Consider the following 72,089-nt stretch of genomic DNA (forward strand, 5'->3'; position numbering starts at 1 on the left):
CAAGAGAATGGTAGGGGTCACACAAGGCTGCATGTTGATGATATAGATGTGGCCGAAATCCCTGGCACATGTGGTGAGGGAGAGACGTCCTTCTTGAGTGAGAAATAGCATCTTTTGGTCTTTTTCTACATTAATTTTCTAGACACCGACGGTATTTGATAGTTTTGTAGGTGATATTTGAGATCAATTTAGTTTTTTATTGAATGGCACTTGATTGATAATATAACAGTTTCTTTAAAAAAAAAAAAAAAAAAAAAAAAAAAAAAAAACTATTTGGATTATACAAAACTAATAAAAAGAGGCCAGGATATTCTTATGTTGTCAGGGATAAAAGACTGGATTAGAGTGATGTATTATAAACAAATAGGAACAAGATATTTTTGTTATAAACCACAAGCTTGTTTGTCGAATATAACAATTGCCAAACATTCACGTTAACCTAACAATTAAACATTACTAATTACTTGGGAATGCAAATTACCTCAAATCTAGTAAATAAAGTAGAACCAACTCCATTGTCATTGAACTTTTTCTGAATCAGGCCCACACCAACGTACATTAGATTCCCTTGTTTGAAATTGATGGTGGCAAATGTTGACACTGAGAAAAGGCAGCGACATAGGTCACAACTCACAAGCAAATATAACACATGTTAGGCTTTAGCGTTTATCAAATGAAAAGAAAGACAAAATAAAATCTACAACATGCATGCAGGGAGGGTCCCTATTCCCTCCTACCTCTTTTAAACCCATGAATTCTCTTTTTGTTAGGTCTCTCCCAACCTGCACTAGCGCGCGCTTTCTCTCCCTCCCTCTCTCTCCCTCTCTCTCTCTCTCTCTCTCTCCACGGGTTGACTTACTTTATAGAGTGCAACTCAGACTCGTTAGCCTCCTAATAATCTACTTTCCATTGGTATTCATTTCGTCTAAAACTCTAGTTATAGGTACAACAAAGTCTTTATTAGAATTATAATTACCTTGTAATTGATGTCATTGATGCCGACTACTGGTAGTAGTACTAGTGTATTGGCTCAAGTCACTCATAGAAGCTAACTTTGCTAGCTCTTGTTGAAAGAAAGGCACTCCGCCACCAAATATTGCATCACCTCCTCCCACTCCAAGAAAGTCTCTAGTTAAACTGCTTTGCTCACTTGTTCCTTGTTTTGTCATGGCTGCTGCTCCAGCTGGCATCATCAAGTGTTTGTTGCTCAGGAACAGTGACCCATCTTCAATTGTGGCTCCTTGAGTTGACGAGGAAGACATAGAATTCACCAAATCATTGAAGTCCAAGGTGGTGTCGTTGAATGTTGTAGCTGGGTTGTTGTTGTTGCTGGTTGTAGATCCCATTCGAGCTGCTTTTTGCAGAAGTGCTGTGGCTGACATGGGTTGGTGGTGGTGGTGGTGGTTCTGTTTGTTATTGTTGTTATTATAGAAAGAGGTGCTAGTAGTAGTACTTATTGTTTCAGAGAAACTCCCTTTGGATTCTTCGTCCTCCTTAAGCACTCCCCGCAGTAATGATGGTGATGACATAGAGAGATTGTTGGCATTTGCAAATGATGATTCTTCCACGAACTTGTTATTGTTGATGAGCCATTGCATCTGAGATGATGACGATGATCCAAACATGTCCATTGATGCCGTTTGCAGCATTTCAGGTATAAAAGCATTGGAACTGAGATGATTGTTGGCTGCTAGGTGGTCAGAGCCAGCAAATTCCGGTTGAAACATTGGTATAAAATGTGGGATTCTTTGTGGTTTATGGGTATTATTGGCAATAGACCCATTCATGAAGCTTGGATTGATATTACTGGTAGTTGGAGCTGAGCAGAATCTTGCACTTTGCTCAGCTGCCAAAGCATCACAGAAGGCTCTGTGTGTTATGAAGCTATCCTTCCTGTTTAACAAACTTTGGTCAACAAGCTGAAGAGTGTAACAGTGCATTATAAGCATGTATAAAGCACATTTGAGTAGTCAGAGAAACTTAGTAAACAAATTATATTATGCTCGAGTGTATGGCAATGTAATGGAGTAATGAATAGTTGAATATACTCTTGAGTATGAATGGATGAATATGCTTAAAAAATTAAATGAACAAGGATCTGGCAGTCGAGGATCCCGTGTATGGTAGATACCCGGTGCAAACTAAAAAATCCCACAAATTGGATGAGTTCAGCAGTACTCGAAACATACATGAAAAAATCATACACTTGAGGAATCATACAGGCATTAAATTCAAATAGAACCCCATAAAAGTTTCTACGTGAGAGCATTAAATGTATATTCTCTCCCCAAATTAATCATATAAAAGGAGGGAATTTGTAAAGATAGGAAGTGAAAGATTAAATCGGAAATAAACAGTAGTACCTGGAAAAGAGTGTTCCACAGTCACATCTATACTCTCTAGTCCCACAAACCTTGCTATGTGCCTTCCAATCTGATTGAACTGCGTATTTCTTTGAGCACTTCTCGCACTTCCACTTCTTCTCGCCGTGCTTTCGGCTGAAGTGCTTTTTTATTCCGGTGAGGTCTCCGAGCGCTCGCGATGGCTCGTGGTGCACGCAGGACTTTTCTGGGCACACGTACACCTTCTTCCGAATCACTTCTGTTTTTGATCTTTGTTTGAGCTTCCATGGAAGGTTGTGGCCACGTCGGTGAAGCTGCAAGTTCTGGTCTCTCTGGAAACCCTTGTTGCAAATTTCGCAAACGAATAGGTTTGTGGCCATTAGGGATTTTGGGGACATAGCTATCACTTCTGCATCTGGATCTGCAATTGAGTAGAAGTCCCATCAAACATAATATGAAAAAAGAGAATAATTAACAAAAAAGGAATATTGATGAATATACTATTCGAAGCTAAAGAATTGTATGAAGTTGCAAGGTAGAGATGAAAACACACTTGCCTGGTGTTCCAGGTAAACTTCTCTTCCTTTTGAGTTGATTATTTGTATTAGGGTTAGGGTTAGGATTGGAATCGGGCTCTTGAGCAAACCCTGTGATGATGGATGGAACTAAACGCGCATCTTCGGACATCATCTGGAAGTTGAGCTTATCAGTAGTAATGGGTTGTGTTATAAACTTGCGAGATCAGCAAAAGTAACAACAGAAGGAGCAATACCCACTAAAACAAATTTAAAAAGTTCAAAAAAAAAAAAAACAAAAAGCTTTACTACTCTGGAAGACAATACAAGAAATCTCAGTTTTTGTGTATTGAATCCTTGAGAACAAATTAAGAACTTCAGAATCAAGCTTTTTTGTTTTCTGGGAAAAGTCCTCGCTTGCACTTGGAAGTAAAAATACCAAACGGAAAATGAAGGCAAAAGAGAATATTTCCTCTCTCTCTCTCTCTCTCTCTCTCTCTCTCTCTCTCTCTCTCTCTCTCTCTCTATCCTTATCAAACACGGCTGCTCTGTCAAAGTCGGTCAGCCATAGACTCAGCTGGACCGCTAGAACCCATTCTCTCCTCTCTTTTTTCAATATATATCTACGGTATATAATAATGGAAATAATAATTTACAAGAGAAGTGGACAAGTTTCTAAAGATGAAATCAAGTTTTGATTTGAAAAGGTTAAACCCTAAAGAAAAGTGAGTTACCTTTACAGCCAGCAATTCATAAGGTAAAAATCATTACGCTATAATTGCATGGGGACCATGAAGAGAGAGAGAGAGAGGGTGGTGCCGCCCGTGAGAGCTGAGTGGTCGCAGAGAGAGTTGGGGACCCATGAAAGACTGTCAGTTACAGTGAGAAGGGGAAGACAAGAAATGACTGGTACCGCTTGACATGTCGACCAAAACCCACGAGACACTACCTTCACCCTTCACACACGTACTACCTACACTTTTCTCTAGAAATTCGCTCCTCTCTCTATCTCTCTCTCTGATTCTCTCTCCTCTCTGGTGGCTTTAGCTATACATGTTCACGGAAAAGGATATCCGCCGGATTATTTTTTTAAAGATTTTGTAATTGTGTTCGTTCATTTACATCATACGATTATAAATTATTTAAAATTTAAAATTCAAATATAAATAGTATCTAACAAAAACTAATCGTATAATGTAAGATAACCGGATACGATTGCTAGATTCTTAAGATCCCTCATTTTCCATATGTTCACATTTACCAACTGGAACTGAGAATCTTTGCCCATTTTGACTCAGTCTTACTTGCGGTTGCGGTTGCGGTAATAGTGGTGTTCTTACATATACCGTATTTATCGAAAGCTGGTTTTGTTCGCCAAAAAAAAGGATAACCGGTTTTGTTAAGCAATATTAGAAATGATGAAAATCTTGTACAGCATTAAGCTCAGATGATTTTTTTTTTCTTCTTCTTTTGGTGTCGAACAGAAACTTACAGAGACCCCTTGGGATCCAAGGTATTAATCAAAGTTGTAAGGGTGTTTAAAAAAGTGTAGATATATTCGCTTTTGTTTCTTTTTCTTTTTTATGAACACCTAGCATATTGTTGAATACACTCCTCATAAGATTTTGCTTTCAGAGTATTTACTTAAGATTTTAAATGAGTTTATAAAACATTACTAGTTTGTTCAAAGAATAAAAAAAAAATTGCAAATTAAATTCACATCTAACCATTTGTCTAATGAAGTGAAAATTAAAAAAAAGTTAAGGTTCTACCATAAATCAATTGACATATAAGGAGTAATCCTACTACTTGTAAGCTCTTACAAGATTTGGTTCATCACCAATATGAAACTTTGTCCATCACATTCGAACAAAAGATGATTGCAGGATGTATAATTGAAATCTTTAAAAGGTAACATATTTTGGTCCCACTATTCAGAGGTTCAAATCTTTTCGTCCCAGAACATACCTAACTTTTTGATAGTATAAGAAAGATGGAAAAGGATGGAGGAGCGAAGCCTCATCAAAGTTTTGATAGTCTTGCTTACGTATTTATGAAAGATCATGCTAAAGAAAAATATTCAAAATGTGTGTTTGTTACACTGAATTATCTCTAACTAGACTAGTTTCATAGATTAAGTTGGATTGATTTGATTTAAACTAAGCCGTATAAGAATTGTGAAATATTTGGTTTGAAAAAAATACCCAAATGGTTTTCTATCACAATCGGCCCATAAATAATCAGACCCGAAAGAGAGAGACCCAGAAATATCCAGTTTTGTAAGCTACCACAAACCCAGCACCAACTGCAGTGCCTCATAGAAAATTTTTGGCGCTGGAACAGCCGTTTCCTGCCGGGGGAGTAATGGCTGCAACGCCAGAGTGGTGGGAATCATTTTTGGGGGCTGCGGCGGAAAACTCCCTTGTAATCGGCCTCGGAATCCTTCTTTGATGTCCACGACAAGACGCAATCTGCAGAATTGACCTTCGCAACACGGATTTGTGATTAGTGAGAGAAGAAGAGAGAGACGTATGCAGAGGAGTGGGGAGGTCGTCGACACCGTTTCCTTGTTAGTCCTGCTTAATATTAATGATGCGTGTACATAACTGTAATGAAAATAAGAGAAATTGAATTGAGAAGTAGTCATAATCCAATACCTGTTGAAACTGTTTACTTAAATATTTTGGAATTGGAATAGAAATGACACTAATTCCATAAAGCTGTTTACTAATACCAGATTGGAATGTAAGCCAATATGATTACTAAAATGCCCTTGTTTCAGATCAAATATTTTATATACTTTTTTTTTTAACAAAATTTGATATAATAGTAAGAAAACAAAAATTAAATTGCTTTTTTTATTTCATAGACACACTAAAATGATTTTGTTTATTTATATAAATTTAAGTATTTACTTTAATATTTAAATTTTCTCGTTCAAGTTGTAGTTTCTTCTCTTCGGCATATGCATGAAGTTGTGCATAATGTGAATGAGTATGGAAATAAAAAAAAAAGTAAAGAGTTGTGCATAATTAAACTAGGGTTAATGGGTTTATAAAGGATAGTCTTGGAAATAAAAAAAAAAGTAAGTGAGGGCATAAAGGGAACAAAAATGTCATTCCGATTGCCCAAGCAATCAGGAATCCAAATACCATGTTAATCTAAGGAATCCAAATCCTCCAAATTTTGGGATTGAATTCCAAATTTTTGTATGGGTCCCACCTTTTCTTTTACTCCCCAAGTTTAGTAAACAAAAGTATACCCCGTAATCGGAATTCAATTCCGATTACGGTTACGTAAACTCACCCTAAGTGAAAGTTTGGGACTAGATACTAAGGTTTAGTGAAGCAGAGCACCTCGTAGTCGAGGTGAGTCTCGTTCAGTTTAGCCCAATACCATACCAAATATAGAATTATAATCCTAATTAAGCCAATCCCTCCTAATCCCTCCTAAGCTAATGAGGTGTAACAGACGCATCCTAAATTTCTAAGTGATATGTTGAAGACTTTTTTTTTTTGGACAAAAGAGTATATTACATTGCTAACAATTACAAATACAACAAAGCCCAAAAACAAGCTAAGTCACAAAAAAAAAAAAAAAAAAAAAAAAAAAAAAAAAAAAGATGGGCCACAAACATACAGAAGACAAAGCCCCAAAACCAACATGGAGCCCAACACACACAAACAAACCACATGGAAAAACCAATAAGAGGTTGGACAATTCCCGGTTTTATGGTGAAACTTCAACTTTTTTCATGATATCAAAGCAAGTTGACCCACGTGTGAAGCTCAATGGCCACACGTTTTCGACGTCAACCAATTCGTATAGTTCACGTGTTTGGCTTGAAAATTTGCCACATGAGTAATGACTTGTGAGGATGTGAAAGTAAAAGAGTTTCATCCTCACAGTTCTGTTATCGCTAAAAAACCTTAGAAATGGGGCTGTCTATTGATGGGAAAATTGATATCACTACAATTTTGGAAAAGCCATGGAAAATAAATATCTTCATACTTCATGTCATCATTATAAGCTGTTGTTAGAGATATGTTCTAATTCATGAGGAATTGTTGAAGAGAGTAGCTCAAGGTTAAAATGACGGAAAATTGGATTGTGTTTCGATGACTTGTAAGTCACATGACACAACACATTCCAAGATTATTTTAGGACTTTTTTTGGTCATCACAGATTCACAGCAATAATGTCATGGCTTTTCTCTATAAAATCTTCCACCACATAGAATCCCAATATATTGAAATGTGACTAAAATGAAAAACAGATCTTGTAGGAACATGATATATGGTTGAAACCCAAAAGATTCATAAGAAAAGCTAACTCATATGAAAATCTGTTAGATGCAATATATTAATTTATTTGTTATTAGACATATAAGAGACATAATGCTAATATTAGAAGACAACACATTAAAAAAGGGATGTAAAACGCAAGTAAAAACACGTGAAACATTGAAATTGAGAAACTGAAATTCGTATGGTGTGCTCAAGCGCCCAAAACTTAACAATTTCCACTTGAGCGTTTCTCATCCGTTCGAGCGCCCTGGAGGTGAAACTTTAATTAATTACTACAAAAGAGTTAACGTCTTGAAACATGCTCCCAAAATTTCATGTAATTCTAAGCACTATGTGCATCATATCAAGTTGAGATGCGTAATAATGAATACGACTAATCCAACTATGAATGCATGCATGATCTCTTAGCTAACTTATCTTCCTAAACTCGAGATTATAACTTAGTTATCGTAGATAACGAACACCTGTTAAAATTTGAGCCTTGATCTCCATCTCCAACAAAAAATAGCTTGAGAATAACCAACCTTAACATCTAATACCTAATTTGCTTTTGTCCTTGATTACACACAAACGGTTTTGGCTAGGAAAATATCAATTACAATAGATATGCTCTAACAATGTTATGTTATTATGAATATTATTGTTGAAGATTGATAACTTTTGGTCTGAATGCATATCATATCATTAATTCAAAGTATTTCAAACTTGTAATTCTCATCCATATATCTTGCGATTCAGATCTTCTGCTTGGTTTTTCTCTGCTAGGATCTCCTTGCCCTTTACTCTCCACATGCTAGCTCATTAAAAATTCAATCTAACGGATTTAGAGTTGACACATCATCTTTCAAAACGAAAACCCTATTTCCCCTTAATTAAAATTTTTAATTTCCGCATCTTAGTACTAAGGTCTAGTGGTATTCATCTTCACTTATAAGTGAGAGGTCTTAGGTTCGATTATCTCCAAAGACGAATTTGAATCATATTATTGCTAGCCCATTGTGAAGTTAAACCCACCCCCTCCCCTTTAGTGTAGATAATATCATTTGTTAAAAAAAAAATTAATTTCCTTATTTGAAAGTAATAATAATTTTGAGTACATCGATATTTTTATACTAGGGAGAGGAGGAGTTTGGCTAAGCCACACAATGGGTAGCTTAATTTGGTATCAAATTCGTCATTCACAAGATTCGAACCTAAGACCTCTCACTCTTAAACGAAGAAGAATACCATCAAACCGTAATACTGAGTTGCAAAATTAAATAATAATTAACATAATCAAATTCCTAGTTGAAGACTTGAAGTAACGTGAAACGTCACGTTCTCCTGCCGTGAATCTCCTTCTTCATGTTCTTTGTTTCCCCAAAGCTTTCCCTTCTCCCCAAAATCTTAATATTGCCCCCTAGAGTTCAACAATTCGATTTAGTAGTGGTGGTAAATCTTGCATATTGACCATCTCAGTCAAAATTCACCTTGAATTCTTGTATTGCTTATTGTGAATTTAAAAACGTATTTGTGAACTTAATCATCTAATTGTGGATTATTTAATCAATGACATGCATGTATCCAAAATATAATCATTATATTATTGGTTTGCTATTACAAGCACAATTCCTAGGTCGTCTATTTCATGTCATTGGGGAATGATTTTGAGCATACAACTTCTCTTGGGTTACGAAATGTTTTAACCATTTTATTCATTGTAGTTCTGCTTGGGAGATGAATATTGATCACATACATCATCATAATTAGTTTGGTTGAGGTTAATTTCTAACCAACAAGTAATTGTGTACACAAAGATGGTCCACCCATCAAAATTAGGATTCAAGTCGATTTGTTTTTAGTTATGCTCATATTTACCGTAATTTTTCAAATTGTCACTTTAATGAGATACTATTCCTGCTGTTAGGGGAGAAATGACAGTTTCCAAGGATGTCGGGAATTAACATTGATACATCCGCTTTTGTCTCATAAGTGACATACATAGATTAATCTATTACATGCTTGAAGTATGATAGATATATAGGTTCCAAATTTTGAATTTTCCATAAGTGGAGTTAATAACATTCAAGCCCTATCGAAACTTTCGCTTCAAGGGAGGTTATGATCCAATTGTCTAAATAATTCATCTTAAGATGTTTGTCCTACAAGTGACAATGGTAGTCTGAAAGGCATTAGTACCCAATCAATAAGATACACTTATAAGTTAAGAATGCGCATGCAAAATGAGAATTGTTGGATGACAAGTTGATGATGAATTTAATGTTATAGTAGCTATTCATATTATCAAGGGTTATATATAATCAAGTTTTCCATTAAATGTCAACAAATCATAAAAAGGTTGCCCAAATGTGAATTTTTTTTTTTTTTTGCAAATACTACTTTCGAGAGCCATTGAAAAACATGAAATAAGTGAACCTACAGTATTAACCCTAAATGTTATTAGTCTTAGGTATTTGTAATGAAGTGAAATTAAATCGCTATTATGACATTTATATCCTCTGATTGTAGATAGAGCCAGATATAAACACAGTGTTTCTTTAAACGTGAGACCTATGACATGTGTTCAAAGCTCTCGAAGCGATTTATTAAAGTATAGAACATGCCACGAAATTATTTATCAAAGATTTTAATTTAAGAGCATGATGCTCAAAGTATGTACTCTATACTTATTCTACATAAATTTATGTAATTGTTACTTCGAACCGAATTTATATTGTTGCAACATACTTTTGAAAGTGTTCACATTTTTGTAGAATTACTGATAGCCTATCAGACTATTTGTATATATGGCTTATATTCGCGATGGAGTAAAGTTGCTCCTAGATTATTTCGAATCCTAGATTATTTATTTATTTATTTTGTGCAAGAATACAAATGACTATTGTCAACTCCTGATAAACTCTAATACTTCCCGAGGACAAGCTTTACTAAAGTTCAATTGTTGAAAATGAATGTTTGTCAATATCAGACTCAACAATGACGACATTCGAATCAAGGCTTACTATTTTCAAGGGGAATTATTCACCAAAGAGAGTTATTCGTTAGGGGGAGTCTTATGCTATATCAAATTAAATTGAGTGCACTATTCTTCCTTTCGATCAGGCTTTCATCTGACTGGGTTTTTTCTGGAAAGGTTATAGCGATGTATCATTATTCTTGTCCAACACGTTAGCAATATTTCATAAAACATTGCGCTTGATTTTTCTCCTTCACTCAGGTTTTGTCCCACTGGGTTGTCCAAGCAAGATTTTATCAAGGTAACTACATTGATTGGTGAACTTCCAAGGAAAAGTGTTGTAAATATTATTTATTATATATGAACTTTTGGGAGTTATAACCTTTTTCTATGTAAATCCTAAGTCTATAAATATGCACTCTAACGAGAAGGAAAGAATACTATGATTTCTCCTACATTTTCTCTTTTGTCTCTCTCCATTCTCTTTTACTCCATATTTTATTTCTAACAATCTTAATTAGCAATGTGATCTTAATCTATCAATTTTTATCAACTTAAGTGTCCCCACATGCACGTTCATTACAACAAGTTTTATTTTTTTGGACAAATGAGTGTTAGTGGTTAAATTGTTAAATGCTAGTGAGAGGATATCAATTGGTGATGATGGAACCCGCACCAGGGTGAGTAGACATCATTGTTCTCCTCCATTGCGATAAAACGTCATTTGCCATAAAAATAAAGGAAAACTAATGAAAAGGACTTGAAAACTTTGAGCTTTAATCAAAATGACAAAAAAGTGTTGTAAATGAATAGTACCGGTAGTAACTTTTTAGAGTAAAAATATCATTTTCGTTAAAAGTAAACAACATCGGGAGTATTTCGTTAAAACTCCCTAAAAACAATTAGATAAGGCTACATATGTATAATATATTGTTTATAATGACCGGAAAGTTATATTATATATATTTGCCCGCAAAATCAACAAGAAGCTTAGACCTTAATTCAGACATAAAAGGACAAACACACCTTGGATTCGCTATATTGCATATTTATTAATCGATTTGAACAAGGTTCATCATCGTATGTGTATATATATAAATGCATGAGGAACAAATCCTGTATACAACAACAGATAGAGTTCGAGAATTCATGTACACGTCGAAACAAATTTAGACCTGGGTTTCATCGGTGCATAAAGTCTTCTCTTTTAATTCTAATATCCCAAATGGGTATCGAGAGTTGGACTCCCCAACTAAATTACTAGCATTATGAACCTCATGCCTATGCACGTAACTATACGGTCCGTGATATATTTGCATGCAAGAAAGATCGACATAAGGAATTTACCAGCCTTTTATTTTAGGTTGTGTAGCATTTACCTGGTAAATAATAATTAAATACTGTACTATAAATGATTGGTAAATAAACAATAAGGTGCGTACCATATTTACTATTTCCTGTTCAATTTCCCTACCACATTTTCATAATAACATCACTCTTTCACTTGTATAGGGGTGAAGAGAAATCTAATATGATAAAATAGCAGAGCAATAAAAGAACAACATTTTTATAAACCTATTGACTAGGTTCCTGGGTAATTGGATTTTTTACTGTGCCAACTTTTCCTCTTAACTTTTTACTATTTTGTCAACCCAATATGATGTCGATATTATCATTCTGGATAAAAGTGGGAAGTCGTTCGTTGATCTCTCACCAAACTCCCCCCTCCCCCACGAATCTTCTTCAAAATCTCCATCTTAACCAAAAAAATGTAAATAAAAAGTCAGATTTACAAATATAAGATAGAAATCCCACATTTATATCTTACATATTTTACATATCTAAAATATGAAATATGAGTTATATTTCAATGAAAGAGATGTAAATTTGAGATTACTTTTTTTTTTTTAAGAAGAATTTGAGATTACTTTTTCCTCCTTGACTAGCAGAGCTCACCTCCTAAAAAAAGTGGGGAAATATATATATTTTTATATAAATCTTTCGGGGAAGATGGATAATTTAGATTCTATATATCATTTCAAGGCGTTTTGCATCTCCAATTAGAGATGGTCTTAGAAATGCTCTGATAACAACTAACCATTGTCTGCTGACTCTTAATCTACCTTATAATATTTCTCTTTCTAATGTTAATTTTTTTTCTTATTATGAATCCTTATAAAGATAGAAGATCATTTAACATATAATGTGATATCTTTTTTTATTATTCAATTGAGATTTTGAAGGATTTTAATTCTTTTAATGAATTTAGTTGTATTTAATCATGATTTTAAGATAGTTTATTAAAATCCTTAGAAATTCAGGTGTCTTCAATTAAGATTTTAAAGAAGTTTATAACATTCCAAATGTATTAAATTAGAATTTGATTTTAAAGAGTTTAAAAAAGTTGAGGAATTAGAGGGAATTGGAGAGATTGCTATTGTATTTTAAATATCGAAAAATCTCACCTCTCTCTATAAGATTTCGAGGGAATTGAATCAAAATTTCATATGTAATCTTTACAAATCAATTAAACTTCACAAAAATCCATAAGTTTATAAATTCATTTAAATCTCTTAAATTCTCAATTGAATACACCTCTTAAGCCGATCGACATATCAACTTTTGTGAGATCCTATGTGCATGTGAGCAATGTTATCACATTCTTTCCGACCATATAATGCATAACCAGAATTTGTCTCTGTAATTTCTGACGATATTTTATTAAATAAATACCATGAGAAAATTTGAATAAACGACAAGTATCCTACCTAGTTCTCTTATGGAGGAATTTCATATATTATAAAATGTTTTCATGCTTTACAGCTATATATTATACTGAATTATAAGTCTATTGTCGCTGACTCATGATCATCATGTACTCTTAGGAATAGGCTGAAGAGTATGACGCTCAAATCACATCTGCGGACAAGGAATATTTTAATGGCCGAAAGATACTGTTTAGCGTTTATACTCCGGTGGCATTAGATTATTTTTAAAAGAGATGTCAAATTATAAGAGTCAAATTACAATTGATAGTTGATTTGGCAACTAAAGTCTTATGTTAAATTTTGTACTTCTCCAACCGAACTATCAAATGTTATTTTATTATTTAAAAAGAGTTTTAAATGATTGTAATTATTAAAAAATGTTAAAACAAAATTTCAATTGGTTGAAATGAATTAAAAATAATTTGACATTGATGTCAAATTTGACTCCAAATCACAAAGTCTTCAAATTCAGTCAACAAATAATACTTCGGTTGGATAGAATTTTGATGCCAAATATGCACAATGACATTCTACCTAAGATTTTAATATCTCATTTGAAGATATTCTTACTGTGTCTTTGCCATAAAGTGGACTGCTTCTCCATGAAGCTTGGTTCGGGCAAAACTATGCAGAGAAGTGTTGACAGAATCTATTGATAATCTGATTCAAAAAATTTAGAACCATACAATGTTGCATGCGTTGACAATTTAATAATATTTTGTTATAATCCGATTAAGTCCAGCCAGAGTCCAGCCAATTTGGAGCACAATTGGGTTTTAAAACAGATGGGAAATAGTTTTATTACTGCCTTGAACTTCAAGCAAGGAGAAATTTTTTAGTGTGTCGAGAGCGTAGCTCGAGTACACCAAATGACATAATATAATTTGTTGATTTTTTCTTTTTAAGTTTCCAATCAATTATGTTTTTACATTTGGTGTACCGGACCATATTTTATGCACACTTAAAAACCTCTCCCAAGCAATAAACAAAGAATCTTAATAAGCTATTGTGTGCCAGACCACAACGAAAATGATCAGTGCACCAAATGCTATAATATAAGTAGTTTAAAGTTTTTTTTCTTTTTTAAGTGTTCAATAACTATTTGTATTATAATATTTGATATACATTATTGTGTTCTTGATACCGTGAAAAATCTCTCTCTTGGTTCTTATAAGTTACCCACATGGGCTACTGATTCCTACCGTTTTATCAGCTGCGTTCTCCCCCAATAAATATTCCATGCATAATCCGACATGCAAATTACCTGTCATAACGTTGTCTTTAACTAAGGTAAATTACATGGAAACCTACACTTTACTGAAACATTACTCAACCAAAACTAATTCTGATTAGTTTTTAATTGATGTTAATTAGCTACGGGCCTGAGGACCAATATTATCCGAAAAGGTTGGTCGAAGAATGTAATATTCCAGCATGAAAATCCAAACAGGCATAGCTGTCTCGAAGTCTTTTGCTTTGGAGTTCAAGCATTTAATTACGTAACACCTTCTTTTGGTTTAACTATCTCACGTAATGTGCATGGTTGGATGAAGATGTTAAACATAAAATACAAGCAGGATGATTGAAATGAAAGAGTACATCAGGTGTGTCGTGTGATCATCATATGCCACTAAAGCTAAAGAGAAAATTTTATAGTACGCCAATAAGGCCAACAATGCTTTATTGCACAGAATGTAGTACCACGTTCAAAAAATGCGTGTAGCGGATATGAGAATGCTTCGCCGGATATGTGGGCACATGAGAAAGGACATGATTAAGAACGAGGATGTTCAAGGTAATGCAGGAGTGGCCACAATTGAAGATAGAATGAGAGAAAATTGGTTAAGGAGGTTTGGACATGTGAACCGAAGGCTTACAAATGGTCCGGTTAGAAAATGCGATTATAAGATAGAAACTCAAGGCAAAAAGGGTAGATGAAGACTTATGAAGAATTGGAAAAAGACTTTAAGAAAAAACATAGAGTACTTGGAGTTAATATGAGACTTGGTGCAAAACCAAACGCAATGGCTTTCTAGAATTCCTACAGCCGATGCACTTGGTGGATAAGGATTTTTTGTTGTAACTTTCTCACGTAATGTCCGCATCTGCATGAAAAATGCACATAAATAATGCCTCTCACACCATTTCCTATTCCATCTACAACTGTTTTGGGTTGATATTATCGTTGCTTCTTATTGTATTCCCTCGTTGTCCAAGGAAAAACTGCGCTTTCGATGGAGAAAGAACCCGCATTCACGACTTCTTCAACTCTGCAATTGCCTCCTGGTTTCAGATTTCATCCGTCAGACGAAGAACTCATTGTTCATTACTTACGAAACAAAATGATTTCGTATCCTCTTCCAGCGCAGTTGATCACGGAGATCGATCTGTATAAGTATAATCCGTGGGATCTACCCAGTCAGTACTGAAGCATTCACTCATTTCATTCCTCCATTCCTCTGTGGTTAATCCTTCGATTTGGATTACACAGTAATAGCCAAGTGTATATGTTTTTTAATTGTTTGTTTCATTACTTGGCCCTTTTTTGCAGACAAGGCTTTGTTTGGAGAAGATGAGTGGTACTTTTTCAGCCCGAGGGACCGGAAGTATCCGAATGGGGATAGGCCCAATAGAGCAGCAGCTTTGGGTTATTGGAAGGCTGCTGGAGGTGACAAGCCAATTCTCACTTCTTGTGGATCGGAGCTGATAGGAGTGAAGAAGGCTTTAGTCTTTTACAAAGGTCGAGCTCCAAAGGGAGTTAAGACTGAGTGGCTCATGAACGAGTATAGACTTCTCAACAGTACGATTAACCCCTCAAGGTCAAAAGGTTCTATGAGAGTAAGTGGATAGAATGAGTTACTGAGTTGCATATTATATATATGTATCTCAAAACGAAGGAACAAACCAGTTAAAAGGCATACGCTTACTAATCAACCAATACATATACTGTACTTTGTTTCACACGCAATAAATGCTAGCATCAGTCACTCACATGTATGCATGCCTGATAACCATTGATGAGAGTAATCCCCACACCCATCAACTGTTTAGAGTCACCATGCTCTAACAACTTCTCGTGCAAACCTAGCTATTCCCTTAGAGTTCAACATACTTGATCTTGCCTTGTACTATAACAATTGTGTTTTTAAAGGTGAAACACAGATAGTAGAGGTACTAAACTTTTAACATCATCAAGAACCTTGCTTCAGTCCATGCTTCGATTTAACTATTTAAGCCGTCTTCATTTTTTTTTTTTTTTTTACCTACGACTCAGTCAGTTATCCAGTTCATACATCGACTTTGATCAAAACAATGTGACCAAAGGCAATAATATAAAAATGCTTCTTGTTGTAACAGTTGGATGATTGGGTACTATGTCGAGTTCAACAGCGAGGAAACACAACAAAGAACACATGCAACGCTCAAGACATCTACAACACTGAATCTTGGAGGTGCCTACCAAAAGCTGGGCCGACACAGCCTACAGATCCAATCCATCGTGCTGATTTAATCACAGATTTTCTATACAAAGACTGTCGACTATTAGCTTTCATGCTTGCCGGTCAAGCTCCATCACCGATAGAGACCAATTCAAGTGCGAGCCTTCAAGGGAGAAAAGATAGCTGTGAAGTCGGTTCAAATAATAAGGTAAAATCCACAATATCAATTTCTTCTTCGGGCATTAGTTCCACCCTAAAAAGGAAGATTAGAGAAGAAAATACGAAAGAAAATCTCTTTCCACCGATAAATCTAGAAAGCAAGAGCAAAGATGGGAATGTTCTGCCTGGCAAGAGACTAGCAGCTGGCAATGTTGTCAACTGCTACATACCAAACCACTTGCAAAATGACATACCTAAAGCAAATCCAACGGTTCCCGCCAACTTTGAGGAGTTTAATGAAATGTCCTTCCTAGCTACATACTTCAAGTAATGAAGTCTTTGATGAAAGCTATGTGCCTTAACGAAAGAACACATTCGGGAGGCAATAGTTTCAGGCTGTACAGCATGAAGTGTAAGCAAGGTGTAAAAAGCATGGTATCGATTTGGCCTCTAGACTGGATGGTAAATATCAGTTCAATAATCTACATTTGTTGCTTGTTAACTCTGTTTATGTCGAGAATGCTCTCCTGGTCGGGGATATTACCGCCCTCGTAAAAATATATCTATAGTCGCATTCCTATGTACGAAAGTTTATGCTTGATCAAGGATGGGGATAAAAGAACCAAAATAAACACTTCTCAGATGTAATAATATGAATGGATATGTAAACTAGAATTGTCGAATACTTCAATAATATCAGTAATTATTATATAAGTTCAGTTTGTTTGCCTTTCATTGGGTTATAAATTCTTTTACTACTAACAATATGGATTTGGATCAAGATAACTTTCTAACTACGCATTGTAAAACTATATAAAGTCAAATTGATGCTCAGTAAGTTCATTGAATGACAAGTACATACATAAATAAACTCTAAACTACAAATTTTCCACATTGTTGGCAGAAAGGCCACCATGATGAGCAAGAAACTATATATAATCATCTTCAAGTAGCTAGATTAGATAATTAACGTTGTACGTAAACGGAAAATGTTAAAGTGATACAAGCAAAGCCTTGAGAAATGGAAGAATATAATACCACACCAGATATGGTCCGATAAGCTGCTGAAGTCCTTTTGAAGTAACTTTATCGCAGTATACTGCAAACAAAACAGTAGAATATCTCTTTTACTCGAGGAAAGTAAAGTCTCCAATAAGAAAATTTGAACTAGTATCATATTTAAAGCATTCGGAACACGCAAAACCAGTACTTAGACAACCCCATGAAATAAATGTGGCCTAAAATGTTTTATGAGTTAGTTTGCAGAACACGAAACCAATTTGACAGAATGTTTAACTCTACGTCAGCAAGTGTTTATGCTTCTTAGCATTTGGGGACTACGTACGAGTTTAGGTTTTCTCAGTAAAAAGACAGGGATAATACTTACTTGTATAGATAGAAGGCAATTCCCAGAACAATACAAAGCAAAATAATGTCGATGCAGAAATTTCGGCTCGACCTCACCTGCAAAACAAACCAAGTTTCTCATTATTAGAACTCTGCCTGTATGATGCAACAATTAAAACTGATCATTACGGTCAGCGTACAATTACCTTGATTAGATTTTCCTTAAGCCTAACATTATTACTTTTTATGTCTGATGTAACCTTGTCCACCTGTTGTAAAAGCATCAAAACTCCGTCACCAAGTAATGAACTAATAAGATCTTTGCAACATTATTCTCCCAGGTGTCATTGGAAAAATTAGAATTCTAGTTAGAGAAGAAAATCTCACCTTTGTATCTATCTCATCAATTAGCGGGACTTGTCGATCCATTTCCTGAACATATTGAAACATCGATCAATGTCTGAATTCGTCTAATAAGAAAACGAAACAGAGTTATGTGCATCAACCAACCTCATGCATATCATGGGCCAAATCTTTCAAAGTACCCAATCCTTCAGAGATGATATCTAGACCTTCATCCTGCACAAGTGAGTAACTCATCAATCAAAATAACAGCAGCGATGTACCGCAAGACAGTCACAAGCAACTGTCTGACAAAATAACTTTCTTTTGCCTCACAGAACATATGTAAAAGAAACTAAATTAATCAGGAACGTTACATGCCTGTTTCATTTTCCGCATTTCATACTCCTTCCTGAACTGACTCGATTCTTCAGTTTGCTGGAAAAATTCACTTTCAAAGTTCCCATCTGAATGGTAAGGAAACACATTAGTATTCATAATCTATCAAAAGGCCACTTTCATTGAAAACTATAACACCAGAAAAATAAAAAAAGGAATAAAAATCATTGATTACCTGATGAATCAAATTTGATATTTTTATGGGATGCTGAAGTTCCCCATCCCCCTGCTTTTTTGGCTGCAGCTTCTGTCCCATCTGGAATCTCCTGAATCCTCTCAGGCAGTGTAAAAACCAGGTCACTACGTGTTTCTAGTTCTTCAGGGGATAGCCCTTTAACCTGTTATTAGACCGAAATACGAATATGTCTTTACAGATAATAGTGGTGTTGAAAATCAATACTAAGAAGTATGATCCAAATTCCCTTATGTTTATGTGGGTGTGCGTGTCTATTGGTCTAAGAAGTTCACGCAGTCACACTATGGCTTCCAAGTGATATACTAAGGCTATATGTTCGGCACACTCTTAAGGTATAGTAAGAACCATGCCTACGTCAATTCATGCTCTGGCGTTGTGGGAAGGATATTCTCACGTAGTGCAACTCATAATGTACAATCCTATGTAACTCATTATGTAGCTTTTGGATTTGGTCATGTTGGTTACATTTGCGCTTTCTATTGTCAAACCGAATCCACAACAGCTACCAAAAAGTGCAGCGGAAACATCATAAGCGGGTAAACGTTAGGAGGTAGCGCCAATGCAGGGTGAAACATGAACATGAGATACAAAACGAAATGGTAAGAGAGACAAGAAGAAATTAGCAAAAAGAAGGGGATAGGCCCCTTTCAAAACATTGTATTTGCTCCGAGAATGCGGAGCTTGTAAAGCACGACAGAAAAAATGACCTCCTAAGAAACTCAGAGAAGCAAACCCATTTCAAGAAAAAGAAGCAAGTTCATGACAAGTCATCAGAGTAAAGAAGCTGATTGTTAGATTCTATGCAACCCCTTAAGAATTCATCAAAACGGGGTTAACCGTGGAGTCCCAACTCTTATGCCAATGGTCTCAGAACAGAAGTTGTATATAAAGGGGAAATGCAAGATCTCATGGAATTTATCTACCGGGGTTACAGTTGTCTTGTTTTGCCTTGTCTCTAGGCAACCGTATTTGCTTCTACTGTGTCTTCCTAGTCTAATTCCCTGTAGGTTCTGCAATGTCGTTGACAACACTCTTGTTTTGTTCCTTTACTCCAAGAACCACACTCTTGTTTTGTTCATCTTGTGCATTGTTGATAGGCACACGTACAGTAACAGTCAGGCTCAATCCACACCATTTTTCCAAAACCAAGAAACTACCGACTTTGTCGACCATAAGAAACTATTGACCAGCCATCAGATAAGAACGTAACATCAATTTGGAGGTATTCTTTCTTTCTCACACTTTATCCGAACACAAAATCTCAATCTTACCAATCATCATTGGCTGAATAGAAAATTTTCATATCATTTAAACCCATCAAATCTCTAATCACACATCTTTCAAAATTTATGATTCGTCTATGGTAGGGTCTATTGAAGAAATGATCATATATTTTTGGTAAGTATTCTTTTTTAGTCTTATCAACACACAATTTAGTTTTTTTTTATGTTTTTAGTACATTCATAACAAAGACTTCCCTATCTAGAACAACATCACAAACTTTGTTGTTTTCACACCGGGAGGCTCTTAACAATATTTAAGTTATGAAAGAATATGAAAAAAAAAAAAAAAAGAACTTGGAATCCCGTTTGAGGAGGGGAAATTGATAAATTTTTTATGATTTAGAATTCTATATAATTTTATTATATATTATAAATAGAAAATAGAAATTTATAAACTATAGATTATATATTTCTATATATATAAAATTTAGAAAAGTATATTATGTCGTGTCATACATTATCGTACAATAAGAAGCTAATACCGTATAATCCTCTATTTTATAAAAATAAATAAAATCCATATCTAATCACACATATTCCCTAAGTTCGTCTTAATTAATAAGTAAGCTTGAAACTTAAAAATAAAATAAAAATAGATGAATTGGATTCGTTTCACCTTTTTCAGAGCCAACTTGCGCAGCTTAGGAAGTTCCTCCATCAACCGAGCCTTGGTCCGACGAATCTCCACATACGTCGCAACCGCTACAGCCCGATTACTCTCCATCACAGCCTTCTCGGCTTTCTGCACATTCAGATACAATCAAACAAACACCAAAACTCGTACATTTTCTCACTAACCAAACTCAATTAACAATATCGAAGGTGGAAGCGGGAACTGGGAACCAGATGAGTGGCTTGGATTTCGTCGTCGACGCGGGCGTAGTGACGGGCGAAGGCATCTTCTCCGGCGGAATTGAGGTCGCGGTGCTTCTCGACGTCGTACTTGTCGTATTTCTTGCATATTGAGTCGACTCGGGAGAGAATGTCGATCACGCTCATTTTCTTCGTTTTCTCTCGGAATCAAAAGAGAAGGTTGCTGATGCTGCGTTAGAGAGAGAAAGAGATAGGGGAGAGAGAGAGAGTCACGTCTCGTTCAGGCATTGCGCCTCTCTCTCTCTCTCTCTCTAACTCTCTCTTTCTGTCTGCGTCTGAATTTTCGGACGGTTTTTTCCATTTTTGGAAAACCAGGAAGGAAGGGCACGACAGCATGGACAAATTGGCCGTCTTTTTGGCGGGTACGCATCCAATTGGCTATTTCGGGTCCCCACCCTTTTGCCTTTTTCTATTATTTACTTCATTCCCTCGTGTCGGCCCATGACCAGAGACAATATTTGGGCCAAAAACAATCAAATCATAATGGGCCTAACTCTCATGAAACCATTATCAAGTAACCATTACTGGAGAACGGTGAAACTATGAATATGACTGGGAAGTTGTACGGGATTCTATCCTATACATATACACATTTATATTTTGAAAGAATGAATAGGTTTATTTTAGGATCGTGATTTTTACGCTCTCATGTATTTTTCTGTGGCATTCATTTCTCGGTTCTATAGTTCTACTTTTATGACATGTTTACTTACTAAGATTAAGAAACCAAAGTATGGATATTATACTTATTTATGACAAATCTTTTGTTTTTAACACAGGATGAATTAAAAAAAAAAAAAGAAGAAAGAATATGGGCTGAAAATTTTAGGTATTGCGCAAGTGGCCTGTAACGCAGTTAGTTAAGACTGGAAGTCCTGTTTTCGAATCCCCTCCCCCTTAATATAACAAAAATTTGACTATTGTTGTAAACACTGGTGACTGGCCACTAAATAATGTGATGGATGACTGTACCAATCACTTCAAAGCAAAGAGGACAAGTGGGAATCTTATCAGTGGGAGTGAGCTGTCCAACAACTTTCAGTGCCCTTACTTCCTATATAAATACAAGACACCCTATGCATGAAGTGAGACCATCACAGAAATATAGAAGCCACAAGACTCACAGAAGAGGAAGATAGAAAATAGAGGAAGAGGAGAGGAGATAATAGAGAGTTATTTTAGACTCTTATTATTTTATATTATAATGAAAGCACCACTACTGCTTCGAGGACGTACTCCAGTCACACTGACTGTAGAGGAACCTCGTAAATTTTGTGTCTTGTTTTATTTATTCCACTGCACACATCGTCGATTTTACAACAACTATTGTTTTTTTTTTTTTTTTTTTTTTTTGGGGGAAAGATTACTTTATTGTGTTTGCATAAGAGAAGACCCAAATACTAATACACAGACGAAAAAATGGACCCCTCCCCCCCAGTAACCAAGAGCCCAAATAACATTGTGAGCCCAAAGCATAAAAAACAACAAAGCAAATCATAAACAACGAAGCAAACCCTAGCAGTATTAAACCACTGCCACCAATGAAAAGCCACTTACCCACCAACAAAAACAAAGGTCGTCCCCAGTACACTCCTGAAAACAAGCTAAACACAGCCCCCGACATAGAATCCCAAAACAAGGCTTCAAACACTGCCATCGAATCCCACAATAGTAGCAACAACAAATTGAAGGAAGCTAGCGGGAAGAAGCAACCCACTAGCAACACTACCATCAAAGGCAAACCTAACGAAGGAGGTGGTGTGAACACCCGAGCGAAAGCTCTATGCACCTGAACGCATTATACTATTTTTTGTCAAAAAAGAAAAAGGAAACTTTAGGCATTGTACCCATTGCGCCATATCACCCATACCTATATATGTAAGTAATCGTTGCCCATTATTCAAAATGCATGATGATTTTTTTGTAAACGCCAATAACATCTCTCGTTTTTTTCTTTGGCAAAAAACTTGGGGTTTGGCGGTCAACAATTGTAAAACTTTAATGTCAACGGTTGGATATCTCGTATCCAAAACCTAGCAGTTCGTCATGCGAATCCTAATGGTCTCAAACAACTCGATTTTCTTTCATGAACTATTTGTGTCAATGGATGTTAGTATGATCCAGCACTTGAGATAATGGGTGAAATCGAAAAAACAGATTCACACGTAACCAAATTCTGAAGAGTCAGTACCAATTTTAAACGTAATCGCCTGCAGCCAGGAAAAGCAACAAACAAATTAGCAATTGAAGAGTAACACAATTGATGAAAGTAACCATCCAAAGTCCTCTCACTGAAAACGCTAGAGGTATAAAACATCTTACACCTCTAGTGTTTCCTCATAATACAACCAAGTGTTATGCCAAGCACTCAAAAACTGATTCCACAAGTCAACCCGATTCTAATAACCGACTGATACAAACTGAAAATATTAAGGCAACTCAGATGCAGTTACAAACACAACAAATTAGCACATCTCGACAAATAAACAATAATGGCCAAGAGGAAATTGTTTTCCTAACCCTGCGAAGCAAAATTAATTTATATGTTTTCTGAACCTTCAACCTACAACATGTAGAAAGCTTCGTATACTCTTAATCAAGATTGTGCGAAGCCAAAACAATTTTTGGTGTCTTATGACTAGCTTCAACCACTCAAGCTATGCGCCCAAAGGAAAAAACTTCAACCAAGGAGCTTCGACCAAAAAGCTTCAACCAAAGAGCTTCAACTAAGGAGCTTCAACCAAAACCCACAAGGAAAAAAATTTTACAAACAAAAAGCTTCAACCAAAAACTAAAAAATGCCTTCAACACTCTTGCTCAAGAGTGGAAGCAAAATCTATTTATGTGGTTTAAAAAGCTTCAACCACTCAAGTTATATACACAAAGGAAAAAGTTTCAACCAAATTTCTTTTCTCACTAAGAAAGAAGGAATTGAGCTTGAGAAAAAAAAAAAAAATACTTGGGCTACATCCAAAAAACAAAGGAGAGAATTTTTTTAGTCTTTTTTCTTCAATGACTCAGGAAAATCAAGCCACCTCCTCCAACTATACTCCTCACTTGGAAACTTTGGGAGACTCTCACTATATGCTACTACACTTCGGCACTTGGAAGTTTCGTAATTAGTCAAGGACTCGGATTTTGCAACTCCCCAACCAAGAAGCTTTCCTCACTTAGGAACTTAGGAGGGCATGTTTGTACCATACTTCACCAATCCCGAAATTGCCGTGCACCGGTCGACTCAATACCTTCAAGAACTCACTTAAAGGTTCATGCTGAGGCCCCTGCTGAAGCACACGAGTTTCTCTCAAATCAAGAGACCAATCACAACACGACACTTGTCAACGTCAGAATAAAGCTCTTAGACTCCCACATCGACCAAGGAGGGAAGCCGAAGACTCTCCTCAACTATAAAAGGAGACATTTCTTCCTACAATAAGGGACTAATGTCATTATTATACTAAACTTGTCATTAGAACCCACTAATGATGATTATGCTTGAAGCTATGTATTGTGTAAACTCTTCACTATTAATGAGAACTCTTCTACCCTGTGGATGTAGCCAAACTTAAGGTGAACCCCACGGATGACTAATCCCCTTCACTAAATCCTAACAATCAATTGTATTTTTATTCAAATTAAAAATGATACCATGGAGGAATGTAACTTTATACCAAAAGTAATCAGTAGTCTTTACATAGTTTGCACATATCACAAAACCCAAAAAGTCTACAAAACAATGATCTCTAATATTAAACATAAAGCTCACCTCATTCTAAAATCTTTTTTATAGAACGATCAAGGCAAATAATATCACCCTTCGAACACATACACTTGAACTTTAACTTCTCTGCGTCAACAGATATTCTATTTGTTCTGTACTCAACAAGCAACGTCTGTCACAAGTGGCCCTTTACCACAGTGGTGGAAAGGAGATGAGCCCTTGCATGATGACATGGGTTCAAACCCCGTTTGGTGGCTAATCTAACACTTAATCTAACAAAATCTATCGCTTGACCCAAAAAACACGTCTGTCAATATACTAAACTACTGAGACAGGGAGGGGATCGACAGTTATGAAATGCGGAACCCTGTGGATAAACTGAGCCCCAGTCCAAACTTCTGCAAACCTTCTAATGAAAATATTAACAGAAATGGGCATTCATTCTGTAACAATCTTATGAAACCCTCTTAATAAACAACCTGATACCTTCTAATCAAAGTCCCAATCATGGGCAGGAAAGAAGCCTAGTTATTGTTGGTTAAAAACAAACCCTTCACATTTGTTGATCATTCATCAATTCTTAAGATTTCACCCCAAATGGATCAAGGGCATGTTTTCTGAGCATACATCAGTAGTCAATGCATTGCAAAGGAATCCTACTTTTTTTCTGAAGCGGCGATAATTAGCGGAGATCATATAGCAGATAACAACCATCTTTCCGCATAAAAGAGATGCAGACAAAAGGGAGATGCTTTTGTGAATCAAACAGGTTGATATTATAATATCAACTCGGTCAAGAACAAAGCACCAAACAAGGAACATTTCAGCAAAAGAGGGCTTGCATGCAATCACTAAACATCTTTCTCTAAAGGCTCTATTCCCTTTTTCTTTGGATGCCCTTTTTTCCAATTCCAATTCTTATTAGCAAAAGTCTACTCACTTTATCTGACTATGAATTTCCCAAATTTGCACAATTCAGTTTTCCGTTAAATCTCCAAAATTTCAACAAATTCAAAACTATTGGATCCTCAAATTCTCAATCATTCAATGTAAAACTTCAAAATTCAAGGCTAAAAGTCACTTCATTTCGATCCAAACACAATCCAAGATCCAACAGATCCAAACTTTAAACAAAAATTGAAACCCTAACAACATCAACCCTGCAAAAATTTACAGAGCATAGCGAAAACAGAACATTCGTATCATTGAATTACCGACTAAGTTCCAAATGCGAACCCGATTCGAACCAGGACCCAGAATTCAAGCTCCGCCACCAGATCGGTGGAGGTACAGCTTGCCGAACACATGAAGAGCCGTGACGAAGCCGATGAAGCAGAGGCTCATGACGAGGACAACAGTCGGGGTGATCTTCAAGCCAGGAGCGTCGTCCGTGTAGAATCTCAGCATGTTGTTTCCGGCACCGGACCCGCCTCCGCCTCCGCCGATGCTTCCGGAGCTGGATGAACCTCCAATACGACGACGACGCATTCCGGCCGTCGCGGCAGCCGAGCCCCTCGGAGCCATGACGCCGGGGCGCGAGGTCGCAGAGGACGACGTCGCTTGCGACTGAGATGAACCTCGAGCCATTGTTAGGACAACACGAAGAGAGCGTGAGCAACGAAGAGAAAGAGAGAAATTGAGCAAATGAAGAAAATGTAGGGAGTGTAATTAATGTGGACAAAAATATGATTAGGGAGTGTATTTACTTCTTTAAGCTGAATTATGGTTGGGTTAGTTAAACTGTGACTCGAAAATAAATATGGATCGCCTCGGGAAAGACACTGAAATTATGTAATGTTTGGAATGCTAAATTTGCAAACAATGTAATGTGTTACTAATAAAAAATAAATACGTTAATTAACACTTAAGTAATAATTTAATTATTAACTACTACATCATATGGTTTACAAAGTTGAGAAATGCTATGGGACTCTAAAAAAGTGAGACTCGTCATAAACTTTCCACCACCTTATAGTTTAACGTTATTTTTCATGTCATCATTATAAAATATTATATCAAAAACATGATGTGACAGAGAGTTCATAAAGAATTCAATTTAGAGAGAGTTTTCTTAGCATTTTATCTACAAAATTTGGTCTAAAAAACTGGTCTCCTAACATTACCCTGGTTGGAGAGTGCATTTTCCTCGCCACCCTATTTATATTGTTAGATGAGTTTAAATTTTGAGATTTGTGAAGTGGATTAGCACAAATCTCAAAATTAAAAACTAATCTAACGATGATAAATGAGACGTGAGTATCACCATCACTCGAGGATGATGGGTAAAAATATTCACATTATTGGATACTATTATTGATGCTCCACAAATTAATTATGGACTTCTTATAGGAATATATTTTTTTTATAAAGTATTTGAGTTCTAATAACAATTTTCTAATTATTTGATTGAATAATAAATCGATCAAATTATGGTCAAGGTACATTTATATGTGCTCGAATTTAGAAGGGAATTTTACCGAAAAACTTCCAGTACTGTTCATTTTAACGAAAAACCACATTTTTACTCTAAAAAGTCAATCCTGGTACTATTCACTTGCAACACATTTTTGTTATTTTCATTATAATTCAAAATTTTGAAGTCATTTTCATTAGTTTTCCTAAATTAGAAAGCTAGTAGGCTATAGTGCCAGGTTTTAGGAGAGATTTTTCCCTATGTTTGGAACATGAATTGGTACACCACTCATTATAATATAAGTGGAGAGAAGTTCATTTTTTCAAGTGTTTCTTCATTTGTGTTATGATGTAGTGTACCGACTCGTGTTTTGGGTACGCTATATAATCTCTCAAGTTTTAAGGGTAATTTGAGTTGTGTTAGTTTGATCCAACTTTTACCTGAATGTATTGGTTGGGTCGATGCCTCATCATCCTTTGCAACTTAATCCTTATTCGATTTAAAGACGGAACTCACTCATATCTTATAGCAAACACGCAAAAATGCATGTTAAGAGACTAGTATTTCAACGAGTTAAGACACTCCAATGACGGAGCCAGAAATTATTTGGTGGATGTGACACACCCCGACCGAGATTAGGGCGTGCTGGCCGTCACATGAATGTGACGTAGCCATGTGCACGTGCGGAAGCTAATAGAACAGTAATATAAAAATACGAATAATTAAAAAACTAGCATACAAAGTACTAAACAAGTGCTAGCGTAGTGAGATACAAATTCAGAGCAAGACTATAGCAGTCCAAAAGAAAAGTTACGACAAAAGTACACCCGAAGGTGACCCTACGCTGGTGAGTATCTGTCAGAAAAGCCGGAAGAACCCTCTGGGAGACCACCAAAACTGCTAAGCAACTAGAACCTGGAGGGGCGCAAAAACAAAAGCGTGAGTGGGAAAAAACAAAGCTCTTTGAAAACCATTTAGCAAAATACATTCTAACCCCTCGCCGTAAAACCTGTATACCTCCCAGAAAATAAACATATACGTATGTATAGATATGCCCAACATGCTCAAGGGTATGCTAATCATGCTCAAGATATGCCATGTCAAAACCTCATAAAGAAATGTATGTGCTCAGGTATAAATCATATCAATAACATAACATCTGGCAGCCGGAGTCACCTAAAGTGACCTGTACGGCTGCATATAGAGCTCAAATCTCAACTCAATAACTGAACCTGCCCACGAGTCGGAACCACCTAAAGTGGTCTGTACGACAGGCCTGGGTGTAATATATATGTACGCTTTAGTGCTACGATCACGTGAAGGCTATGCGAATAATCGCGGGTCACCTACGAGTCGGAACCACCTAAAGTGGTCTGTACGACAGGACTGTGCACCTAACTTGGATCCAAGCTGAGCGTGTGGTGCGGGAGGTGAACATCACGTGAAGGACTGTGCCCTACTATGGGCGGGAGCACTAACACCGGGGGTGCAGGTTATGAGCTCTCTAAGCATCTCAAACTACTGCTCAATGTAAATATGAATACCACTTACCTGGCACTTACCTGTGCGTCCACAGCACCCAATATGCATATGTATATGTATACCACTACTAATGTATGCAATGATGCATAAACGATAATAGTATAGTGCATGGCATAAAACACTTAACCCTTTTTAAATCAATTTCTGGGAATATAAATGTATATAGGTATATACGGAAAACAAAAGCCCACTCACTGGTACGTGGAAGGGTCGTAGCCCCCCTGCCTCGAGTGACCACGCTCGTCCTCGGGGTACGTGTCACCTATATGCGAAACAACTATAAAAACGTTAACTTTAAAGCACATAACCAACTTCTCGTAATAACTTCTCATACATTGCTCAAAATGGACAAATGAATATACCAACGTGCTCTACACAACCTCAGGATCACAACCATATTTTTAGAAAAATTTTCCTCCGCCGCACGCGCCCCCACGCGCCGGCCAAGGCACGGCCACACGCGTCGGCCACGCGCAGGCACGTGCGGTGCACACGGACGGCGTCAACTGATGCCGTTAGGAATATTCCGTCAGTTTTGACAGATCCCGTTAACGGCGTTAGGAATATTCCGTCAGATTTGACGGAATATTCCGTCACCTTCTCCGGCGAGACTCCGGCGCCGGAAAACTGGAAAAACTTCAAATCGTGTTTTCTCACTCATTTTTCAACCATTTTTCACGTTTCTTGCACCAAAATGACGCCCTAAACTAGTAGAACAACAATAGACCACTTTTAAAGCCTAAAATTCACGAGATCATACCTGTCTCAAAACTCAAAAACCGGCCAACTTCGAAACCCACGATCCCGACGTCCAATTTCGTCCAACGAGTTACTCCGATGCTCCTTGGGACCTCACTAAGACATCTATGAACTTAAAAGTCCCAAAAACAAGCTACAATAAGTTTGCATGAATAGTGCTCAAATCGGACCATCTCGAATCGACGTGAAAACGAAGGATTTCTCACCTGAAAATGGTATGGTTGCACTCGCACAAGCTTCACGAGTTCGAAGGTGTCCCTAGTTTCCTCGATCTGTGAGGATTTGGTGGTTTGTGTGTTTGTCCGTACGTTTTCAGAAGGAAGAGGAAGAAATGGAGCTCGGGAGAGAGAGAGACAGACAGGGAAAAGAAGAGAGTGACAGTGTGTGTGCGTGTGTGGCCCAGCACATGCCACACCACACAAGACAACCAATAATGTAACGAAAATGAACTAGGGGCAATTTAGTCATTTCACACGTGCGTTTCGATATTTCCGGGACGGGATGTCATAGGATGGGCTAAACTAAAATTATTACTACGAAATTAAATGGTTAAATTTTTTTGTTACTTACAAAAATAAGCCTAAAAGCAATAATTTGAAGTAAGAAATTTAATCCTTAATAAATCAAGTTTCAACTAGATTTAACAAATAAAACATTTAAAGTTGCAACTTATAATAGAAAGAAACATACATCATCAATCTTGTCATAACAACCTAACAAATAAAAAGAAAAAAAAAAATACCCATTCAAGTTGTGCCCTTCAATCCTTAATGAAATTGAAATCCTTTGTTATTTCATCTGAATCAATCTTTTCGGCAAGCTCTTTTTCAATGTAAACAACCATTGAATCTGCTAGAAATATACTCTTCATCTTGTTGCGAAGTCTTGTTTTAATAAAATTCATTGCTGAAAAAGCTCATTCAGTGAATGCAAAAAGTATATCACTCTTTGATTTATCACCATCATCTCTTTTTTTTTCTTTCTAAAAAATGAATCGATAATTCTTAACCTCTTCATCGAACATACGTTGACCTAACAAATTGAACAACAACAAACAAGTTTATATAATAAATTATATTTCTAAAAAATCCATCAAATAAAAAATATATTAATTTTGATATTGAACTTTTCCAGTACAAACTTTTAAAATTCAAACAATAAACAAATAAACTCATCAAGAATTAAGAATAAAGTAGTCAGAAACTTACCTATTGATAAAAATCATTAAACTCTTACAATTGTAGGCTTAGTATCCGTGAATTGTACATGAATGTCACCGAAGCTTTCTGAAAAGTGAAAAAAATCTACTACTATTATAGCCAAAAGCCAAAAATACAGTCTTAAGAAACGTGTAAGTACTCATTAAAATGAATAAAAGAATAAAAGTTAATAATTACTACTAAAAACCTAGAACCGTGTGTGATTACTCCCCATGAAACCTAAAATAATAAAATACTAAAACCTAACTTTCAAAACCGTGTGACTACTCCCTAGGAAATCTAAAAATAATAAAATATTAAAACCTATAGACTACTCCCTAGCAAACCTAGGAAACATGTTCATAACTTTCACTGAAGTAAACAACTAAAATTCACTACAAAAAAAAAAAAAAAAAAAAGAGCACTGCGCACAATAAATTATGTGTGCCCCTTGAGGCCAAAAAGCACCAACAATTGTGTTCATAGACCAATAGCAATAGTGCAGCTACTATCTTTGTGTATGTGCCCTCTATGGACGTCACCATTGATTAGAGGGCATAATACGACCATGTGTGCTCAAAGAGTTGAGCATAAATAAGGTTTTCTTTTTGTGCCCTGTTCTGACACCTGTGTCAGATGTCATTTCAGATTCATGTTAGCACAATTTTTGTAATTGTGCCCTATCAATTAAATTAAAAAAAAAAATTAAAAATAACAAATTCGAAATACCCTACAATCTGAAACAAACATTTGAAAATGTATATTCATCCTTTCAGGCAGTCATGCTTCAGGTGAAGGTGCCTATGCTCCACGCGCCATCCACAACAGTACCACACGCAGCGACAGTGCGACCTGCAGCCACGCCAGGGTTTTCAGAGTTCGTTTTGGTCCAAAACACAACCATTTTCAACAATTCAAAAGCTAAAACAAAGCTACAAAGGTAAGTATTTGAAACTTACCTTCTTCAAGGCCATTGGGTGGCTAGTGATAGCCTAAAATCATAGCCCTCGCTGGAAATAGGGGGAATTTGTCCCCTGAGTTGAAACTACATCCAAACTTAACCAAAGCAGGCATGCAGTGCACGAAAACGTCTCTAAATAACTTAAAGAACCTAACTAAGGTGTTTTCGAGACTCGTCCATACTGGATTCGACATAAAATCTCGTCGGGGAATTTTTATTTTTTTTATTTTTTTACAGAAGCAAATCAAGCAATAGATAACTTAATCGATCCTAACAAACACATACAACAAAATATATACATCCGGGTGTCAGATGGGTATATTCTTCAGTAACTAATTTCTTAATTTGAAGATAAAGCCGACTGATTTGCAAATAAGGAACTATACGGCTACCACAACAACTCACAGAAGCAATGCAAACAAGATGAAACAAAACTATGGACAAACTACCTAATTCGAGAATGAAATCATCAAATCATCAAGTCTCCATTGTGAGGACAATGTTGCTTCTAAAGCGATATATAACAGCCACATAAGGAAGAACCGGCATAAATTTGTCCTGATGAGGCAGCTCAAATGTCGTACAAGACACCCATGTATTATTTTAGTGTCCATGTCCAAGAAGGAACACTTGAACAGGGAGTTGGGGGACTTGTTAACGCAGGGTCCCTTTCGACCCCTAAAGTGGTATTGGCCTGGGAAACCAATGCCCATGAGAAGAAAGAAAAACCGAGGCCCAAAGGAAGAAAGAAAGACCGAGGTCCCATGGAAGTAGAAAGGGCACCCTCGAGTGCTATGGACAATCGCTCAGCATTTTGGTTTGCCCACCAAATTGGCGGCAAGTTGGCATACTGGTAACTTTATAACACAAAGTCCTAGGAGCAAGCCTACTCGAATCCCAACCTCAGGCCGCATGTTGGCGATTAGTGAGAACATAAGCCTATGAAGGAACATAAAGGCTATCAGATCAACCACTCATGTGTGGGTTTTCTCAAACCCGAGGTCCGAGCAAGGCGTTGGGTACACGTTGGCCGATGAAGACATGCATTCAGACCTGAACAAATGTCACTTCACTCCCACATGTTGACTGAAGGATGGAGTAGTAGCTAGCAACTCATGTTTATATACTTGGCTCATTAAATGCGAGGACGGTGAAGTATTCAAGCCCAAAGACTTTTGAGGCTCACTAAGAGCCTATATGAGGTGAAAGAGTACCTCTTATGAAGGTCGGAAAAAAAAGAAAAGAAAAAGATTAGATCATAGCCGAGTGCTCTTTGTAACCAATTCTCAATATATATACGAGCACCACAGTTGACGTAGCCTAATTTTGAGAGGTGAACCACTTAATTAGTCCTTCTTGTTAAGTTGCTAATGTCTTAATCTTGAGCACACCAAGGGCCGACTGCACTTGTCTTTGTTAACCTCCCAGTTTTGAGTGCTAACATTAAGTTATTAATTAATCCATAAATTAATAAAATACTGATTATTGATTATTATTTAATATTTTTCTGAATAAAAGTATTTCCTTGGTCTTAGGGCTATTAATTTATAGAGATTTAAGTGTAGTACTAATAGAAAATGATAGTGCTATCTACACACCCATTTTTATTTTTCGCACACATCTTTCAGTTTGTGACCATCGGATCGAATGACTGGAAGAAAATCAATGGCAAAAAATTAACAAGAGCATGTGAGGAGTAAAAATGAGCGAGGAAATAGCACTATCCATAGAAAATCACCAAAAGTCATCAACTGCATATATATTGTGAGAGGCAAATATCAGCTCTTCAAACAGAATATTAATGCTATTTGGCATTCAGGATCGTGACTTTGTGCGTAAGATTTAGAGGCATTTATTTACAGAAAAATGCTATAACATAAAGGCACAATAAAACAATTGAGACAGTCACTGTATGTGTAGATCCATCCCTGCCAAATAAAAAGCAAATCAAGAGCTAATTGAGTATATATATATATATATATATATATATATATAACACTATTAGGCAGGATGCAAAATGTGTGGCTTCAAGCATCTCCATTCTCTCCGATAATTGCGTCATCATCCTTGCTATCATCATTGTCACCATCATTGCCGATCTCTAATGCATAATGCAACAAATTTTCGAGCTATTGTATACGTTGCCTCTTGTCAAATGAGAAGTCTTTCGACCGCTCCATGTTAATTTCTTGTTGTGTTCGAGCAGGTTCCATGGTAGTAATACTACTATTAGTTATTGTAGTTTTCCCATGAACCGAATTTTGTTCATTGACATCAACCCTCTCACGGTCTACATTTCCCATTTCAATATGGTGGTGGTAAGAGGATGAAGTGCCATCTACATGGAGGTGGTGTGAAGGGGAGGGTGATTCGTTGGCCCAACGTTCACCCTCGAAATTTGATCTTCTTGGTGATGCATGGAAACTATCCACTTCGCTCTGATAGTTCCGGAGGAGGTAGGCGGGGGACGTGTGGTGGGATGGAGTGGCTGGTCTGCTAGACATTGGGGTTACGGAGCCTTTGTTCTGCTTTATGTGCTTCCTGGCGGTGTGATGCCAGTTGCGTAAAGCTGCGGCTACTCTTTCATTGAATATGGTTGGTTTCATGGTTGAGCCCATCTGCACAAATCAACATATAAACTCAAATAAAATTTCAAGATTTATTCAATTCAGTCATCGATATAGTGAAAACATGTTTATATGTGCGATTCAGATTCACTCGGAAAATGATATATAAGAACAAGTGTCATATACTGACAAACTCATTCATAATCATACGACTAGAACTTAGGACCTGCTCTTTAAAGTAAAGATTGAATGTCATTACGACTAATAGCCATTTTATCACGTAAATTCACAAATTAGATCAATTTGGTTCTCATTAAAACTACGTGGTTGCTCAATTAAATCTATGAATTGATGATCATATATTTAGATCATTACCTGTGTGACAAGGGCATAGAGGGGGAGAGTGACATAACTGCAGAGAATCTGTATGAGGATCCTGAAAATCGCCACCGTTAATTGTGTGTTAGAACAATTTTAACGGTTAGGAAAATAGGAAATAATTAAGAGTTAAGTCCAAGGAAGAAGTGAGACTCACCCCATTGAAACTCTGATGATCACGTCCTCAGTGTGCTCGTGAAAACAAGATTTCAAGCTAAATTCATACTGAAATGCCAAAAATTATCAGATAATTAGTATACTATTTCACTTTTCTTATTTACTTATCTAATAAATCTCAGATTAATTAACCAATTAATTAATAATTAGGAAAATGTAACTTACCCAACTCCATGCAAAGAAAGCAAGCTGGAAGGCATTCTGATATTCATAAAAAGATAATGCAAAAGGATCAGTGTATATGTATATATATAGGGTTTAGGAACTCTAGGAATTAATTAACTAAGTTCATATTAATATAATTAAAGTACTGAAAACTCTGTTAAAATTATTAAGGTACCTGAAAGAGAACAAAGTTGATGAGGTAGAGAATGAGACGAGGGCGGTTGAACCAAAAGAGATGATCACCAGGTTGAACCACAGGAAGCCCCTTTACAACCTCTCCACTTTCTTGAATTCGAAGACCCATTTTTGTGATGATCACCTGTAGCTTGGTACCCACCAAGAGAATGATCTGAACGTCCAAGTGCATTTTCCACCGTTAGATCTATCTATCTATCTATCTATCTTGTGGTCCCACTATTATATTATGATTACTTGGTAGATTATGATGAGGGAAGAGATTTTACTTACGATCAATGGGATGAACGGTAGCCAAAGATAAGAATACCAGCCTGTCCAAACGAAATTCAAGTAAGCTTAATCAAATAAGTAATGTTGAAACATTTAAGAGTTTAAAGTGTAAGTGTTATGAGTTGAACATATATAATTTAGTAGGTGAAGATGTGATGAAATATATGAGTTTACTCACCGTGAGTATTAAAAAGTAGGAATATCACAGCAAAGAACCAAATCGGAGGACTGCAGTTTGAAACAAAGAAAATGGAAGTTTATGTCAACAAACAGTGAAATAAAAAGGACAAAAAAGTAGAAGAAAACACCAAATCACTAACCTGATTCCCACAACCACCTTGAAATCCTCTTCAAGTGATCTATTTATGTATTTTTGGAAATTAAAATTCTGATGGCTTTGGGGTGACAAATGTGCCTGAAATATTGTTGTGCAATATGTTATTGGTTACAAAATATAATTATTGTTTATCGCAATCTTATATGTCATAACCAAGCAAAACTTCATTGAATCAATACATTAATTATATTAATTTTTTTTTCCACACATTGTATGAACGTGTACGTAATAGTTGTCAATTTGTGAAAACAAGGCGTAGAACTTTTGAAATTTCATCACCTGGGTAGATTATGATAAAGCACTTACCATGATAAACCCATGCCGCAAGGTTAAGTAATCCACTTTGGGAACGGACCTTACAAATTGTCTAAAAAAACAAACCTGCAAATAGTATAAAATAAATAGATGGTAAGGCAAAAGAAAGAAGAGAAAATGCTTTTAAAAAAAAAAAAAGCTTTATATGAAGACCTAGCTAGGAATAGGAATTCTTATGAGAAGTCTTGAACTTCCACCATTATTGCTTATTCTGTGACACATGAAGATCTTCTGTAGCTCACAATGTCGTGAAATATGAATAAAATCAAATTTGGTGTCCTTTGTAAAAGTCAAACTATCAGACAAAAAAAGGAGGAAATTGTCCTGTGCATGGGCACCTCCCAGTTCATATCTATAGTGGCAAACTTAGACCCTCGACGCCGCATGGCATGACGAATTAAAATGAAGCCAATTCGTATTGCCAAAGCTTTCTTATAGAATCTCATTATTTGTATACACAATTCAGAAGAATATCTAGAAGGCTAGAAGGGTCTTCATCCTTATATTGACTTCAAAAGCTAAAATCATAGATGAAAAAAGCACTTTTACAAAATAACCAAAAAGCTCTTTCACACCATTTTTTCACAAAAAAAAAAAAAAAAAAAAAACACAGCTTTCACACCATTCGTATTTGTAAAACCACTTAAAGGGATTTTTGTTTATCCAAAAAAAAAAAAAAAAAACAAAAAAGGGAGAAAGAAAGAAAAGAAAACAACTTAAAGAGACGACTCTAATATATAGGCTATACCCTAATCTTGGTGTTTGGCTTTTCTGAATATCTCTTGCATGTTAATATAAATTTTAGAAGAGATCTATCTGTACACTAGGACCCTACTCACACTCCTACAATATTTGTATACTTCTGCAGTATGTTCCGATAACATACAAAATGTTAAATGGCACATTATAAAAAGTGAATGCTAAACAGTCTTGTCTATCAAGAGTACTGTTCTAAAAATTTCCGTCTAGGCATCAAACGATTGGCCATTACCCCGATTAATTTCTAGGCGTTTGAAGGGCGCCTAGACCTACCTAAGCGCCTGCTTAGGCACCACCTAGATCCTGTTAGGTCGCTACTCTCACTTAAACAAAAAATACATAACTTTCATTATACATATTTTATTTTTTCAAGAAATTATAAGAGACTTCTTTAGTATTTCGATGAACACTCACTATATATTTGTTCCTCATGTTTTTAATATGTTCTAATACTTTATAATCTATATGTCATTCTATTTTGCAATTTATATATCTTAATACAATTATATATATATTTTTTTAAGTATAAGTAGTCATTTCTTTATATGTTATATAATAGATTTAATTAAAATAACAAAAAAAAAAAAAAAAACCGTTTAGGCGCTAGAGAATTAGTGTATGCATCCGTTTATAATAACATTATTGTTACTTGTAACTTAGTTAGTTGAGAATATTATCTTAGCATCACCAGGTTCTTGAGTTACTGTCGTACACCTTGTACAAAAATTTCAACAACTTTATCAAACTTCTATCAGGCCTTAAGCTTCTTATTAACCCAATGGCCATTCCACGATCATTCTCCTTGGCAGCTTTAATTTTCTTATTAAATGACATGTTAGTTAGAACGTAGCGTCATTCTATTGTGCTAATTAATAAGAGAAAACATTGATTAGTGACACATGACCAAAATTACCAAGGGAACTCTAATTCTTTTCGTAAAAATAAACTTTAGAAAGGAGAAGAATTACTGAATCAGGGTTTAATTAAGAAGGAAAGATAGAACAAATAATCGAATCGAACCCTACATACTTTTAGCCACTCTTTGAAAAAAGTGTTAATACTCTGACATGCATTACGTATTACTACGTTTATTTTATAGAAGTTAAATTCGAAGAGCTGAGGAATACTATATTATGCATATCTTAAGAGCGAGATCAGTTAACCTTTCGTTGTTGTAAATTTTTCTAGTTACTAAACCTCCACATCATTCTAGCTTTATAATCTTAATTTTCTTTGTAATTATTTTTAAATAAACCTATTTATGTTACAAGAATCACTTGATTATTATTTTTCGTGTGTACATGTGAAATCTCAAAAGGCAGTGTATTTTTATGTCATGTGAAAAGAATTATTGCTTCCTTGACTATCAACCACTGATCAAATAATAATACTAACATAAGTTTCCACGCAACTAACAATTATTAACTATTTAGATTCTTTATTGGTTGATAAGAAAATGAATAAAAAAAATATCAATGTGGAAGTCAATCTGATGGCGAATACTAAATTCACCACAAAAAATTCATGTAGCAAGAAACAAAAATTTGAAAGTATTTAAGCCATTAGGGTTAGCCTAGCAGTGAAAATGGACATTATAAGGCATAGAAAGTACGTAAGTCAATGAGGTTAGTATAGTAAAGAAGGTCGGCAGGATAATAGATAGGAGTAGATTAGGTTTAGAATTCAACGCAATTCAATTTTAACCAAAATATTATTTTTGTTATTTTGAAAGATTTCAATAAGAACCAGGCGATTAATAATGATGTATATATTAACATTTACATGCCATGCATGCATAAAATGCATAGTGATAACTATTTTACTAACATAAAGGATAAAGGGAAAATGAGTGGCTAGAGAGCTCTTACTATCCACATAAGGAAAGGTGTTTTGGTCCAGTAACTCATATGCCTCCTCCCAAAAGATGTGTCCCTTGCAAACCTGAATCTCTCTGGGTCTATCGTAAACGTAACACACGCGAAACAAAAGTGTTAAATAATTGAATGATCCATTGACTCTGAATAATTTCATTTCATATATTGTAGTTGAACTTTAAAAGTCACAATTAGAGACTACAAGACTTAAATAATCCATTATTTCATTTAATTAATTTGGATGTTTAGAAATTTTTGGCTCTTGGAGATTATTTATTAATTTGCAGTACTAACCATGCGAAAATTGATATTCAGCTGTTCTTGTTTCCTTTTCCCACCGCTTCCAACTTCCCATCTGAACTCACCAAATAGTCATCATAATCAATTAATTTCCATTGATTATAATTAATTAAAAGAGAAAAAGAAAGATCAGTTAATTAATTGTAAATTGATGTACCTTGGCTCTTCCTAAAGCCATTGTGAGAATGCAATAAAGGACATGGAAAACAGCCAACACGAAGATAAAAATGTGCAGTTGATGAATACCATCCGCAGATATAAAAGGTACTTTACCCTGCAAAATTTGAGTAGACATTCTATGAGCCTTAATTCCTACATTATAAACAAATATTTATGTGTTTGATTCATTCCTAATTAGTTTCTGGTTTGCATTTTGAAACTGCTTAGAGATCAAGTTTAATTCACCAACTCGGTTTCTTGTAAAAACCAAATTGATTCCGATTCACCTCTAATTTATATATCTGCATGGACTTGTCTGATAACTATAATATATTACGTGCACTTGTCTGATAGGATATACTGTTTTATTTATATAATATAAGCAATGCTAGCTGATAAATGTCTACTTTGTTTATTGAGTGCATCTGAAGGAAAAGTCTAAAATACAGAATTTGTACATCATGATAATTATTTATGCTGGGTGAATTTTTTGAATAATTAACAATAGTTTGTTTAGGTGCTAAACAATTCTCCCTTTTATGAAATAATGAACAATAGTTTGTTTTAGGTACTAAACAATTTTTTCCTTTTTATGTTGTATCAACAGTTCAATAAAAAACAATGAGTATATTTTTACCAAAAGAAAAAAAAAACAATGAGTATCAAAAGAAAAGGAATTTCCCTTTTATGCCGAGGCACAACAATGTACCTTGGCCCATTTTTTATTCTAGGAACAAAAATAGAATTGAAAAAAAAATTTGTAGATTAAAATAAGTGGTGAACGTTCGTAGTTCCTACCTTTGCTGAACATTTGTCGGTGCCAGCAGCAGCCAGAACACGGCGTGAGCCACCACCAGTCTCGTTAAACAGAGAGAGCAGTTTCCTGCTCGGGGTTTCATCCTCATACTCCAAATCCTCTTCCTTATTCAATTTGTATTCTTGCTTCTTGCCACACGGATGCCAAGTGTTGCCAATTTTCTGTGATATGCATATGTTTGATATTGGTCCTTGTCCCACAGTTAAGAGCAAGGATATGAACCCCAATAACATAAGCTCTATTACACCCACAAACACAGATAAAACATAGGTATTAGCTCAATAATCTCAATATGTTAACTCTCACAAAATTAATTAACGAGCGGGAAATGATTGCTACACCATTTTTCTCCTCGGGCACAACGCTGATTATTTATAGCCTTTTGATCGGAAAAACAAAGAATCAAGACACGAAAAATAGACCGGCTGTGCACAAGGAGAAAAGTGGTGTCCATAAATCATTTCCAGTTAATCAGTTAGTCTATGATTTGACATGGGTTTTACCTGATTTGATCTTTTCTAGTGCTTCGTAAAGGGCGCTTTTGTGTTTCTTCTTTAACCACTGCAAAAATGGTGAAAGAATTAATGTAATGAAATTCAAACTCAGGAGAGTAAACTAATGAAGAACCAGAAGTCGGTCTAAGCACCCAAATTAATGAACTTTCAGTTGAAGTATGATTTTACCTTTGCTATAAGTTCGATTATGTGTTCAATGATTATTGAAATCAAGACCAAAACAAAACAGACTACGGCAACAGCCCACGTCGGCGTTTGCTCTAACGATCTTCCAGACGTTGCCGCTGCCATGTTTTCTGGATTAAGTTGCCCAATTGACAAAGAAGAATGAAATGAAACAACTGAAGTTATCGAATCATGAATATGTGTGTGTGTGAGAGAGAGAGAGAGAGAGAGAGAGAGAATACGAAATGAACAGGTGAAGGTAATAGAGATGTTGCGGGTGTTAATTTTGACTTTTGAACGCGTAAGAGAATTCAGAGAGAGAGAGAGAGAGAGAGAGAGAGTATTTGATCTGTTAAAAAAAAAAAAAATATCAAACACAGTTATATTTGACTGAATAATAGTCTCCCCACCCCCTATTTGACTGAATAATAGTCTCCTCCCCCCCCCCCCCCCCCCCCACACCTCTTAATATCTCTGACTGAATAATAGTCTCCCCACCCCCTATTTGACAAAAGTGAAGTGAAGGGTATTTTTATCATTTCGAATCTCAACCTTTTCGGTCAACTCTTGAGTTGTTTAGATAGACTTTAATCGGTCAACTCTTGAGTTGTTTAGATAGACTTTAATTTCACAAGCGCATAGGCGCAAACGGATCTCAATTTTGAGTTAAAACGAAGAAGTTAGAGTCGTTTGAAGTTGGAGAGCATTTTGATAATTTGCCCAAGATGCTATACTTGGAGGGAAACCTCGAGAGAGTCGGGAAGGTTTCTTAAAAAAAGGGGACGAGTCTAATTCTGACCAGTTTTGGGGCGAATTGGACCTGTTAACCCGCAAACTTGACCCACTCATATCTCCTTCATCTGTTCTCCATTTTGAGTGATCTTGGTGTCCATGGAAAGCTTTTGACGAGCCCTACATTTCTGTAGGTTTTCCGACGGTTTTGTCATTTTTTCGGTGATTCCAGCATCCATTTCCTTTCAGTGAGGTATGAAACTTCATCTACTCTTCATAATCTTCAAGTTGGTATTTTGGTTCTTGCTTTTGTATTCGTTTTAGAGTTGGGTGTTTAGAACCCTAGAAACCCGGTTTTCCCGGATGAATTTGGATGGTTTCCGGTTAGAATTTGTCATTGACCTAGTTGTGAATAGTGTTTCCCTTGCTGAGCTCTAGCTACCATGTAAATTTGAGCCTTTTTGGTTAAGGTTGAAAATTCGGGTTTTCTAAACCCTCCACCTTGGCTACCACCGCGTGTGGCAGTGCGTGGGACCGTCCATAAGTGTTGTCTAAGTACCAAATACCTTCTAGTGACCCTGTGAACCTATACCTAGTTCGGTTTCTCGAAATTCAATTGTTTGGTGCGGTGATCAAATTGGAACGCCACTCGTTTGTGTGATTGATGACAATCCGATCGTTGGATCGTCGTACAATTTTGTGAGCACCCTAGTTATTAGTTTTTGGACCTTTGAGAACTTACGGATCGGGAATCCGATAAGCGGATCTTTCGAATTGAATAACTAGGTTTGTTGACCTTAGTGGACTTACCTTATCGACATTTGATGTTCTAGTCAACGTGCTTTACTCTAGAGTGTCGTTTATCTTTAGTTTTTTGTTGAGGCTTGATGGAGCTTAGTTGGCTCATCTCGATGATGTGTTGTTCCCGGTTGACGTGCTTCTCGATTTACGTGCAAGTGGCACTTGACCTCGATTTGTGTGTCAGTCTTGTTAAGTTTCCTAAGTGAGGTTTTGTGTGTTGTATTAGGTTCCTGGAGGCGGAGTTGGTGGATCCGAAAGTACAAATAACCTAGGTGAGTGACATTAATATTATGTGATATGATGTAGTGTCATTCCTACACAACTTCGGGTTGTGTGATGACTAAGAATGTTATCGGAAGACGTGTGGTGAGACTCAAAATTGATTAACCATTCCTATACATATAATGAGGCGTATGGTGGTTAAATTATAATGTATATGGAAATTGGACCCTTGTGATTACTCAAAAATGATGAAAGGTGAGTGATGAGTCACAATCTGAAGAGAATTACAGAATAATATTGACGGTGATGATATTGACAGTTGATATGGTATACAGAAGAAATGTCCTGTGTGGACGTAGCACTACTTTGACATTTAATCATTTAATGCTATTTATTTTCACATATGTTGTATTATTGTCACTAACACGAGTTTCGTAGCTTATCCGAGTTTTGCTTTGCCCGGTGCGCCATTCCCACGACGTAGGGTTATTTTGCAGAGTAACGGGTATCGATTAGATGAGAAGATTGCAGGTGGTGTAGCTGTGTGGGCAGTGCACTAGAGTGTAGGATTGCCACCCTTTGTTGTAAGTTATTCCGTTGAAGCTTTGATGTATATTATATGTATGAGTCTCAATGACTCCTTGTATTTTATACTGTACCGCTACTATCATTCCGTCACGTGTCCATTCCGGACGTATCTCGGGATCAAGGTGTGACAATCCGATCCGAAATCAACCCGTTAATATTATCAAGTAATATGACCCGACCCGTTACCCGTTAAGGAAAAATATATTTTAAATCAATAAATAATGAAAATGAAAAACATAATTTGACCCCAAAAATTTGAAAACATAACACTAAATTTGTATATGTATATCAGGAGTTGCGTTTCAAGGTGAAGGAAACCTTGCACGTCATTTACAGTAAAACCCTTCAATTTTCATCAATCACCAAGGGACATGATATTGGTAAAAATTCAAACAACGATGTACCCATCCTCAAAGTGTATTGGATGCGATCATGAGCGTTCGCATATTTTTTTTTCACATTTTTCGCATTTGCAAATTAATTATTATATTTTTGTTAATGTGTTTGGTGTTTTTTTTAAAGAAATGATATTATCTACACTAAAGAGAGGGGTGTGTTTAGCCTCTCAATGAGCTAGCAATAATGTGGTTCAAATTTGCATTTGGTGAGAAGTGAACCTCAGACTTCTCACTTACTAATGAAGATGAATACCAGTAGACCGTAAGACTAAGTGACGATGTGTTCGGTATTTTAAAATTACTTGATATTTTTATTTTTAATGTGTTTTATAATTTTTTAATCTTACTCATCGCCTATAGTATAATATAAAAATAAATAAAACTTAAAATTTTTAAATTTAACAATAATACAATAATACATATTTTAATATACAATATATACATATATATTATGGCTATGGTATTTTATAGTAAGTTTTTTATAAGTAGTTTAAAAAATTAAAATCATCAAAATAACTGTTTTCTTAACATGTCGAAACAGGTTACTCGCATGTCATTTTCATGTAAATCTGTTAAGGACAGGGTCCTTATCGTATGACCCTATAACTACTTGATTAGTTATCGTTTCGCCTCAAAACCTGTTATTTTTGTATCGTTTACATGTCGTGTTAAAAGATTGTGTAAGAAATTGTCAGGTCTAATATATCTACATGAAAGAACATGGGTTTTGGTTAATCACACAATGAGTCAGTTTTAATATTTAGTATCAAGTTTGTCATTCACAATAATCGAAACCTATCATTTCCTATTTACCAATAAAAAAAAATATCCCTAAATCATAATATTAAGTTTTATTGATTCCAATATTGATTGCCACCTCTAACCACTACCCCAGAGTCAACCCTAGCTTAAAATTTCTTTAATATGAGGATTATGTAATTCTTTTTGTTTCCCAACCTTTGGATCCACAATCCAAGGGTCCAAAACCGAGGACATGTACAAGAACATTTCCTGTCTCCTGGAGAATTAAGATAGTATAATATATTACAGAAACAGCCGAAATAAAAATGTATGGTTCCTATTTTCGCGTATGCTATGAACACATTGACTGACTCATGAGAGTGAACAAATCATAGAACAAGTGGCAGGTCAATAATGCATATTATATGTAAAAAATTAAAAAATTATTGCCTGCATTATTGACTTGGTCTGTCCTGAATATATCTGCATAAACCTACAATATTTTATATATATTCACAGTTCATACATATGATTCGTTCTACTTCCTGCAGTAAGTTAACAATACAAGTGATCGGTTTTCTCATTATGCCTGCTATGATGCTATCTGATATGACCTTAAATTCGTTCTTTTAATTTTTTAACCTGAATATAGGACATCGAGAAGCTTAGCCTTTAATTTCATATAGAGGAAATTTAAGCGTTCTCCTACATAAATGCATTAAGAAAATTTTGAGTAGACTTTGAATTTTTCTAATCTCAATAAAAGAAAAACTATGTCATGGTATTGGAATACAACGACGTTTTATAGTTAATTAACCCATGGTGCTTATATTTTGGAATTAATATTACTTTTATGAGATCAAATCAAAAGAAATTTTAATAAAAAAAATCAATAATGTACGATACGTACATAAGGCAGACATACTAAACGTAATCAAAAAGTCACACACACCAAAAGATACATCACATTTTCACTATTACAAACTCATGAAAAATGTAGTACAATTCTTCAACCATGGAGGACTCATCTCTAATCATCAGGATTGATAATACTCGTGAAGATTGAACTTTGGAAGTTGTAGAACTATAGTAATGACACCACAAGAAAAAGACCCTACCACACTCCAAATGTACTACAAGTGCCAAAAGGATCCTCTCCGGATCCTCTCCGAAATCTCTTTGTAGGGATCTTGGGGATCCGTGAATCGTATCCGTTTATCGTCATTGTGTTGTCAGTTTTTGTCAGGTACTACTTGTGTTTAATTTTAAATAAAAATTTTTTAAAATGATTTCTGACCCCAGAGTCAACCCTAGCTTAAAATTTCTTTAATATGAGGATTATGTAATTCTTTTTGTTTCCCAACCTTTGGATCCACAATCCAAGGGTCCAAAACTGAGGACATGTACAAGAACATTTCCTGTCTCCTGGAGAATTAAGATAGTATAATATATTACAGAAACAGCCGAAATAAAAATGTATGGTTCCTATTTTCGCGTATGCTATGAACAAATTGACTGACTCATGAGAGTGAACAAATCATAGAACAAGTGGCAGGTCAATAATGCATATTATATGTAAAAAATTAAAAAATTATTGCCTGCATTATTGACTTGGTCTGTCCTGAATATATCTGCATAAACCTACAATATTTTATATATATTCACAGTTCATACATATGATTCTTTCTACTTCCTGCAGTAAGTTAACAATACAAGTGATCGGTTTTCTCATTATGCCTGCTATGATGCTATCTGATATGACCTTAAATTCGTTCTTTTAATTTTTTAACCTGAATATAGGACATCGAGAAGCTTAGCCTTTAATTTCATATAGAGGAAATTTAAGCGTTCTCCTACATAAATGCATTCAGAAAATTTTGAGTAGACTTTGAATTTTTCTAATCTCAATAAAAGAAAAACTATGTCATGTTATTGGAATACAACGACGTTTTATAGTTAATTAACCCATGGTGCTTATATTTTGGAATTAATATTACTTTTATGAGATCAAATCAAAAGAAATTTTAATAAAAAAATCAATAATGTACGATACGTACAGAAGGCAGACATACTAAACTTAATCAAAAAGTCACACACACCAAAAGATACATCACATTTTCACTATTACAAACTCATGAAAAATGTAGTACAATTCTTCAACCATGGAGGACTCATCTCTAATCATCAGGATTGATAATACTCGTGAAGATTGAACTTTGGAAGTTGTAGAACTATAGTAATGACACCACAAGAAAAAGACCCTACCACACTCCAAATGTACTACAAGTGCCAAAAGGATCCTCTCCGGATTCTCTTTGTAGGGATCCTAGGGATCCGTGAATCGTATATGTTTATCGTTATTGTGTTGTCAGTTTTTGTCAGGTACTACTTGTGTTTAATTTTAAATAAAAAAAATTTAAAATGATTTCTGACCGCACGATGTATGATGAACGGACACAATTCACAGATCCTTGGAATCCTTACAAAGAGGATCCGGATTCCTACATGTGGAACTCAGTTTCCTTTATTTTATTGTATTCTAGTTCTTTTTCCTTTTACAATGTGATTTACTCTAACGAAAATTAATTTAAACTTGGGTATAAGGGGCGAGCTCACTACTATGACCAACTACCTTAACTTATATTTGTAATTATATTTTAGTTAATATGGCCATTTTAACTCACCACGCTTTTAAAACAATTGTGATGACCCACCTTGGAATTTACCGAATTTTCTTTTCTGAAAGTGGAAAATGATGACAACGCCCTTGTAGGTAAATTGAAATCCTATGTGGACGTTTGAGCTCAGGGGTAATTTGCTTCCTTTCTTGTTGTAATCATGTAATACTTGTTGCTACGAACACGTAACATGCAAACTAGACCCAAACTGATTTATAAAGAAGAAACTACGTTCGTTTACAGTTCGATAACAACGGGTAAACGGCTCACTAGATTTTAGCAACATAGACAAAGGCAGACAGCTCATCGGAGAAGACAAGATAATATGTCATTAAATCTAACGAAATATTCCTAATGGCGTCAGGTACCGTTATTGTTTTGCATTAAAGTTAACGGAATATTCTGTGAAATTGATGCAATATTCCTTATGGCTCAGACCGGCTTCGATCGCATCTGACCTTCTTCAATCGGCTCAGACCGGTTCAGTCGGCTCGTATCAAGCAACCAGCCCGTTGACTTTGATTGTTGATTTTTTTTTTTTTTTTTTTTTTTATTGAATCAGCATTGGGACCCCTTCTAAGGTATTTGACCCGCTGATGCCATTTTCGTTTTACGTTTCTACAAATTCAATTGTTTTAATGGAGTCTTGCTAATTGTTCCTTAATATTCTTAAGTGCAATTATTATTGGTGACTTCGTCCATTCGAATTTGAGCGGCTACAACCCGACTATCTACAAGTGAGTGGGTTTTGTTTTCAAACGTATTATATATTTATATTTGGCACAAATGCTCGATAAATTATTTTCTACATCATGCCATGATTATATTTATGTTTATAAGTATTACTGTAGTGTGTGATTTATGAAACAATCATTACATGATCATACATATTTTATCTACTCATCATGCATGCTTACACTGGTGATTTGTACTTGTTCAGGCGAGGACCAGCTTTACGTGTATGTTCATATCGCACTGGTGCACTCAATTTGGATCCATTGTAGGTGCCAGCATGTATTAGTCTGCATTAGGCAGTTGCGTCTTGTATGTGACACGCTTAGCACCAGCTTTAATGTATGTAGTACTAGAGTGAAAATCATTCCTGTTTCATGTCAGAATATTCTTGCATGAGCTTGTGTGTCAGCATATGTTTATGGGCATCCAATATTATGTGTTATATTATTAAGATATAATGGTTTACCTTATTACTAAAATATAGTTTTGACATTCACACGAATCAGTGTATGAATTCTTACTGTAGTTCGTATCATAATCCATCCTACCTAGATGTGAATATTCTTACTTTTACTGAACTTATATCTATACTCTGACATTACATACTTTTTAATATGTGTTCATCCTGCACTGCGCACACTTTCACTATTAGTTTAGTTAGCATTAGACTTCGATTTTAATTTATTCACACCATTTAAACATCATCAACACTTTATATCTTTGCCACCTTTCATGTATCGGCCAACATGCTTCGATTTCAAGTGTCTAGGTGGACATTCCAAATCGGAGTATGTCACCTTCCTCCAACAAGGCTCTTTATTTTAATTAGCTAATTAATAAAAAATTCATCTTATTTTCTTACATGAGGGTCGTTGCACCCATTTGGTTTATGATTGGTGACAATTTGGCCATCGTGGAGCCTATAATAATCACAAAAATTCTAGAGGCGACATGTGGATTTTTGCTCAAGAAAGACAAGATTGCCCTCATTAAATGGGCAGGCTTCTTAGATACTCCCACGTGCAGTTCACACCCCTAAAGGTCTCAGCAGCTGAATACGATTGCCCACAGCTCACTTGCACTTGGCAAAGAAAAGTCAAAGCATTAAAGATAGTGATTAATTACCCAAATCCTATCTTTAATACATTCCCAATTGAAGATTGACTCCATTCAAGTGAGTAATCCCAATATAAATTAATTGGGGATAATTATTCCATTATCTCAAGATATTATTTCCTATTTAATATCTTGAGAATATTTCTCCATAAACCTTGACCAGTAGGATGTCGCCATGTGTAAGATAAAACCCTAACACTATGGCTAGCCCTCTCCTTCTATATATATATATATATATATATATATATATATATATATCCTATATTCTACCAAATTTCAGAAGACTTTGCTACCCTAAAAAGCCCTAAACACTTTACTCTTCTTAGAGAAACTAACTTAGGCATCAAAGATCCATTGGCCTAACCTGCCCACCTCGTTGGCGCGTGAGGCTTAGGTTTTTGATCAAAGGTGTTGATTGTTTTGCAGGTGCATTTTTGTCAAAACTAAAGACGACGGAAATTTGTATCGACAATTGTCGTGATGCCGCAACCCAGCAACTACAACAAGGCCACCATCCCATGACCCAAATATCAGCACCACTGCCTTTGTAGTGTTTTAGCCCTCAAAACCCTGGGTAGGAGGCCCAAGTCCACTTTTTGGCCCATGGGTAGGTGGCCTAGAGCTTGGCAATTGCCATAGCAGGCCCATGGCATGAGGCCTAGCCTACAGCAGCAGCAGGCCCAGCTGTACAGAAGGTTCATGAGAGCCCAGCAGAGCTAGCCCAACCAATACAAGTAGCCCATGGGCAGGCGGCCTAGGCTCAGCTCGCTGCCAGCCAAGCCGAGGCCACTACAATTCGAACCAAAGCTTGCGAGGAACAAGCCGCTGCCCAATGTGTAGCACATGCCCAATGTCAGCTAGCCCACACATGACCCTAGCTCATCCTCGCACACTCTCCGACTATCCAGTTGGGTTACACCGCTTCGGGACTTGTTCCGGCTACCCGGATCATAGCTCAATCCAAATTTCGGCCACCAGTCCTGCGATCGACCCAGGGTTATTTTCACCCCATTTTTCTGCAGAAATGCCTGCTCTGGGCTCAAGCTTTGTACCTGCAATCCACTACACTTCCACCACACATGGAGATGCCTATTATCTAGACTCTTCTAATCTAAATGGCGAGAACCACCTACCCAGCAGGTTGACAATTTGACAAGCGCCCTCGCGCAACATACCACTTTGATGAACCTGCTCCTTGAGCACATTGAGACGTAGCGTGCCCCAGATGAGGTGTCCTAAAGCAGGACAAGGGCGGAATAACGTAACTCATTCCAGCAATGCCCCAACAAAAAGATGCTCAACCTACCGCGAACTGTGCGTTTAAGTAATGTGCACTCTCGTTTGGGCTCTCGAGAAAACGTCTTTTTCGGCCTAGATGAGCAGAGAAACATTCATTCCCAACTCAGCTCACGAGTCAGTGTGCATTCGAGGTTGGGTCCACACTCCGACAAACATTTAGGATATTATAGGCGAATCGTCTACAAAAGGCTACGCCCACAAGAAGATCCTCTTGCGAAGTTGCGGAGTAAGCAGCCATATGGCAAACCAAGGAGAGCACGAGAGCAATCTAGCTTAAGTTCCACTGGCAGCTCCCGCCAAGTGCGATGATGAATAGCACAGAATGAACCACGCGTACCGCGATCGTGGTGTAAACGAGCGTGATATGTCAAAGAGCAACATGGACCAGCAGGTTAACACCGAAGGCAGCTAGAGGCTTCACTGCCCCACCAGACGTAAATCTAGGAGGAAGTACAAAGGTTCCTAGCAGAGCAACTGCGCAAATTTCAGTGTATTGATAATACCGACGATGCCCTTTATAAAAAAATGGCCAACATGAATAAGTCACCGTTTATAGATGAGACCGAGCAGACGGAGCCACCGCAAAAGTTCAACCTATCACATTTCACCTTGTTCAAAGGAGATGAAGATTTGGACCAACACCTAATGCACTATCGAAGCGCCATGACCTTATACTACAACATTGACGCTTTCATGTGCAAGATCTTTGACACACTCCAAGGCGAAGCTCAAGATTGGTTCCACACCCTACCGCCACGCTTAATCCAAACTTCAGCGAACTTTCCTTGGTTTTCACTAAGGAATATTTGTCATACCGCTCGATCAAGAAGAAGTCTGACCACCTCTTCAACATAAAGAAGAACCTGAAAGAGTCACTCCGCACATACGTCAAGAGGTTCAAGGCGGAGTAGGCGAAGATCATCGGATGCAATGACAACATTACAAGCTTAACCTTTCGGAAGGGGCACCCAGCAGATTACCCATTTTTCAAAGAGCTAATTATAGGCAATAACTTGACCCTGGCAGATTCTTATGATTTAGCAGAAAAGCACTCCCTTTGGGATAAGGCCAAGCGTTCCTAGAAGCCGCCTGAGTAATCGCACAAAGACGTAGAACCAACTTAGAAGAAGGCGAGTGATAAACTGTTCAATGACAAAAACAAGCCAAAAAGCAAACACAGGGACCAGACGTACACCAAATTCTCAATCTCGATCAACCAGATCCTTCACGACCTAAGAACAAGCCGTGGTTCAAGATGCCGCAACACATGAAGGGGCACACCTCCAAGATGGACTAAACGAAATACTGCGCATTCAACAAAGGTTCGGGGCACGCAACCAACGACTGCACCACATGGATGAAGTACCTTGAGAAGCTCATGAAGGCAAATGTAAATAGTATGTCGACAAGCCAGTTGTCCGGCCATAGTGAGAAGCAGACGCCGATGCAGAGCCCTCAGCCAAGACGATCCAAATCAATGAGATCTTTGTCAAGTTCGAGCATTTGGGGGCCACCAACAATTCAAAGAAGAGGAAGATCCAGCAGGTGAGATCGATTTTTCAGGTTCAAGCCATAGATGCTGTACTTGGACCAATCGTTGGCTTTATTCAGCAGGACGCTGAGGGAATATATTTTCCCTACTACGACGCCTTGGTGATTTCTATTCAACCGGCCCACGCCGTCGTTGACAGAATTATGGTGGACAACAACAGCTCAGTTAATATCCTACAACTGTCATTCATCTAGAAGATAGGCTTGGAAAACATGATCAAACGCAAAGCAGAGGTATTGATCGAATTCAACGGACTTACCTCAATTGCCATTGGCATAATCATGCTCGACATAACCAGCCCTTTAATTGTCTCATCGCAGACCTTTATGAATATCAGCGACCCGATCACCCCATAACTAGATTTTGGGTCGACCATGGCTAGTGAAGATTGGAGTTGTGACCTTGATCAAGTATCAAAAAATTTAATTTAGCAACCCAGAAGGAGCAGTCGAAGAGATCAAAGGTAACCAGGCCATGTCTAGGCAATGTATTGTACAAGTTCTCAAGGAGACGAAGAAGAAGTCTTTCGGCCCAGCAGTACCCATCTGGGTATACACTTCCATGCTCTCTAGTGCAAAAGGGTAAATTAATTCCCCGACACCCATATGGGTATGCTCTCTAATGCGAGAGGGTAAACTAATCCCTTGATACCCATATAGGTACGTTCTTCAGTGCGTGATGGTAAACTAATTTCCCAACATCTATTTGGGTCTACTCTCCAACGTAAGAGGGTAAATTACTCTATAATATCCAGACGTGGATGGGTTGCACGACTACTCAGTTTCCCATGAATGCATCGACTACCTGTGCTAGACGACTCCCAGAAATGTCCACAATAGACTTTTTCCTAAATAGACTTAGCCTACTAAATGATTCAATTTCACGAGAGCCCGGGTCTTTAACCGGAAGAGACGCTAAGTGTAGAATCCCTACCTAAAGAGTTCGCGTGACTAGATGGTCTGTCCTCGACGCGCAAGTCTTCATGAATGTAACTCGGCTATAAAGTATTGTAATACTAGTTAAGAGACATGTGAAAGCAAGTTACAATTGCTACCCTAGAGATCTTATCGAGCTACGTGCAGCTTAGAAGATCAAGGGATCAGCAACTCAGAAGGATATGACATTTAAGGCGCGATTCGGCTTACACCTTAAGCCTAAAACACCTTCGAGAGCCAGGGATGACACCTAAGTGGTTACGTGGGACGTCTGCTTCTATAAGTAAGACGCCTAGCCAACGACCCAACGGCTGCCAGCCCAAGGTAATCTGTAAGCCGAGACTTACAACCCGTTTGCTTATTTAAATTCATCGCTTCCGGCCAACGGTATACGGTTTAAGTTTTGCAAGTGTTAAAGCTAAAATGTACAACTATAACAGCTACGCAGACTCTTTTGCTTTCTACGAGCAGCATGAGTCTGGCCGTTGGCTCTATAAGTTAAAAAGTTCGCAACATGCCTCGAGAAGGCTAAGGTTCGTGCAGTCGCGAAAGTCAAAATGTACGATTGTATCAGCTACACGGACTCCTTTGCTTTCTATGAGAAGCACGTGCCCGGCCGTCGGCTTTATAAGTTAAAAATTTTGCAACACATCCCGGGAGAGCCAAGGCTCGTGCAACCGCTAAAGCCGAGATTCACGACTATAGCAGCTACGTGAACTCATCTGCTTTCTTCAGGGGCTACGAGTTTGGCCACCAACTCTGTAAGTTAGAAATCTTTCATTTTTTCCTCTTTCAAGTGAAGCTCTTAGAGCATCAAAGCCGAAACTAAAACCTTAGTGACGACACGGGATCGACTACTTCATTGAAGCAGCTCACCTAGCCGCCCGTCATTTGGTAAAGTTTTGCAAAAGACATGGCAAAATATAAGGATGAAGCAAAGCAAGGAAATCTGCTTATTAAATTTTTAGCAAATTGATAAATCGGCTTGAAGGCCAACAAAGTTCAAATAAAGCAGAACAAAAAGGAAAAGAAGAAAATTCTTAAGTCTAAGCAAAAAGACTACTCATTGGCAGCCTGCGCAACCACTGGTCCCTCGATTGCCATGCCATCAGCAGCCATACCGTTCCTAGCAACCAAAGCTTTCATTAGCTCATCCTCAGCCGCCCCTGCCTGGATTGCCTAACCCTTAGTTGCTCCACCAAAGGCAGCCTCAAACGAGAAGTCAAGCAAATCAATTAGAGAAATGGAGAAAGTCTCGAAGTCCTTCTTGAAAAACTCATAATTCGACGACTTACCCTAATAATGGTCTACATAGCCAAACTTGTAGAAATCAACCTAACAAGAAGCAAGCGCCACTTCATGACCGACCTTGTCATTCTTTAGCTGCACATTCTCCTCAACAAGCCCAGTGTGAGCATCATACAGTCACTTAGTTCCTTTTTCATGTTCTCACTAGCAAATAACGCACCTTGTAGATCCACTTCCTTGGACTCAAGCTTACTAGCAACATCCTTGAGACGAGACACTTCAGCATGCATGAAGACTAGCTCCTCGTCCTTGGCGAAACAAGCAGATCGTAGCCCCGAATTGACACACTTAGGGTCTTTAACCACCGGTGCAACACGATTGACTTTCTTCTTTGCAGTTTTCAACATCGCCTGAGTCACACCAAGCTTAGCCTTCAAATGGGCGACCTCCTAATGAGCGATCTCCAACTGCATAGAAGTGGGGGAAAAGGTAGAGACATCATACCCCTTTAAAAACGACGAGTTCAGATTTAAGCTTCTCGATCTTTTCAACAGCCAAACGAAGTTAAACCGTTAATGCCACTTCGGCCTCCTTAGCATACTCGATAACATCTTGATCAATGTGCATAGACTTAGCTACCAGGATCAAAGTTTTATGCATTGTAACAATCAGGGATGACCTCATTCAGTAGATAGGACGTTTTGCAAAAGAGTCTAAGCGGACGATAACTTTCCCAACACTATCAACAAACTTAACGCATGATTTGACATCTTCAAGTAGGTCAGCCTTCAGTAGCGCACAGATCTCGGGAAACTACCAGCTTCAGACTCGATAGATCTCTCACAACTGCCCATGCGAGCAGACTTCCTTTTCTCAATAGACAAATCAGTTGCAACGAATGGATGAACAGGCCTATGCACCACCTTAGCGATAAAATCCACCATCCCGCTCTTCATAGCAGCAAGCCATTCAGAAGTCGAACCAAGCTTAGCTCTTGACGCGCGCTTCGACACAAACCCAGATATTGGGGGCACCATTGAACCTTTTTGCTAGGCAATCCTCTTAGCAATGATCGTGGCTACCTTCGGAGCAACATGTTTCATAGGCTCAGAATCAACGATCTTTTTTGTCCCTTTGGGAGAAGTCAGATTGATGATAAGCTTCTCAGCAGTAGACGAGCCCTTGTGAGCAGCAGAAGAAGTCATTGGCTTATTCTCAGCTGAAGGCTCACAAGCAAGTGTAGAAGATCTCTTATTTCCACCCTTATTGGCAGCAGGCTCTGTAGCAGCGATCGGACGAGCAAGCGCTTCATCCTTTATCCGGTTTATCTCTTCCTTTCGAGACAGCCTGCCTTTCTCTCGATGAAGAAGACTAAGCAGCCATCGCCACTCACGGTACTCAGCAGGAATGCCCAAGGCGATATGCACTTTCTTCATATCCGTCGAAGTTCTTGGAGTTGAGCCAAATTCCAAATCTACATAAAGTAAGAAGGACGTTCAGTAAACTAAAGTCATGGAACAACTCAACAAAAATTCAAGCAGGCCAGTAATGAAGCATTTCATTTACCACTGATAAAGACAGTCGAAACGCGCAGCTCAGGAAATGAGTTTCCCATTCTCTACTTACCTCAAAGGTATCTCTCGCCCACTCGCGATCACCTTTGCAGGAAGCATCAAGCAGTCTATGGCAAGATCGCAGTTGCCCCACACCTTCCTTGTGGCCGATTTCAAAGAAGTACCATAACTCATTTATGGTCAAGCCAAGATAAAAAAAACCTGCTCAAGTTCGAAAACCTCACATCTCTCTCACGCTTAGCGCACCTAATAGGGCCCATGGCCTTTCAAGCCAACCTGCCTGCAGGAGAGACTCAGGCCCCGGTCTCTCTCCCTTCCGCCCACTATAGTAGGCCCAAGCCTACTATTCCATGCTTGGCCCACGCCAAGCTCAAACCCAGATGGGCTAGAGCTTCATGGTTCGCCCTAACCCCACACCCCAGAACACCTGTCACCTCGTCCCAAGCCAAGTCGAGCACTTGGCCCATGCCAGTCGAGCTCAGTCACCACACCACCACCGCACGGCAACCCCATGGCATCCTTGCCATGTCACTCATGCCTTCTCGACCTTTGCTGAGCCAATTTTTCAAGTCCCAAAACTCCCAAAAAAAAATCAAGAAGAAGAAAATTCAAATATTTTCTTACCTTGGTGCGGCACGGAGAAGAAGAAGAACAACGAGAGATGACTCTTTGCAAGGGTAAGAGAAGAAGAAAGCTAGGGGAGGGGGGGAATTTTCCTTTGGCTTATCTCTTCCTAGTTGGAATGATGATTGTTCTCCAATTTTATTTAATCCCTTGCTTAAAGCAGAATTAAATAGGTAATGGGGGCAATTGGTTTCCTTTTTCTAGAATAAGTCTATCTATCAAGAAAGGAGATAAAGTTCAAATTGGGAAACAATTCTACAAGCCTATGCAACATGGGATTTCTACACTTACTGCCCTTTTCCTACATGCAGCTCAGTAGGTGTGGGGGCATTTGTGGAGCCTAAAATAATCCCAAAACTTCTAGAAGCAACACGTGGACTTTTGCTCAAGAAAGACAAGATTGCCTTCATTACATGGGCAGGCTCCTCAGATACTTCCACGCGTAGTTCACACCCCTGAAGGTCTCATCAGCTGAATTCGATTGCCCACAGCTCACCTACCCTTAGCAAGGAAAAGTCAAAGCATTAAAGATAAGGATTAATTACCCAAATCCTATCTTTAATACATTCTCAATTGAAGATTGACTCCATTCAAGTAAGTAATCCCAACTTAAATCAATTACGGATAATTACTCAATTATCTCAAGATATTATTTCCTATTTAATATCTTGAGAATATTTCTCCATAAACCTTGGCCAGTAGGATGCCGCCATATGTAGGGTAAAACCCTAACACTATGGCCGGCCTTCTCCTCCTATATATACCTCATAGTCTACCAAATTTGAAAAGCTTTTGCTACCCTAAAAAGCCCTAAACACTTTACTCTTCTTAGAGAAACTAACTTAGGCATCAAAGATCCATTGGCCTAACCCCCCCCTCCCCCTACCTCGTGGGCATGTGAGGCTTAGGTCCTTGATCAAATGTGTTGATTGTTTTGCAGGTGCATTTTCATCAAAGTTAGAGACGATGAAAATTTGCATCGACAGTCATCTTCCTAAAATAAATAAAAAACTATAAACGTTACGCCAGTTACATCATTGGTTTATTCATCAATCCAATTGTCAATTCAACAATTGTATTTTGACATAGCACTAATCGGTTTTGTTGACTTAAATAGATAACCCATGTTGATTAACGGATGTCATTTGGACAAAAAATAAGACTTTTTTCTTCTTCTTATAAATAAAATCATAACTTAAATTGTGACATCCCATATCGCCCAAGGAGTGATCCTTAAAGGTATATTCCCATCCCTACCTAGCACGAGGCCTTTTGGGAGCTCATTGGCTTTGGGTTCCGTAGGAACTCCGAAGTTAAGCGAGAAGAGGGTTAGAGCAACCCCATGATGGGTGATCCACTGGGAAGTTGCTCGTGAGTTCCCAAAAACAAAACCGTAAGGGCGTGGTCGGAGCCCAAAGCGGACAATATCGTGCTACGGTGGTGGAGCGGGCCCGGGAAGCGTTCCGCCTCGGGCCGAGATGTGACAAATTGGTATCAGAGCCTAACCCTGGCCGCGGTGTGCCGACGAGGACGTCAGGCCCCTAAGGGGGGGTGGATTGTGACATCCCACATCGCCCAGGGGAGTGATCCTTAAAGGTATATTCCTATCCCTACCTAGCACGAGGCCTTTTGGGAGCTCACTGGCTTCAGGTTCCATAAGAACTCCGAAGTTAAGTGAGAAGAGGGCTAGAGCAATCCCATGATGGGTGACCCACTGGGAAGTTGCTCGTGAGTTCCCAAAAACAAAACCGTGAGGGCGTGGTCGGAGCCCAAAGCGGACAATATCGTGCTACGGTGGTGGAGCGGGCCCAAGAAGCGTTCCACCCCGGGTCGAGATGTGACAAATTGGTATCAGAGCCTAACCTTGCCCGCGGTGTGCCGACGAGGACGTCGGGCCCCTAAGGGGGTGGATTGTGACATCCCACATCGCCCAGGGGAGTGATCCTTAAAGGTATATTCCCATCCCTACCTAGAACGAGGCCTTTTGGGAGCTCACTGGCTTCGAGTTCTATCAGAACTCTGAAGTTAAGCGAGTAACGTGTGAAAGCAATCCCATGATGGGTGACCCACTGGGAAGTTGCTCGTGAGTTCCCAAAAACAAAACTGTGAGGGAATGGTAAACCCAAAACGAACAATGTCGTGCTATGGTGGTGGAGCGGGCCCAGGAAGTGATCCGCCCCGGGTCAGGATGTGACATAAATAATACCTTTTTTTCTTCTTATAAATAAAATCATAACTTAGAAACTGAAAAAATCCCTCGTATGCGGCATAAAGCAGTGAACTTGATAGTCATGCATGCTTTATTAACAATTTTGTAATCGTGCAAGTGTAGATTGCGCTGATGCATGGTTTGGGTTTTCTTTTCCAACTCATTGTATATCGAGTTCAAATCCTCTCACCTTCATTTAGTGTAGATTAGTGTAGAATATTGTTTATCATTAAAAAATAATTTGTAACTACTTGTAACTTTAGAGTTATTTGTCAAATTTTAAAAAATACAAATACAGTTTAGTTTGTTGCATAAATATCAACAATCAATGATAAATTTATAGATGCTAATAAATAATAAATGTGAACAACTAACCTAATAGAGTATGAATAACGAAATAATATTAAATAGATAAACTAATGATCGAGGCTTGCGTATCACAATGTCCTTGAAATAGATATTCTGCCCCTACTCAGTGCTTGTAGTTCTACAGACATCTACTTCACCAGGATTCAACGATCAAGTCGGAATTCCAGCACCGAAAAACTTAACTTCTGGCGAATTTCTTTGTGGTTCTCTTAGTAAGAATGCCTTGGATTGTAGAAGGAGAATTATGTTTTTTTGTGTTTTAAATGTCATGCAGATGGATGTATGTATAATAGGATTATGCATGTTCATAATAGGTATGAAGAAGGGATGCATCTGTTGGGAGACATCTTCTTAGAGGGGTGTTTGCTCTTTGCGTTCTTTCACCACACTTCAGACTTCATTTGAAAATATGAGTTTGTTAGTAAAAAAAAAAAAAAAAAATTAATTAAAAAAATTAATAAAGAATTAATATATTAATTATCAATTAATTAGCACACCTCAAAGCCCAAACCCAAGGTTGAGCCCAATTTTATTTTCCATGGTTCATCAATCCAATCACTTTCTATAAGGGACAAAGCCTTATAAAGTGAGTGAACTTTTTGGTAGTGACCAATGTGGGACGATGAAATTCTACTCAAAATTTCCAACAATACCCCACATTTGAGTTGAAATTTCATTCAAACACCACCAATTTACTTATAACACCCTACATTTGAATGCAAATATAAATGCAAATGTATGACTAGGTTGCCTAAAACTGAGAGATACTAGACATGATATGGATCAGGTAAAGTGTCTTTTTGACTTAAACTTACCCTAGTGAAAACATATTGGGTTTACTTGGTGACGCAGTGGATGTGGAAGATCTTGAACCGTTCACCGCAATAGTAAACCGAGACAATGTGCTACACACATATCATATTTGCCACATGTCAATTCATACGGTTATGTTCATTTTGGCCATGAACAGATCCCGAATTTCGTAGGAGCTTTAGAGAATTTAGCCATTTCAATTCTTATAAATGTGGCCCCATTTACTCCTATATAGGTGACATTAATTAAGAATAGTCTACCATATTCCTCTTGAAAACAAGATATTAATGTTATTAAATGTATAAAACATAACCCCTCAATCTTCAACAGACAACACACATTTTATCATAAGAATAGATAATTTGTGTATTCAACTTTTGAATCAAACTCAACCAGTTTGCCCATTAAACCTAGACCATGGGATCTCCAATAAGCTAGGTTAGGTTTTCACCCAGTTCGATTCATTAAATTGGCTTGAGACCCATTCCCCTCGATGTAAATAATATTTGCTCTCTTGGTAGGCTTTTTGTCAAAGGGATCATCTATATTTTCCCTTGACTTTACATAATCAATGGATATTATTCCATTGGAGAGCAATTTCTTAAGCGTATTATGCCGACGCCTGATATGTCGTGACTTTCTATTGTATACATGACTTTTAGCCCTTGATTGTGCGGCCATACTATCACAATGTATACATATAGAAGTTACATGCTTTGGCCATATTGGAATATCCTCCATAAAATGTTTGAGCCACTCGGCTTCGTCTCCAGCCAAGTCTAAAGCTATAAACTTTGACTCCGTGGTGGAACGAGCTATACATTTCTGTTTAGAGGATTTCCAAGATATTGCTGCACCTCCCAAAGTAAAAACATATCCACTTGTCGACTTGGATTATGTATTGTTAAAATTCCAAGATATTGCTGCACTTCCCAAAGTTGATACGTTGTGTAGTGTAATCTGCAGTCAAGCTCATTTTTCAAATATCTTAACACTTTTACTAAAGCATTAGGTTTGGGCTTTGGGGTGTACTAATTAATTGATAATTAATATATAATTAATTATCAAAAGATGGGCCTTGGGGCTCCTGGGCTCGTGCTCTAATAATTAAATTCTTTAATTATTTATTTTTAATTAATTTCATATTTATTTTTTACCAACAGACTCATCTTTTCAGATGAAGTTTGAAGTGTGGTCAAAGAACACATAGAGCAAACACCCCATTGAGAAGATATCTCCCAACAAATGCATCCCTTCTTCATACCTGTTGCGAACAGGCAGAATCCTATTATATATACATCCATCTGCATGGCATTTAGAACACAGAAAAACATAATTCTCTTTCTACAATCCAAGGCATTCTTACTGAGAGAACCACAAAGAAATTCGCCAGAAGTTAAGTTTTCTGGTGTTAAAATTCTGACTTGATCGTTGAATCCTAGTGAAGCAGACATCCGTAGAACTATAAGCACTGAGTAGGGGTGAAATATCTGTTTGAGGACATTACGGTACGTAAGCCTCAATCATCAGTTTATCTGTTTAATATTATTTCGTTGTTCATACTCTGTTAGGTTAGTTGTTCGCATTTATTATTTATTAGCTCTATAAATTTATCATTGATTGTTGATATTTATCCAACATAGTTATATTTCTCTTCACTTGTTTATAAGAGGTCTCATGTTTGAGTTATGTGGATGACAATGACGTATAATATTTGTAGTCAGTTCGATACCTAGTTATGGCTAGCACATTGTGTGGCTTCGCTGAATCGCCCTTTCCTTGGAGTAAATATATATCATATCTCCTTAGAGTAGAATATATCCTCTCTCCTTGGAATAGAATGTAATGGATATCACTTACATCTCACATGGGAGAATGCACATATCACATGCCTTGCGAATAACATCTTCATTGTAAAAATTTCATATTCGAAATCTTTCAATTTTGTAATCTTCATTTAAAGATTTGTAAGAATATGATCATGAATATGAGTTTTAGAAGCCCATTATTTTGGGTAAATTACAAAAAACTACCTCAACTATTGGGTCATTAACAGTTTCATACCTCGTCTTTAAAAAGTTTCAATGTCATATTGTATCTTTCGAATTTATTGCAATGTCATACCTTTCGTTAGTTGACTATCAATTCCTCTGTTAAATGCTGACGTGGCATAAGGCGGGGTCCCTTTTTTATTAAAAAATATATTAAAAACATAAAAAATATTAAAAATATTAACTAAATATTAAAAAATTTAAATTTAAATTTAAATTTAAAAATAAAAAAAAACCCAACCCCCTTCAACCCAGAAGAAGAAGGAAAAAAAAAAAAAAAAAAAACCCAAAACCAGAGCCTAACCCGCAACCCATCCTCCACCTCCTCTGCGCACCCATCTTCTTCTTCTAAGTTGCAGGTTGGGTGGGGGAGAAGGGGGTTGGGTTGGTTTGGGGGGTGGACGAACTGGGTTTGTTTATTTATTTATTTATTTTTCCTTCTTTCTAGGTTGCAGGGGGTTGGGTTTGTTTGGGGGGGTGATGAATTCGGTTTGGTTTGGGTGTTTTTTTTTTTTTTTTTTTTTTTTTTTTTTTTTTTCTTTCCTTCTTCTTCTTCTTCTTCTTCTTCTTCTTGTTTCTGGGTTGCAGGGGGTTGGGTTTATGGGCGGGGGAGGGGACCAACTGGGTTTGGTTTGGGTTCTTCTTCTTCTTGTTTCTGGGTTAGGTTTGTGGGCAGCAACGGCGGAGGGGAGGGGTGGGGGGGACAAACTGGGGACAAATTAGGTTTGGTTTGGGTTTTTTTTATTTTTTTTTATTTTCCTCCTTCTGGGTTTGGTTTGGGTTCTTTTTTTCTTCTTCTTCTTCTTTTGGGTTGCAGGGGGTTGGTTTTATTTATTTTTTAGTTTTTAATAATATTTTATTAGTTTTTAATAGAAAGTGTGCCACGTCACACGCCACATTTGCATTTAACAGAGGAATTGACAAACAACTATCGGAAGGTATGACATTGCAACAAATTTGAAAGATACGGTATGACATTGAAACTTTCTAAAGATGAGGGAGGGTGGGGACGAACTGGGTTTGGTTTGGGTTTGTTTTTTTCTTTTTTTCCCTTCTTCTTCTTCTTTATGGGTTGCAGTAGGTTGGGTTTCCCAGGGGGGGCGAAGAACTGGGTTTGGTTTGGGTGTTTTTTTTTGTTTTTTCTTCTTCTTTCTGGGTTGCAGGGGGTTGGGTTTGTGGGCGTCGCGGGCCGGGGGGGGGGGGGGGGGTGGGGACGAACTGTGTTTGGTTTGGGTTTTTTTTTCCTTCTTTTTCTTCTTTTTCTTCTTCTTCTTCTTCCTCCTCCTTCTCCTTCTTCTTCTTCTTCTGGGTTGCAGGGGGTTGGTTTTTTTTTTATTTTTATAATAGTTTTTAATAATATTTTATTAGTTTTTAATAGAAAGTGTGCCACGTCTGCATTTAACAAAGAAATTGACAGACAACTGACGAAAGGTATGACATTGCAACAAATTTGAAAGATACGGTATGACATTGAAACTTTTTAAAGACGGGGTATGAAATTGTTAATGACCGAATAGTTGAGGTAGTTTTTTGTAATTTACCCCATTATTTTTGTCCCAAGTTTACATAGAAAAGTCTTATTGTGAGAGGATTGCTAATTCATGTTGTAATAGGATTGATTAAGTCAAAGAAACTGAGAGTTTCACTTTAATAGGAGAGTCTCGTTGATAAAAACCATAAATTACTAAGGATCACAAAATATATTTGACAACGGTAATAGAACTTTGGAGAGCCACTCGCTGTCATGTCCTATTACAGTACTGGTCTCAATCGTAGTGTTGCCTTTGACAAGCTGGTTTTAGTCTACGCACACAAGGATGGAAAGAAGTCTCGGACAAACATATGGCTGGAAAGAAGCTCCGGACGTCTCCAACCAAAGTTTGTCTAGGTTCATTCAGACAAATGCGCAGCCTTGTACCGTACGTCTGTTAGTAGAATTTTGGGAAAATGCATGCTACGCAGAATGATGACCGTGGAAAGCACAACGATTTAGAATTTTAGGCCGTTTGACCATATATGAAATAGGCTTCTCCTAACTGCGACCTGATGATTGCCTTGTCTTGTTTGTGGGCTGCCTAGAAGCCAGACATTATATATAATACCAAAAAATATATAAGCAATATAAAAAAATGGACGGATCTATGACAACTTTCTTTACATAACTTTTGACACATGTTTTTGTGGAGCTTATTTCGTAATAGATCATGTCTACTAAAAATTACCCAAATTTGAAACCATATAACCGTTAAGCTACATGAAACATATTTTTAGACGTCCATAGAAAGATTATTGCCAATCGCAATGACAGAGGGTTTAGGGTTTATGAATGATGTTCTAACATATACAAGGTTCGGATCATTAAAATACATTACGAAATGAGCTCTACAAAAAGTGTGTCAAAAGTTATGTAAAAAAATAGTGTTACAGATCTACCCCTTACAAAAAAATGTACATAATTCAATATATGAAGCAACTAAAAGTGAAAATAATTAAACCAAGAAAAAAAGAACCATACGGTTGACCACAAATTCAACTATACTTTAATTATAGTCATTCATCTTCGGAATAGAAAACGTTGCTAACTTGTGCATAACCATATTGGTTGGAATGGACTTGCTCGTTTTTATGCATATAAGTTTAAATCTCTCTACTCACAATTTAGATTAAAATAAAATATCTCTAGTATTAACAAAATGTTTCCTACTTAAATAATAAGTAATTAAATATGCCTCAGTAAGACGTTTCACTCGAATCACTAAAATAGTCATCAAGAGAAACACAAATTTTAACCTTATACAATGTTATTTTTTGTAGCATCCGTAGTAACGTATCATTAGCAGCGACGTGCCCAACTGGGTATACAATTTTCAGACTACTTACATATTACATTATATACGACCTTCTTGGAGTTATCCACAATGACCTTACATTTTTGTCTTCCTCCGTCTAATGTTGGAGTAATGTTAGAAAATATGAAAATAACAAAATAAATTCTAATCATTAAGAATAATCATAAAAATCACAAACCAAAATACTACAACAATAAGTGTGTATACAATCAAAGTAAGCAACAGAGAAAGTAAGAAGTATAACTAACAAACTTGGAGATTAAGGTTTGTATAAATGTAGTTTGGTAGGCGTTCGTTCCCAAGATTTAACAATCTATAATCTGAAGTTGAAGCACCGCAATATTCCGACTCTGACAAACTTTATATATTCTGTACTCTCAAGACACAAGTAGGAATTTGACAAACAAAGAATAAAAGCATTGGAGAAAACTCTTCTCATCTACTTTTAGACGGGTGGGATGCTTGAGTTTATATAGAACTCAAACCACTCATTTTGAAACATTGTGATTATTGCTTAATGTTCAAACGAATAGATGCAACTCATGAATTTAAATTTAATTAAAACACTTGACTCTTATTTTCATTCACACAAAAAATAAATATTAGGATACTATAAACATACAATTTCCAATATCTAATTGGGTATGATCATATTTATACGAAGGTATAAGGTTTGTATATAAGAACAGTGTCCCATCAAATAAAAATAAAATAAAAATAAAATAAAAAATAAAAAATAACAATTTTGGGTTTAAAATTTATACAACGAAAATTACACTACTCATAAAAGGTAAGATAAGTGCAGTCTTACAGATAGATGATTAAATGTGGTAAATTCTAGAGATGGATCCAAGCACGCGTGCAATATGTGGAATGTGAGGGTGTGTTTGTTTCACCTTCTTAGGAGGGATTGGCTTGGACTTTCTTCATCGGGATTATTATCCTATATTTGATAAGGTCTTGGACTACAATAAATGGAACTCGCCTCGACTATGAGGCCCTCCCCGCTTCGCTAAACCCCGTTATCTAGTCCCATACTTTCACTTGGTATTAAGTGGGACTAAAAGAAAACTGCGGCCAAGATCCAGACCCCAACTTTTGTTTGCTAAACAGCGACTTCCAATCCCTGGGCTTCCTTCTTCTTCTGCGGCGTCGTCACCATGGCCAGCAGTCACCGTTGCTTGTTCTTCCTTTTTCCCAAAAAAAAATCCCACATGGCTAGCTTTGGGGATGAACAAACTTTGCTTTCTTCTTCTACCCATCTCTTAAAAACCCTTTTCTCTATTTCAAATAATGCTCAAAGTTTCTTTCTTTCTCGATCGACACTTTGAACAACTCGTCGGAAAAAGAAAATCAATAAATTGGAAAAATCAACGGAGTCAATAAGATAATTGATAGAGATGATGATTGATTGGTTGTACAGATTATAGAGTTCAAAGGAAAGATGGGAAGGATCTGGGTTTTGCAGGAAAAAGAGAGAAAAAAGAGATGGGATGGAGCTAAATAGGGGAGAAGAGGAAAGAAATTTCCAAAGAGGGGTAGAGTTTTTTAGAAAAAAAAAATGTTGACTAATAGTAAAATATTATTGGAAATGTATTAAATAATATAATATTATAGTCTGTTGATTATCCTGTTTTCTAGTCCGACACTACACCAAACGCTTCCCTAAGTCAGTCCAGCTTAGTCTAGTCTCAACCAATCTAACTTAGTCCCTGGAGCTAGTCCAGTCCGAGATAGTTCGGTGTAACAAACGCACCCTAAGGGGCTTACAGTGGAGGTTAGATGAAGTATAGAAATGTTAGGGTATGTTTGGTGTTTTATCGTTTATTAATTAGTTTTTTTTTTATTTTTTTTATTTTTTCTATTAGCTAGCTAGAGATAAGGATGAACATATGGAAAAATGATGGATGAATAATGTGGAGTAAAACATAATACTAAAATTTTGAAGCTGAAGCGTGAACTTTACTCATAAGTGATGAAGATGCTCTTATTAAATTGGCGGCCCCACAAAGATTCTCACGCACGTCCTTAAGGATTTGAGTAGCCGACTACAATCTCATCAAGCTCTCCTACCTATTGGAAGAAAATTCAAAGGTATTAAATATAGAATTAATTACTAAACCATATATTTCATACATTCATGATTAAAGATGAACTCGAAAAAGTAAGAAATCTTCATCGCAATCAATCAAGGATACTTTTACCATCATCCTGAAATATAATCTCATAATTAATTATCTTTCGGATTATTTATTCCTCATTCATCCTACAGATAACACACATAGGCCAATGGGAAACGTGTAAAGCAAAACCCTAACCTTATGATTGGTCACCTCCCTATAAACTAAACCCTATCTCCACCAATTCCTCTTAAGCTTTTGCCATGCAATTAAACCCTAAACACTCACTCTTTTTCAAAGAAACTGACTTAGGCATCAAAGCTTCATTAGTCAAACCCCCTTCCCCGGGCCTTATAGGTGCATGAGGCTTTGTCTTTTATCACATATATTTATTTGTTTTGTAGGTACAAGTTCGTCAAAACTACGACAAATTGTTGATACCACAAGTTGGTGATCATTAAGAGCCCGATTTAACACTACAAAAAAGGCTCTCGCATTCACTTTCTAAATTTTATGTAACATAAAATTTCTCACACCCCGGCCCCGCCTGAGCTGCGATGACGCCCATTTTCAGGCAACCCATGTTGCCATGTCACCTATTTGGGCTCCAGCCTACCAGTCCCCTGTTGCAAAACTGCAGCAATAAGAAGAAGGAAACTATTTTCTACTCTTCACAGGGTAAGCAAAGAAGAAAATTGACGAAAAAGGAACAATATCCTCTTATTTTCTCTTTTTCTTGTTTGGAAGGAAATTGCTCTCTAGGTTTATTTAATCCCCTACTTAAGGTAGAATTAAATGAATTCTACAGCAGTTGAATTCCATCTCCCAAAAGACATTTATTACAAGTTTGAGCCCAAAATCCAATGCAGTCAAAGAACCCATTTTTGGCAGACTTACTCAACTTGGATTTCTACACTTCCCGCACCTCCTATGTACAACACAGCAAGTGTGGGGCATTTGTAGATCCATAAATAATACATAGTTGACATGTAGAATTTTACCCACAAGTGACAAATATGTCCTCATTAAACTAGTAGGGCTCACAAAGATTTTCACGCACAGTTCAACATCCCTGAAGACCAGAGCAATAATTACAACCTCATCATGCTCTCTTGCCCATGGCAAGGAGAAACGTCAAAAGCATTAAAGATAGAATTAACTACTAAGTCATATCTTTAATATATTCCTGATTGAAGATTAAATGGAACAAGTAAGGAATCCTCATCATAATTAATCAAGGATACTTTCATCATTATCCAAAGATATTATCTCCTAATTAATATCTTTGGGATTATTTTTTCCTCATCCATCCACCTTAGCCAATGGAAAGTCGCCATATGTAGGGCAAAACCCTAACCTTATGGCACTCACTCTTGTTACGCAATTAAGCCCTAAGCACTCACTCTTTTTTTAGAGAATTTGACTTAGACAACGTAGATCTATTGACTAAACCCTTCCTTCCATCTCGTGGGTAAATGCGTTTATTTGTTTTGTAGGTACAAATTTGTCAAAACTAAAGACGACGAATTTTTGCTACCACAAATAAGGGTAGTGAAAGAAAATGAAAGAAATTTGTATAAAAATATAAAATGCTACATAAAATAATATTACAATTAACCATTTTTAGTTGTTTCGGGTAAAAAAAATTTTGCTTCCTCCGAAATCCTTATATTCCTCTATCATCTGATTCACCATCTTTTCTCCACTCTTCATCTCTTCCTCTATTCATTTCTTCTTTATCTCCAACGAATAAAAAATTTAAACTTATATAATTCAACGAAAAAAAAGTTTAGTAAATTGGCATTTTAGCGAAATTGGGAGCAATTCAATATAGAATCTCGTGAGTAGAGTTAAATTGTTTTTAATTATTTGAGTTGCAAGTTATTTGCAAAAGATGATCATCGAAAATCGTTTTGTTTGGGATATGCCTAACATAATTACTTATTTTGGACTTTTAAACTAGGATAATGCTAGGGAGAGACCAAATTTCTAAACCAAATTTTGTAAACCAAATGATGTGAATGTTGATGATCGGATTATTACTTAAGTGTTGATTAATGTGCTTTTTTTTTTATTGGTGATACATCATTTGGTTTAAAATTTTGGTTTCCTAGCATTATCTTTTAAACTATACAAATAGGCTAAATTGTAACAAAGGTCCCTAATCTATACTACGAGTTTGGTTTTCATCCCTTAGCTCTAATGATAGATTCTCTCATCCTCGAGCTATGTCATTTTTGCACTAGTAGTTTTTTTCATTAACTCGGTCAACTTTTCTATTAAGTTAAATGATAATATAGATTTTCATCCCAAAAAAATAAGAAAATAAAGATTTTAAAGAGGAAGACAAGGAATGGAGAGATTTTTCGATGTGCCGGGAACATGGCCTCATACGCCAATTGTATAATACAAGTGGTTAAATACTTAAATAAAAATTCCAACCACTTTTATTATAACACTTGATATACCAGCACGTATTCCTAGAATATTGAAAAATTTCTTTAGAGATTGAGGAAGAACTCCTCCTTAAAATACCTCGTGACTTATTCATAGAACTTTGTACTTATAATCGGAACTCCTTTGACTAAACAATCTTAGTTTAATAGGTTTTTTTTTTTTTGTAGGGATGATATTCACATAGTGATTTATAGTATGAATCTTAAGTATGGAATTCTGTGAGTAGGTCATGAAGTATTTTGAGGAGGAAATCTTAACCTTAAGGAGCCAAACTCTTCACTTTTAAAAAAGAATTAGATTTGTTTATGTATGAAAAGGCTACTATACTCTTAAATTTAACAAAAAAGAAGGCATATTTGATTGAATGACTATTCATGCACAGCAGAGTTAAGTTGGAAGATGAAATAAACTAATATAAGAATTCAAGGACGAAAACTATGAGGCAAAATTCAAAAACCAAACCATTGGTACCACACACCCTTATAGATAATATAAAATCATAGTAGGGTAATTATTTCGCATCCCAACTCAATTACATGTAGGATTTAATCGTACTATCTTATAAGTCCTCAATGAGAACAAGTACACCTCAAAGCATCTAGAATGAAATCAGCCCCAGCCTAGAGGGCATCCCCCTTACCCACCATAGCCCATCGGTGGTTCAACTGGACCACCATACAAGCCACATCCGAATAACATTTCACGCGTTTTCTTCTCTTTTATTTCTTTCTTTTTCTACAGCATAAAGCACGTTTACAGTTGATTCCATTTGACCCATCAAATCCTAGTTAGTTAGATTTATAGCATCTTGCTTTTTCAAACAAAGGTAGTATTTCTCTTGGTTTTTTTCAGTTCAACTGGTTTCCATGCATCTTTCCATGTGGTGGAGTAGTTTCTAGATATATTGGGAACCAAGTCGGATCATAAGAGTCGAACTCTTTCTATGAACGAAGAAAGTGATCCACTATTAAAGTTACGTATAATACAAGTCCGACGAAAATCTGATCAGTTGATGAAGCTATGAATTATAAGACCCCTTTTTGTGTTTTCTGGCACATCAAATCAGGAAAGAAAAAAATGTCTACTTGTTTGATTTCTTCAAAATTTGTTCCACCCCTTCTCACAAGGCATTGTCTCAATATATAATTAAACCAGTGTACCAAGAAATTAAGTACGTCTTCACCGATAGAAGATGCGGCTTAAAATAAAATTCCTTTAGGAGTGTACAGCTCGCTAAAACATGCACTATAAGTTCCTCTATGAGATTTTGCGTCAATTTGATTACGTGTGAGGACACAGAATCCACAATTGGTCCATGTCATCCTAATTTAAATTTGATCTCTAAACTTTCCCTTAGTCCAGATTTAGTTTAACATGATTTTTTACGGAGGTTAATGGCAAGCACATCAGATGACATTTAGCAACCATTTATAAACTATAGTGAAAATTTAAGGATCAAATCAAAATATTTTAGTCTTTGAATAAATGGCTCATCTATATCTGTATCTTCTATCTATATATAAAGGGACAAGGCAAAAATGGTGAAACATTCATAATCCAAAAACTGCCCTCTTCCATTAAATTTTCAAATAAAATATAAAGGGAGAAGGAAAAAATGGTGAAACATTCATAATCCCAAAATTGCCTGTCTTCCATTAAATTTTCAAAAAAATAAAAAAGAAAATCACAAAAAAAAATAAAAATAAAAATAAAAAAATAAAAAACCAACCCACAAAGTGGTTAGTAACTAACTTTTGTTGTAAGCTTATTTGACTGAACTGTATAAAGGACATAGAGGGAGAGGGGTCGGCGGCAACAGAGAGAAAATAGATATGTAATTCTGATGTGTGTGTTGTATCACCCCCTTATGCCTTTATTTATAGTAGTAGGATAGGTAGAATCCTTACCCTAATAGGATTACATCTCTAATAGGAATTAAACTACTAAAGGGAATATACAAGATACTCCTAGATACACTAGGATTTACACAATCACATTCCTAATCCGATAGGACTACAACAACTTTATTATTTTTTGAGATATATTATTATTTTATTTTTTCTGTTTTGAGTTTTTTCAAATAAAAAATATAAAGAGTCAGTAAGATAGAAAATTGATGTGTTTAAGGCCATCTCCAACTGAGCCGGCCAAAGGACCATAGGCCATGTTTTGGCTCGAAATGAGAAAAAAACTATCTCCAATGGAGGGCTGGGCCAAAGGAGAAAAGGACCGATAGGGCCAAAGAGGAGCATGATGGCCATTGGGTTGGACAAAACCAGCTAGCCAGCCAGCCATCCTGTTTTGGAGGGCCCAATCTGTCACAACCCACTTGCTAGCTGATGTCAGCTAACCGTTAGATTTTGAATTTTTTTAGCATGAAATTAAAAAAAAAATAAAAAATCTGATTTTTTTCTTCTATAAATACCTAAGCTATTTCTACACAATTTCTCACATTATTTTTCGCCATTCCATACTATCTTACCTCATTTTATTTCAATTCTTGACAATCTTTAAACTCTTAATTTGTTGTAATCTTTAATATCTAAGTTGTTGTAGTTTTAATATTTAAGATGTATTTCAATTAAGTTGTAATTCAATTAAATTGTGATATTTGAATTAATGGAGCTTTAATGAAAAGAGCTTGAGCTAAGTTTAATTTAATAAAGAACCATCCTATACTATTATTTAACTAAAATGACTTCATATTTAATCATAAGGACAAAACTAATCTATATCAAACCAACAAACATTTAACACACATGTGCTGAACTAAAAGCCCAAAACGAAATGATTCTTTTTTCCACCTTTTCCCTTAACAACAATGCTATTCTGTCAGCCAATTCTGTTGGAAATAAACTTCTCTTTATTTACAAGTATGCCATTATGTCAGCCAGCTCTCTCTCTCTTTCTTTTTTCTTTTGGCCGTTCGTTCTCTCTTCAGGTTTTGCCTTCTTCTTTTTTCTCTTCTTGTTTTCTTCTTGTTGTCCCCCTTCCTCCTAAAAGGGAGGTAAAACTCAACATGAGTGAAGGGGAGTGGCCAGCTCCTTAAACCATTTTGCATGTTTAAAGAAAATGGGAGCAATTGCTTCCCCAGTTTCTTTTATTATATATATATATAAATATATTATTTTATTAGTTTATTACTTATTTGTAATTAGGTGGTTCATATTCTTTTGTTGATCAATTTTCACCCTTAATTTTGCTTACCACTTAGAATCCACTTTCCTAGAATGCAGGAGCCACTTCCATTGGAAATTATCCCAGTTTCATTTTCAGTTTATGAGTCTTTGTAGATTTGCCAGTGGAGTCTCGACTCTTGACGGAAAAACAATGGTCTTGTAGATTTGCTCATAAAGCTCCAGTATTTTCACTGGCTCGGATGTTTTCAACATCACCACCTTCTCCTTGTTATTTGCCTTTACCGACAGTGTTGTTCATGGCTTAATTCTGTCCTAGCAAC

General features: G+C 36.7%; 5 protein-coding genes across 5 annotated transcripts; 1 reads left to right on the plus strand and 4 right to left on the minus strand.

Moving 5' to 3' along the window:
• Positions 1 to 336: 336 nt before the first annotated feature.
• LOC137743567 (zinc finger protein BALDIBIS-like) lies at positions 337 to 3,464 on the minus strand. The gene is made up of 5 exons (XM_068483486.1): positions 3,167 to 3,464; positions 2,900 to 3,032; positions 2,364 to 2,763; positions 977 to 1,893; positions 337 to 600 (listed from the first exon to the last, which is right to left on the minus strand). The coding sequence occupies exons 2-4, from the start codon at positions 3,030 to 3,032 to the stop codon at positions 990 to 992; spliced, it is 1,437 nt and encodes a 478-aa protein (XP_068339587.1). The 5' UTR covers positions 3,167 to 3,464; the 3' UTR covers positions 337 to 600; positions 977 to 989.
• Positions 3,465 to 14,601: 11,137 nt separating this feature from the next.
• Positions 14,602 to 16,818, plus strand: LOC137743070 (NAC domain-containing protein 2-like). Its single transcript, XM_068482989.1, has 4 exons — positions 14,602 to 14,683; positions 15,106 to 15,306; positions 15,440 to 15,726; positions 16,246 to 16,818. Exons 1-4 carry the CDS (start codon positions 14,602 to 14,604, stop codon positions 16,816 to 16,818), a joined length of 1,143 nt encoding a protein of 380 aa, XP_068339090.1.
• A 605-nt stretch (positions 16,819 to 17,423) lies between these two features.
• On the minus strand, positions 17,424 to 21,192 carry LOC137742652 (syntaxin-71-like). Its single transcript, XM_068482574.1, has 9 exons — positions 20,898 to 21,192; positions 20,671 to 20,796; positions 18,751 to 18,913; positions 18,558 to 18,643; positions 18,345 to 18,413; positions 18,222 to 18,266; positions 18,041 to 18,103; positions 17,875 to 17,951; positions 17,424 to 17,586 (listed from the first exon to the last, which is right to left on the minus strand). Exons 1-9 carry the CDS (start codon positions 21,051 to 21,053, stop codon positions 17,574 to 17,576), a joined length of 798 nt encoding a protein of 265 aa, XP_068338675.1. The 5' UTR covers positions 21,054 to 21,192; the 3' UTR covers positions 17,424 to 17,573.
• A 4,519-nt stretch (positions 21,193 to 25,711) lies between these two features.
• Positions 25,712 to 26,323, minus strand: LOC137742790 (protein transport protein Sec61 subunit beta-like). Its single transcript, XM_068482743.1, has one exon. It carries the CDS (start codon positions 26,233 to 26,235, stop codon positions 25,909 to 25,911), a length of 327 nt encoding a protein of 108 aa, XP_068338844.1. The 5' UTR covers positions 26,236 to 26,323; the 3' UTR covers positions 25,712 to 25,908.
• Positions 26,324 to 33,131: 6,808 nt separating this feature from the next.
• LOC137742115 (MLO-like protein 6) lies at positions 33,132 to 40,773 on the minus strand. The gene is made up of 15 exons (XM_068481871.1): positions 40,522 to 40,773; positions 40,342 to 40,399; positions 39,820 to 40,076; positions 39,020 to 39,136; positions 38,857 to 38,917; positions 38,557 to 38,645; positions 35,921 to 35,995; positions 35,598 to 35,692; positions 35,456 to 35,505; positions 35,278 to 35,318; positions 34,985 to 35,158; positions 34,810 to 34,845; positions 34,625 to 34,692; positions 34,465 to 34,525; positions 33,132 to 34,140 (listed from the first exon to the last, which is right to left on the minus strand). Exons 1-15 carry the CDS (start codon positions 40,642 to 40,644, stop codon positions 33,652 to 33,654), a joined length of 1,794 nt encoding a protein of 597 aa, XP_068337972.1. The 5' UTR covers positions 40,645 to 40,773; the 3' UTR covers positions 33,132 to 33,651.
• Positions 40,774 to 72,089: the final 31,316 nt, after the last annotated feature.

The sequence above is a fragment of the Pyrus communis genome, chromosome 8, assembly GCF_963583255.1.
Source record: "Pyrus communis chromosome 8, drPyrComm1.1, whole genome shotgun sequence".
In the NCBI taxonomy this organism is placed as follows: domain Eukaryota; kingdom Viridiplantae; phylum Streptophyta; class Magnoliopsida; order Rosales; family Rosaceae; genus Pyrus; species Pyrus communis.

What these genes read in the sequence shown, in the direction of transcription:
- LOC137743567 (XM_068483486.1), bottom strand. Translation starts at nt 3,032, where the DNA reads ATGATGTCCGAAGATGCGCGTTTAGTTCCATCCATCATCACAGGGTTT. An exon ending in AAGTTTACCTGGAACACCAG is followed by an intron (nt 2,764 to 2,899) that starts GCAAGTGTGTTT and finishes ACTCAATTGCAG; the next exon opens with ATCCAGATGCAGAAGTGATA. An exon ending in TGTGGAACACTCTTTTCCAG is followed by an intron (nt 1,894 to 2,363) that starts GTACTACTGTTT and finishes TTTGTTAAACAG; the next exon opens with GAAGGATAGCTTCATAACAC.
- LOC137742790 (XM_068482743.1), bottom strand. Translation starts at nt 26,235, where the DNA reads ATGGCTCGAGGTTCATCTCAGTCGCAAGCGACGTCGTCCTCTGCGACC.
- LOC137742115 (XM_068481871.1), bottom strand. Translation starts at nt 40,644, where the DNA reads ATGGCAGCGGCAACGTCTGGAAGATCGTTAGAGCAAACGCCGACGTGG. An exon ending in TGGCTTTAGGAAGAGCCAAG is followed by an intron (nt 38,918 to 39,019) that starts GTACATCAATTT and finishes TGGTGAGTTCAG; the next exon opens with ATGGGAAGTTGGAAGCGGTG. An exon ending in TCAACTTTGTTCTCTTTCAG is followed by an intron (nt 34,846 to 34,984) that starts GTACCTTAATAA and finishes TATGAATATCAG; the next exon opens with AATGCCTTCCAGCTTGCTTT.
- LOC137743070 (XM_068482989.1), top strand. Translation starts at nt 14,602, where the DNA reads ATGCGTGTAGCGGATATGAGAATGCTTCGCCGGATATGTGGGCACATG. An exon ending in TAAGAACGAGGATGTTCAAG is followed by an intron (nt 14,684 to 15,105) that starts GTAATGCAGGAG and finishes TCGTTGTCCAAG; the next exon opens with GAAAAACTGCGCTTTCGATG. An exon ending in TAATCCGTGGGATCTACCCA is followed by an intron (nt 15,307 to 15,439) that starts GTCAGTACTGAA and finishes CCTTTTTTGCAG; the next exon opens with ACAAGGCTTTGTTTGGAGAA.
- LOC137742652 (XM_068482574.1), bottom strand. Translation starts at nt 21,053, where the DNA reads ATGAGCGTGATCGACATTCTCTCCCGAGTCGACTCAATATGCAAGAAA. An exon ending in GCAAGTTGGCTCTGAAAAAG is followed by an intron (nt 18,914 to 20,670) that starts GTGAAACGAATC and finishes GTCTAATAACAG; the next exon opens with GTTAAAGGGCTATCCCCTGA. An exon ending in TGGCCCATGATATGCATGAG is followed by an intron (nt 18,267 to 18,344) that starts GTTGGTTGATGC and finishes CAATATGTTCAG; the next exon opens with GAAATGGATCGACAAGTCCC.